Raw genomic sequence first — 72,089 nt, forward strand, 5'->3', positions numbered from 1 at the left:
ATCCTGTCCTTCCATGCAATATAGTTTGAGCTGCCCTCAAGGGCATACTCCAATCGTAATCCGTTGAAAGACATTTCAACTTTGACACCAAGAAAACACTGCTGCAAATTCGAATTCCACCAGCTCAAAAAAAATCAACCGCTTCTGATCTAAAATTTGTGAGAACAAAGTATTTCTCATACAGAGATTGACTGTATGGGCTTTTACCAGATATCTCACCTTCCAAAGGAAGGATGAATCCAGAAGCTACCTGGCCCGATTACAAACTCTGCTTGAAGAAATAAAATGTAAACACTTTCTGAATAATAGATCTGATGATCAACTTTGATACTTGTAGAACTTTTTCTACAAATAAACTAGCTCTGATACCATGTAGAAATTTTGAATAATAAACACATATTCAACAGAGATTATCCTAATTATACACTATTGCGGAATACATTCATAATACATAACCTCCTCTACGTTGATCGTCAATTTAGCAGCATCAAAAACAATGAAACATCAATCACATGCACACATTAACACAATATGTAACTCGGGGAAAGCTTACAGCTGACAACCCCACACTATTTGTATATTAATGATTAAGAACATGTAACATTACATAGTACAATACTCCTCACAAGTATCCAACACTATCTCCACCTGTTACACACAACACAGCTCAGATGTGATCTCCAAATCTCCCCCGCTGCTTTGCCTGCCTCCACTGTACAATCCTGCAAGAGAATGAATGAATCCAAACTCGTTCCAAGTTCTATTTACCTTGGAGAATCACTCACATTGGAAATCACGTGAGCACAGGCTATATCACTGGGCATATGTAATTCTCATGGGCATACTCAATCCTTTGATTTTGCAAAATCTCATGCACAATTATAGTCACAACTGATAGCAATCTCAACCTCTAACACCTGTCTCCACTGAAATGTACATGCATTGAGTTAACTGATGTATTCTTCAATTGCATTATGAGTTAATAATTAGTGAATTAATTAATAACTAATTCACAAAACTCATCACTTAGTCTATTGGCCAGTTAGACTAAATACAACTATTTCAACTAAGTCAAACTGAACACAACTCCATCAACTCCACATCCAACTCCACAGAACTCAACCACATGATTTCTAACTGATGTCATGAATGCAATAGCTCAACTGACTCACAAAGAAAGCATATTTCCTTCTGACAGCTACATGTGCCACATCTGTAGCTCAAACTGAAGTGCTCCAAGAGGATAAGATAAAGTTTATAGTCTAAATATTACTATGAGACAATAATATTTGACTTTTCGATTTTTGACTAGCAGTCTAAAAATAGACTCTGATCACTCCTGCTGTGATCCAAAAATAGAAGTCCATCTATTTTTCCCAACATGACCAATCATCCATAAACAACAAACTGCAACTCATAGACCATGATCCATATGTCTAAAAATAGACATAGTCTAAAAATAGACTTTGCGCTAAAAATTACCTGCGGGCCCACTTAGTGAAGGCGACTCCTTTCTAGTAAGCTCCATCATCTTGTTGCATTCTCAACAAGCATTTCTTGTTGCACAATTTTCAACAAACTCTACCTCTATAGGATAGGAGAAGTTTCAAACCCATCTATTGAACTGTCAACTCCTCCCACCCCACTTGCCCTAGATATCTGCACAGATGTGGATTAGGGCACTCGAGATTTTTAAAGACTTACCACAGGGTTAAGAGGGAATTTTTTTGGATGGACTTAAATTTGATATTCAAAAGTTTGTGGCAGAATGTTTGTTTTTCCAACAAAATAAAGTTGAAACAATTAAGACCCCGGGTCTATTACAACCTTTATCCATTCCAAGTCAACATTGGGAGGAGGTTTCAATGGATTTTATCACAGGTTTACCCAAGTCAGAAGGAAAGAGTGTCATCGTGGTGGTATTTGACAGAATTACCAAGTATGCACACTTTTGTGCATTATCTCATCCATTTAAAGCCAATACAGTTTCTACTGCATTTATGGAAACAATTCAAAAGCTACATGGAAACCCAAAGATTATTGTAAGCGATAGAGATCCCATTTTCACTGGAAATTTTTGGACAAAATTATTTTCTTGTCTTGGTACTCAGTTAGCTCATAGCTCATCTTATCATCCTCAATCTAATGGGAAAACTGAGATGGTAAACAAATGTTTGGAAGGATATCTTCATTGCTTTGTATTTGATAAACAAACACAATGGGTCAAATGGTTTCCTTTGGCTGAATGGTGGTATAACACTTCCTTCCATACTATAGCAAAAATGACCCCATTTATGGCACTTTATGGTTATCACCCACCATCCATCATATTTAAGAGAAAATTATAAGGTTCAAGCAGTCGAAAATCATATTGACCATCAACAACAAGTTCTCCAACTATTAAAGGAGAACCTAACTTTGGCACAGAATAGAATGAAACAATAGGTAGATCAACATCGCAGTGAAAGAAATTTTGATGTAGGTGACTTGGTATTTCTATGACTACAACCATATAAACAAATGTCCTTCAAGCAAGCTAAGAAGGATAATAAATTATCACCAAAGTATTATGGTCTATACAAGGTGTTGCAAAATATTGGTACTATGGCATACAAATTGGAGCATCCTGCAACTTCCCGAGTGCACCTAGTTTTCCATGTTTCATGCTTAAAGAAGGTTATTGATGACAAGCTTCCAGTTCAAACAATATTTCCAAAATTTGACAAGGACGGAAAAATCATATTGGAACCTGAAGTAGTCACAGAAACAAGAACTCAACGGCTACGAAATTGACCAATTTCGGAGTATCTCATCAAGTGGAAGAATTTACCGCTGACGATTCCACATGGAAGGATGAGAATTTTATACAAAAGCATCCAAAACTACTCAAGCATTGAGGACAACAATTTTTTGAAGGAGAGGGGCATGGTAGGTCCCTATAATACTAGTGATTCCCCCATTACTATTGTCATTGTAGCCCTTATTGTTATTGTTGTACTCATATTGTCCCCATTGTGCCCCATAGGATCCCACTATTTTTTTTCTGAATTTGTCTACTCTTATATTGATACAAAAATATTTTTACAAAGAGGCCATGGCCTCGAGAAGTCTAGCCCAGAGATGCGGAATGCTCACATTACATAGCTGAACACAGACCAAAAAGACCTGCTGAAGACTGGTTGAAGGGAAAATACCCCTAGGGTCCTTTGGGCTAAGACTCTACCAGACTGAAAATTGCTTATTCAAAGAAACACACACACACAGCCATCATTTTACTTTTAAGCAAATGCTAACGTTAAGGGCACTTACCTAAGGTCCTACGTTCGAGAAGACCTTAAGGGTCCAAACCCTTCTTGGAGTTCCCTTCTTCTTCCTTTGACCTGCAAGACAAACAAATCAAGGAACACAACAGTACAAGTGCAAATACTTATAAATCATATTCATGCTATAAAGTTAGTTATAAAAAAAATCTTTAAGTAACCACTTTCATAAGAATTCAACACAAGAATCTTATAAGCATAAAGAAAGATTATTCGGGAACAAAGACGTGTTTCTTTATATATAAAGGCAAATAAAGTACATATATCGGAAAGATATCACCTGAGCACCTTCAGCAGGCTCCAAGCAAGCTTCCCCCCGGATTCGTTCCAGTCTCAAGCCTCCAACAAGAGCTCCTTCCAAGTCCTACTCAATGATGATGTCAAGGATAAATGATCACCAATACACATGGAAACAAGGGTTTCCTATGCAAGATGGGGGAAGTGCAGAATGCACCAAGGACTTCAGACCTGGTCTAAGGGAAAAATCTCAGCATAATAATCTTGCTCTCCTCTCTCTCCCCCTTTGGCCTTCCCCTTGATGTCTTTTTATACCCTCTCCAAAGTAGTTTTTTAGTTAGGAGTTGGTTGGGATCAGTTGGGCCACGGGCACTAACAGGTGATCCAGCAGGTAAACCCGCAATCACCGCCCGAAAAAGAGGAAATTATATTTTTTTAAGTGTTTTAATAGATACACGCGGGTTGGGTATGACAGACCCGCGTGTACACGCGTTTAACACAGGGCAAAGTCGCGTATAGGGAATAAAACACTGTTTTTTAAATTTTTGGACCAGGTCTGGAAGGAGGGGTTGCCCTAGGCCATAAGTGCAGCATCACAAACCATAAGAGTGAGATTTGGAGCTATAACAGATGCCCCCTAATGTATGAGGTCAGAAGGGGAACATGATGGCCGAAATACATTAAGTAAGTACAAGGAAAGGAACTCTGCCGAAAAACCGAGGAGGACTTCACCAGAATTCAGCCTGCCAAGCCACCAAAAGGAGATCAGAAAGAAACACTGTCTGAGGCGGGCATACCCATGCTCAGGAAAAGTAAAGCATGTCCGCATATCAAGTACAAGCGGATCCACTAAGTATACAAGTATAAATGACTGTAAAATACATAATGGATCATCTGATCATAATGAGTAAGTACATATCTGAATATCACATATAAAACTGTCAATGATGCTGAAAGATGCAACGGATCACTGAAATCAAAGACTGATCCCATAAGGTACCAACTGAACATGATGGAATAGGATGGTACTACACTGTAAACTCAGGTGCCAGCATATAGAATGTCGCCATGACTGACTGCAACATATAAGGTGGAGTGGTATCAACTAGCAGCAACAGGAGCAACTGTCAAGTGAACCAATGAATGCTGATACAACCTGAGGTCTTCACCGACCGCCGTGGTACATTTCTACACCATGGGAATAAATGATCTGAAGTCGACCATGTGAGAAATCGTTTGATTACCGGTCATTGATGTATACCATTAACAAACGCGAGACTACTCACCGATAATGATAATGAGCGTCAAGGTACCCAGTACAATCTAACAAGTGTGAATAGATGAGCTGAAGTCGAACACCTGTAAGAATCTATCAATCAGGAGACAATGAAGGTTTCCCACTGTCGATAGCGAGGAATCTGCCACTAATGACTGCAAACCCCAAGGTACTGCCAAATGGACTCTAGATCTTTGCCCCAGAGCAATGAGTCGGAGTCGATAGGGAAAGATCCGCTAGAAGGAAGGCATTAAGGCATCCTCCATCAATCTAGCGCGAGTGTAACCCGTAGGCCAATAATGTGGAAGGAATCGGACGAAAAAGATGTAGTAACCCAACCGAAGTACGTTTCCGGCGTACACAAGATGTGGCTAGCGCACGGCAGAAACCCTCTGAACCAACCAATAATGAAAGCTGACACAGAGGCGAGGTATCCACCAATAGGGTCAAATGGAAACCAAGGTACTGCACGAATCCCAATGTGTGATAATGTATGCTGATGTCGAACACAAGGGAAACCACTCAGTCAAAGACCCATGATACTGATCGATGCTGAGCACAAGGTGACCTATCAATAATGAAAATAGGGCCAGGGTGCGGTCTCTAGGTCTGCCCTCAGAGCAATGTGTCGTCGTCGATAAGGACAAGACCCGCCAGCAAGAAGTCAATGGGGACCTTCTCAAACCGGCACGAGTGAAGGACCAATATAACTAATGTGATGATAGACATGACACTGACAACCAGGGATGGCCGACTGAAAAATGAGTCAAGAGACACCGCAGAAAGGCCGACTCAGGCTAACTTCCCTTGAACAAAAGCACGACTCAATGTGACTATGTGGCAGCATATAATGAATCTGTATAAGTTCGTCATGCAGGAGGCACGAACGAACCCTCCATATGATTGGAAGAGATAACCAATCGGGGGAGAACTGACTTGATAACAAGGTTATGGCTTACCTAAGTCAAACTAAATCCCACCCATGCGGAGGAGACTTTGTTTTGAGTGCTTTGTTCAAGGGCGACACGACTGACTCTAGCTGCCAACAATAAATGGAAATAATGTCCCTGTTCCCGCTCTTTTTGGAATATTTTATTTTTTTGTCTTTTTCTGATAAGCCGGAAAAAGAATAAAAGAATGCTATGGTACAGTGGAAAGAACGAGTGTCGGTGAAACAGATGATCTAGTTCCTGGGAAAGGAACGTTCCTATGCTCAATGCAGGGAGGTGAAAAACTGGTCAGTGACACTCAGAGGTATGTTCCTTCCACGGATCTGGGTATGTCAAGCTGCAGAGGTCAAGGGTATGCAAGGTTGATTTTGCAGACGTCATGGTCAAAAGTGGGCTTAAACACGAGTCCAAGTGAAGCCGGCTATAGGCCAAAAGGTGCAAATGGTCAACATGCAATGCAGAAATACAACTCAACACACATAGGAGCCTTTAGGGTATAAGGCCAGAACGAAGCGAAGAAGCAAAGAAGAATGAGTCTTCAACGCATAAGTCATGGCGGGACTACAGAGGACTCCCGAACCTAAGGATGAAAAATCAGCATGAGTGCCAAGCGACAAAAAGGGTACTAACTAGGGCACCCATGATAAGGTAGGCTCTACCACACAAGTCATGATACTTCTAAGCAATGAGAAGGTTCCGCACCATAACTTGGTGGGGTCGATCCTAAGGCAAAATGGGAAAGGAAACTGATAAATGCACAATGCAGGCGGAAAAACCTAACCTATATGCCAGTTTCGAGAACCAATACCTGTCAGAATGGACCAACCATAAACTTCCAAAGGAGAAATCTTCCAAGTTCTGTAAAAATAGGAACACTAGACACGAAGTTAATACATCCCACATATAAACTTCATATAAGATCTTTGTGTTATAGAATACAAAACTTGAAAATGCGTACCTCATATATACAATATGGTACAGGGAACCACGCAGCCTTGCGGCTTACGCATAATAGTTCTGCTGAACAAACCCCTTACAGGGCTCAGGCCAAGAGCTCCTTTGGTAGTCATAACTCATGGCTTCAAAGAGTTCCTCCTGTGAAGGCAAGACAAGATCTGAGAAATCATGAGAACTACAAGGATCAAAAGAGGGAATTAAAGGGTCCCATGTCCCTATAGGAAGAATCTCTCTGTCAACTGCCGGGACCAAGTCCCAAGAAGGAGAATAATAAGTCAAAGGATCCTTCTTAGAAGCAATTGAACATTGAGGATTCAACGCCACATAATTGACCCGTGGCGGGGTAGAGTCTACTTGAACACTTGGAACAAACCAAGGGGCATTCTGCAGTAAAGTCGAATTAGGGTGGTGATTATCAGATGCAAGCTGATCAACAGTGACAATATTCCCATTATGAGGAAAGCACATTACTCGAAAGAGTGAAGACACCACAGCATTCATAGCATAGACATAATCACGCCCAAGTAGCATATTAAAGTCTAAAGGGCTATCAACCACCATCATATCGATTAAGACAGTCTTCCCACCTAAAGTGATAGGCAATTGAGGAAGAATACCCATAGATTCACCAGGCCTTCTATCATAGGCTAACAACTGACTCTGAGCTGTCAACAACTTTGGGGAACCCAAAGCTTTCCAAGTCAAAGAGGATATAATACTTGTAGAGGATCCTTCATCCACCATACATCGATAGACATTTGTGGAATTAACTCTGACCTTTATTTGGAAAGGTGCAGCGGAAGGAAGACGAGGCTCAACAAGACTATCCCAATCAAAGGAAACACTCTTAGAACTTGGAGGGGGAACATTTGGAGAAACCGGAATGCCCCCTATACTAGAAGACTCTGTACTAGAGATCAAACAGACTCTTTTGTTAGGCACTTCACCCCCCAAAAGAGGAGTGTAATCGGCCAGCGATTGCACTGGCTCTACCACATTTTCAACCAACGGTTGATGGGATTGATGAGAAACCATATCAGATCTAGGAGCAGAAGTACTTTCAGACTCGGACCATATCTTTTGAACCTCTGGAATACCAGGGCATAAATGAGTAAGATGGTCTCCCTTGCATATCTTACAAGGGAACTTAGGTTTAAAACTTCTACGTCCAGGTTTCTTATCAATCTCCATTCCGCCAACATGACTAACAGTGGTTTGCGGAGAGTCCTGAACATGACTTGCAGAGGTCGGTGACCCTTTGCTAGTATGACTCGCAGTGACCAGACTCGTGCCCCCAGCATGACTTGCAGCGGCTGAAGACTCATCTTCAACATGACTCGCAGAGGTTGATGATGAAGTGTTAGTGTGACTCGCAGTGACTAGACTTGTGCCCCCAGCATGACTTGCAGCGGCTGAAGACTCATCTCCAACATGACTTGCAGAGGTTGAAGATGAAGTGCTAGTGTGACTTGCAGTGACTAGACTTGTGCCCCCAGCATGACTTGCAGCGGCTGAAGACTCATCTCCAACATGACTTGCAGAGGTTGAAGATGAAGGGATAGAACTATTCTTCTTCTTTGACTTCCTTTTTCTCCTCTTTTTAGATTTCTTGTGACAAGAAGGAGGAGAAGAAGGAACCCCAGATTTCTCTTTGTAAGAAGATGAACAATTAGCACCCATGTGATGCCCTTGAAAAGCATTCATCTGAGAAGCTTCAAAAGCATTCGGAATATTCGGAGTGGACCACAGCCAAACGGGTAGTCCAACATTCAACCCAGGAATATTCAAAGTGGCCATCAAGGGAGTACCAACGTTTCCAAAGAAAGGAAAAGCACAAGGATCCCCTTTTGGAAGGGTACCTTGGTTGGTTTCCACAGGAATACTAGCCATATTAAATTGATCCAAACACCCTTTCCCTTGCGGGAATATAGAAATAACTCTTCAAAGAATATGGATAAGCAATCAAAACCTTTGCCCTTGAGGAGGCAACTCCACAACTTCCGAAAGAACGCCCAAAAGCCTTTCAAGATCGGTAGAGTGGTAAGCCAGTCACTCAGAACACAAAGTCCAAACGTGACTGGACAAAAATACCTAAAGCCAACTATATACAAGGAGCAAAGAGCACCCACTAGAAAGTCCCTAAAGATATCAGCCAGTCAAACAACTTCCAAGTATTTCCGCTCCGGGTGATGAGGACCGGACACCAAAATACAAGAAAGTGGAGTCAAAGGGCCTTCCGAAGATAGTCTGGGATGATGAGGGCCCAGTCCTATCAGCGAAGGTAACAGAGGAAGTTACGCTGACCTCCTAACAACAGCCTGTGCCGGTGCAAGCCCCCAAGCTTCGCAAGGGTGCCCTCCAGTAGTACTGTCGAGAGTGATGCAACGTCAACCTCAGGTGCCACGGGATTCCCCTCCGCAACCACCTGTGTAGTTCCCTAGGAAGAGCAACTATGGGTACCAACTCGTCGCAGAAGCCAGGTGGAACAGTCGTGAGGTAAGTTCGGACAAGTAGGAGAGGGGGTATCTCTCTTCCCTGTCTTCACAGACCCTCGTGCTTAACTCCCAGATCCGGAGCTTTCCTGGTCTTCCTAACGCTATTGGATTTACTCTCGTTAATCAGACTCTTATGTTTGACGTTTTATGTGGCCTTGGAGAGTTAACTCTCCACTCGCCTAATCCAAGGCCCTAAAATCCTAAACTTGTTGGTGTAATGACTAAAACAAAAAGTTCTAGTGGATTTTAATTAAGCGCTTGATTTTATTAGGCTGTTCTTTAAGTCACAAGGTAATGGAGATGAAACTAGTGGTGTTTTTTGATGCAAAAGAAGTTATCCTAACTACATGCACATGCACTTTTTGTTTTTCGATGAAAAGTAATCTCTACAGGGTTCAGAGGAAAAATAAAACAAAGCTTTTTGCTTTCTTTTCAGACTCCACACTCACAAAAGCTAACAAAGCTATGTATGCATAAAAAAGGGATGCAAATCTATCCTAATGCAACAACTATATGTGAATGCAAGATTTTAAGACTACTCTGCAAACAAAGAAGGAAAGTTGCTCACTTATCAAATTTGTCTTGCCACTAAAATGCTTAGATAGAATATGATGTGCTACCAATCATTTCGTCCAAACAATAAAAACAAGCTCTAAGATAAACACAAAGCACTTTCACTTCGCAAAAAAGGAAATCAAATGAAAAGCAAGTTTAAGAAAGCGAGACTTAAAACTTTCAAAAGATTTTCTTTCAAACAACAAAGAAGTCTTTTTCAAGGAATCTCTCAAAAATACTGACACTAATGATTGAAGAAAAGGCAACCGAACACTTTTGCGAATTCACACCTTTGAAATGATGAAAACCCAACAAAAATAAATGTGTTCGAAATCACTCTTGACAATCAAAAGCAGCAATGAAAGTCCAAGAAATCAAAAGACAAGTTTCAAGAAAATGGTAACAAACAACTTTCCCGAAACGAAGGAGCAAATGGTCATAAAAATGATTTCGTTAAGCAAACAAAAATGTCATGAAAACAAAATGGACACAAAGATTGAACACAATCTTCCCACTCTGCCGAAACAGAGCAATCAAGATTCTTAAACAGAAATCTTGTGTGTCAAAAATCAATGACGCTTGCAATCAACGAAAAACAAGACTAGCACTCCTTATAACTAGAGAGAGTTCAGAACAAGATGCCCCCTGCTAAACAGAGAACTGTCACAGGGAATTGACTGCTTTAAACTGACCCAAACCACCAGACAGACATTCAGCAAAAAGAAAAATTATAAATCTTGAAAATTATGGAATATACGCGCCTGCAATTATTTGCAGAATGCGTGTACACGCTTCTGTAACTAAGGAAACCTGCGTATACGCGGGTTTACTTAGTGAAACTTGTGTATATACGCTTCTGTAACCCAGAAAAAGTGCGTATATTAAGTCTTTCAAGAAAAATAAAAAACACAAACTGAAAAAATGGAAAAGCTTGGAGTTTAAGAAAATATCAGACAGTCAGAACCAACAAACAGAGGGGCTGAGCCCTGATTGGCTTGAGGACTACCCAAACTAGGAACAACAAGAGTGTTGTCCCCAGCGGAGTCGCCAATTCTGGTTGAAGGGAAAATACCCCTAGGGTCCTTTGGGCTAAGACTCTACCAGACTGAAAATTGCTTATTCAAAGAAACACACACACACAGCCATCATTTTACTTTTAAGCAAATGCTAACGTTAAGGGCACTTACCTAAGGTCCTACGTTCGAGAAGACCTTAAGGGTCCAAACCCTTCTTGGAGTTCCCTTCTTCTTCCTTTGACCTGCAAGACAAACAAATCAAGGAACACAACAGTACAAGTGCAAATACTTATAAATCATCTTCATGCTATAAAGTTAGTTATAAAAAAAATCTTTAAGTAACCACTTTCATAAGAATTCAACACAAGAATCTTATAAGCATAAAGAAAGATTATTCGGGAACAAAGACGTGTTTCTTTATATATAAAGGCAAATAAAGTACATATATCGGAAAGATATCACCTGAGCACCTTCAGCAGGCTCCAAGCAAGCTTCCTCCCGGATTCGTTCCAGTCTCAAGCCTCCAACAAGAGCTCCTTCCAAGTCCTACTCAATGATGATGTCAAGGATGAATGATCACCAATACACATGGAAACAAGGGTTTCCTATGCAAGATGGGGGAAGTGCAGAATGCACCAAGGACTTCAGACCTGGTCTAAGGGAAAAATCTCAGCATAATAATCTTGCTCTCCTCTCTCTCCCCCTTTGGCCTTCCCCTTGATGTCTTTTTATACCCTCTCCAAAGTAGTTTTTTAGTTAGGAGTTGGTTGGGATCAGTTGGGCCACGGGCACTAACAGGTGATCCAGCAGGTAAACCCGCGATCACCGCCCGAAAAAGAGGAAATTATATTTTTTTAAGTGTTTTAATAGATACACGCGGGTTGGGTATGACAGACCCGCGTGTACACGCGTTTAACACAGGGCAAAGTCGCGTATAGGGAATAAAACACTGTTTTTTAAATTTTTGGACCAGGTCTGGAAGGAGGGGTTGCCCTAGGCCATAAGTGCAGCATCACAAACCATAAGAGTGAGATTTGGAGCTATAACAAAGACTGACCAGAAGAACTTCTAGGACCATGACCATGACTAGTTCATAGAAACAGAAAGAGCCAATATCGAAACTGAAGACTGAACAGAGATAAGTCAAAGACCAAAACAGGTTAACTGGGCTTGGACAAATAAACAGGGCTACACTGTCCAAATCAAAACTGAAATCTGACCCATTAAACAACTGTAACTATAACTGAGACCCAAAGACACAGTCAGAAGAATGCCGCCCACACAGGAGAAATTGGAAATTTAACTTTAGAAAAAAGGTCTGAGCATGAGAAATGTGAAGCATAAAAAAACTATAAAAATAGGAGGGAATTGAGCACCTTCGAGCAGCAGAGATTCAAAAACCCTTTCACGCAGACCTGATTAAGCTTCATGAGGGGTAGAAGGTGACTCTTCATCGATGCGACACCCATATTTGTAAGGATCTTCATCCTTAGAGGGATGGCCCTCTTTGCCTGAAGAATCGCCACCAGCTTGAATGTTCATGTCCTGGGTTGCAGTGCCACCAGGATCCTTGCTCTGCTTGTTGTCAATATGAGAAGTACCATACTTATGTTCCACCCACATCTCTAGAGTCACCCCTGGTGTCACAACAACCAGACCAGAAGTATCCTCTCGAAGCTCAATGGTGACTGAAGCTAAGAAGGAGAAATTGCTGAGTGTACAGGGGAACTGAAAATGAGCGGTGTGAGATTGAGAATTATGAGACCGTGCTGTTGAATTATGCTGCCATCAACCCCATCCACGACCACTCCTGGTAACGAGATAGCGATCAGAGCAGAAGTCCGAGGAATAACATAGGATCCCATTATTGTTATTGTTGTGTCCTTCTATTATTATTGTTATGTCGACTTTGATTATATTGTGACCCCTTAGACTCCTATATATAGAAAGGAGGTTTTGTCATTTGTATCATCCAAGAATTTTGCATTTGTGTAATGTAAAGGAGGTTGCCCCCTCGAAAAGGCTGATTTCTAAGGCGTTGATCTATCTTTCTATCTTTTTTGAGCTGGTATCATAACATGTTGGTTGTCACGTGAACTTGTTTTCTCAACCTCCGTCCTCTCATTCTGTTGATCCTCCAGATTTTGGTGTCTTGTGTTCATCCATCCCGGACTCCACATGTGATGTTCATGAGGATCAAGTTGTGGACAATGTTGGTGTTGAGAAGCAAACTTGTGCTATCATTTTTGATGAGTACGTGGGGGAATCTAAAGAAGAACTTGCGGTGAAGGATGACCTCCTTCTTTCTGCACCTCGTCTGCTCTATCGTGACATATTTTTTGATCTATCCATTTCTTATTTGTCTTATGAAAATTCATTCCCATATGTTCCCACTTTTGATCATTCATAGGACACATGGGATGTCAGTCCATCATTCGATTGTGGAGAGGACAAATATTTCTTTCTAAGTCCACCCAATCTGTCATCTTTTCTTTCTCGAAATTTAGAGGGTGAAAAAATTTGTTTCTCATCAACCCCTCTATACGATTCATTAGATCATGAGGACGTTTATGTACATCTCGAATTTTACAATCGAGGTTGTCGTGATCTCTTTGCTCATTCATTTGATCATTATTCTGATTCACTTGTTGTTGATCTTTCTAAGCCACCAGTCATTGATGATCCAATTGTTGATGAAGTGGAAACCCCACAAGATATCGAGGCACTTGAGCTCAAGCTGATGGTTATGTTAGGTCCTTATTGTCTTGAGGTTAGTTCTGCTCCCAATCATAAATTTGTTGAACCACCCTAGGCTTCTCATCACTCTCTCATACACATTGAAAATCAATCTGATCTGCACATCTTACACCCTCCACCAAAATCTCACGATCCTATTGCTCACACATTGGAGGAGTCATACATATAAAGTCATGTTGTGAAATGCAAGCTTTCTTCTTTCTGCATGTTTTCTCATATGTCAAGGTCAAAAGAGTGTACATGCTTGTTTTTTGTGCACAATGCATTGTCACGCCATGGTACATCCATAGAGTGTTTGTCTTGCACTTTTACTTTTTTATTTTATGTGGATGCATTCAAAATTTGAACGTGTTGGTCTTCATTGTTTTATCTTTCTTACTTTTTGGTTTACCTGTATATCTTTCTTATCAACCATGCCTTCACTTACATGGGCCAACCAATCCGTTGATGGCTGCATTGGAAGTATCACTTCACGTGAGTAGGCCCATGCACTCTTTAGATTAGGAGTAGGAGTAGTTTTTTCTTTCTTGTTTGCTTTTCTTTCATGTTTTACTTTTCTTACTTTTTTTTCTTTCATTTTTCTTCTATCCTTTTCTTTCTTGTTTGTTTGCTTGTTATGCACCTGTAGGTTTAGCTTCACGTGAAACTGTGTTTGGCTTCTTGAGAGAAATAGGGTGAAGTACAAGAGGACTTGTACAACTATCAACATTTGGTTATCTTTTATCCCCTCTCTTTATGAAGAGCTTGCGTTCTTTAGTCAATGATACCCTGATGGAAAATACATTTTGTTCAGAGTGAGTCTTGGTGAAAACATAATGCATGCACTTTAACTAGTAACCGCCTACTCTAATCAATTTTTCTATATTTGGTTAACCCTTGTCAACTCAGTCAAGTAGAGTAAGATGAGGGTGAAAAACTTAACAAGTATATTAGAGGTATATATAACATAATTCTTTGAAGGGACAACCTCTTCTACTCTCAATAAGTCGGAATCCCTTTTCCACCTCATGAAAATAAATAAGTGCCTATGCACATTTCTCTAAAAAAAATGAAAATGAAAAATATAATAAAGGTGAAAGAAGAGAAAGGCTTCCCACATAGATAAGTGAAGCAAGCAACTCCATCGAGGTACTGTCTAGGCTCGCTGGTAGCGAAGCGATGCTTGTGTTCCTCAAGTGACTCTATTGCAGTACTTTCTAAGCCTGCTCGTAGTGGAGCAACTCAAAAGATGAAACTAAAACTCCGACAATCTATATTACTTGTGCATCAATATACCCCTCATCCCCAATCGAAACAACTCTATTGACTTGGCTTGGTATATGTGTTAACTGATCAAGAGGATGGCAGGGACTATATCCTTAACTCAAGCTACTGAGGAAGCCATGATGATCAAATAATCAAACAATACTTCGATAGGAGTTAGACTCGTTGTACACGAGACGAGGTCCATACAAAGAGATGGAGTTCTACTAGTGTGTCACCACTACTGTAGAGGCTACAACCACCCTCCAAATTTTTTCCTTCATTTCAATTTGGAGCCTCCCTCCTTAAATCTTAGTAGCTTGTCTTACATTGCCCATGTACTTGTGTTTTCATTTGAATTTATATTTTTCTTTACAACTTCTGTTTTCTTACATGATTTTCGATATAACCACAGGTTAACCTCATGACTTGGTTTCAATCCATTTCTTGCACTGCCTTGATGATCTGTGCAATCATTGAGGGCTACCAACCTTGCTCTTAGGAAATGCACAGTGCAACCCAGTAGTGGGCTTCGGTCCCAGAATTGCACAGACCAATCTAGAAGCTTGTCTTCAACTTGGAAACTGCATAGAGAATTCCAAGCCATCAAGTGAGGCTTCAGCTCCAAAATTACGTAGATCTAGCTGACATCCAACCCTCAGTCTAGTAATTGCAAAGTTCAAACCCACAGTGAGCACTTGATTCTAGAATTATGCAGAGCCAACTAACATCCTACCTTCAGCTAGGAAATTGCGTAGAGCTTGAGAGGCATCCCAAATCTACTCAGCCCAGAAATTGTGCAGAACCCTATTGTGCTCAGAATCTATCAATGCATGAATGAGAGAGTTGCCTGGTCCTCCCTAGGAATGCACAATCTTTTAGGGTACTACATGTCAGGGTTCCAAAAAAGCAAGAAGCTAAGAGTAACATCATCCCTTGGAAGTATGGAATCTATTATTAGCATCTTGAAGGTGACACGTTTCCATCTTTAGAAGCTTCTGCTAAGTGTCGTCGTTGTCCTTGATCTCAAGCATATGTGTCATGAACTCCATTTGCTTAAATCTATGTAATGGACACCTCTAGGGCTCACTTATGCATTCGATCATCATGATCTAGCTTCCTTAGGAGATCAAGGAGCATTGTTATCGCTTTTTGGGATGAGTTTCACTTTTATTGCCTTTTGTTGCTTTCTCTGTGCCTTTTGTTTATTGGTTTGTAAGAGTGTTGTTATGGTAATTTTTTTGAATGAATTCTGGCGTTTTAACTTGTTTTATCTTGTAGAAGTGTTGTTTCAAGTTATACATTGCCTTCCCCAAGCGTTGCATGATTTTTCCTACTTTTACACCAACAGTTGCTGATGTAGCAACTCCCTTCACATGCTTCATGTTCGTTCAATTTGATCCATTGTTGCACTTGTTTTACATGCATAAATCTACACTTAGTAATATCTACACTTATCCTTACATAATACTTCAGATATGCTAATTTGTACACTCCCCATGGAAATATCTGGGCTCCCCTTACTTGGGTCTCACATTTACTTGCATGCACTGCGCAATTTGGCAGCTCAAGGCTTCTGCCTTGGCTTTTGGAATTGTACAGAGGCTATCCTAGACTAGCTCCAACTATGCACTACATAGTTTTAGGAGCCAGCCTCCAAGCTTGGTCACATTGCATAGTCTCTCCTAGGCCCTGTCCTAGACTGACTGTGCATTGCGCAGTTCCAGTCAATAGGCTTCCACAATGACTGTTGGGACTATGCAGTGCGTAGTTCCTACAGTCAGTCAGTCACCCCTTGTTAGTCCAAACTGCGCATTTCCTCTCATCAGATGCCCTGACTACTTCTTGATCATGCTATAAAGTTAGATTTGTAAGAGCTAATGTTTTCTTGCCATGAGTGTCTGTTCTGTCCCACAAGTACCAAACTCGTGAAGTGCTTCTCTCCAATAGTCATTATACCATGGCACCAAAGAGAGATGCTTCAAGAGTGACCACTTAAAGAAGTATCGGGGAAGCAATTGAGAAAGCACCAATTTACTTGCGAATACATGTAGATGCCCATCTGTTTACAAAAAACAAGCCAACACTAACATGGAAGTGAAACCAGCAGCAGTGGCAGAAGGCAACAAGCCAGTATAGAATCAGGGAAAGAGGAAATCGTTGACATAATGGAGGGAGGAAAAATATGAAGAGTGAAAGTGCATTCAGTCTTCATGCAGGAAACTTTGAAAACAAAACCAAAAGGAAGCACAGGACACAAACATCAGAGAAGTGGAAGAGAAAAGAGAAGAGCTTGCAGGTAGAAGAAATGAGATCATAAGAAGTAGAACCAGAGTAGAAGGAAGAAAAAAAGCTGAGAAGCAGAAACAGGAAGAAGAGAAAAGGCAAGGTGCAACAAGAGAGCAACAACGCTAATACATGTTGATGATATGGAACAACCAGCAGCCGAAGAAGAGAGTGAACAGACGAAGTTCCCCTCACCAAATCTAAGCATAAGAACCAAGTCCAGCTGGACTTTGACATGTACATGGAACAGTTGATGAGTAAGGCCATCAGTGATGAATTGCAACTGAGCATAGACAACATGCAAAAGTACGTTGGTTGTCTAGCCACAATCAAGACAATGTTGCATAGGTTTCAGAACCACATGCCCGGATGCCATGGAGGCAAGAGTCTGCTTTCATCAACACAGCATCAAGACATCACAACATAGTACCAAGCTTGGCATCAATACGTGACTGAGTACCATAAAGTGGAGGTTTTCGAGTTGGTCTTTCCCCACACCCTCGAGTCATAGTGTTTTGTCTTGTCAGGCTCTCTCTAGCCTATTTTGTCCCACATGGGTATATGTGGAAATTGTATATTATTGTAAATATGTTGTAAGTGAAATTCCAAGTGTCATTAGTGGAATTTCAATAGTCACTATGTAATGTAAAGAGTCATGAGGATAGATGAATAGTCACAAAGGGGAATGTCAAGGGTCACCCCACCCTTTGTTATAAATAGAACCTCATAACTCATAGGCTAGGATTTTGGGAGCTAATATTTTGGCTAGGCATTGCTTATAGAAGGCTTGGAGAGTATTGTGATGAACCTTGGCTTCTCCACAGCGTAGAGTGAGTACATCTCTTTGTAGGCGGTGTTGACTGTAATGTTCCACTATTGAGGCTAGTGGTTGTCAATGGTGTATGTATGGATGGAACTTTCACTTAATAATATAACTGAGCCAACGTGTTTTCATGCATATGTTGTTATTGTAGTTTGCCTATTCTGGTTACTTTAGCAATGCATTTTATTTCACTTACGCATTTGTGTATGAACTATATTGTATATGATTGTACGAATCTTGTTGAAGATGTTTTGTTGTGTTATCCCGTAACTTTGGATTGTGGACTATTTCACTTCCAGCCTGTGATGTCATTTTGCTCATGTGTTCCTTTCAAGCTGCGTACTATTACAGGATTCTAAGGGACACACTTCCTTTCCCTCCATGTGTTAGAACCCCCATGCATCTCACTTGACTCGTTCCAAGGTCACACACTTCCAACAAAGCTATCATACTTACCTCTGTGTGCTACTGCAGTCAAGAAACTACTATACTAGCCACTGCTGGGACTCCTACTCAAAATGGTCTGAGGCCTAGTTGGGACTTCTTATCAGGGAGATCCCCTAACATGTTGGTGGGTCCAGCACCATCAACAGATATATTCAAATGACATGATCATAATATTTTGATAAGTCTTGATCACAACTCCTTTGAGATTCGTCATTTTTTAACTATGAAGACCTTTATGGGCCACCACAAATTCTTCATGAATATTTCTACCTTCAAGAACCCAAAATTTCTTGTTTGAAATAAATGCAAAGAGAATCAACTTTTACCTTAAAGAAATCACCTTTGTAATAGCTTTATAGATTTCATTACACAGATAAATAGGTCTATCTTCTTTAAAAGATGAAGGAGTGTCCACCTCTAAAATTAATAAATGAATGTAGAATTAAAGGATAGAAGCATCCTATGTTCCCTCCTAGATTCTTCGGCCACATCCTAAAGATCAGAACCCAAAATATCAAATAAACCCAAAAACAGTTCCACCGCCCAACCATCGGGCCTTGGACTCTTGTCCTTTTGAAGCTATGTGGGACTCTTTTCAATTCATCTTTAATGACCTCAAACATGAGGTCCTCTTTACCTTCATCATTTAGTAAGTGAGGGAAGGGGAGGGAAGTGAAGATAAATTCACCAATGGTGGCTTCTTATTGAGTTGTAAATAGATTTTCAAAATGATGTTTACCCATATCTGCTAAAGAATATAATGTGGACGCCACCTTGCCATCCTGACATTTCAAGGACCATATTGTGTTTCCCATCTTGCTCTGTTTAGCATAAGCCTAGAAAACATTTGTGTTATATTCCCCACATTCAATCCAAATGGCTTTACTTTTCAACCTCCATTCATCTTCATGATTTTCTAAAATTTGTTTTTTTAAAGACTCCGACTGAAAGAGGGAATATCTCGATTCCACCAAACCATAACCTTCCTCTTCATGACCTGCATAAGCCTAAAGGTAATTTTCAATCTCTCTAAGCTCCATGGTTTCAATTAGTTTCTTGGCCATGGCCCACTCTTTAGATTTTTCTTTAATACACTTTAAATTTTTTACACTGTGTTTCCTATCCAAGGCTCCTGCTTATGGATCAAATAGGATCCAATTTTCTTATACCAGTTCGACAAATGATTCATCATTGAGCCATTTTAGATTCATTTTAAAAGGACATAGTTTTTTGGTGACCCCTTTTAATTCAAAAAATGGGATAATGATATGAAACTGCACCCAACCTAACCCATTGTTTGATAAAAACAAAATTCTCCCTTAATATTTCAGGCACCAAAAAACTACAAAGTCTCTTAGCCACCCATTTAGGCCCTCGTCTCTTATTTATTCAAGTGGGCCGAAGCTTAACCAAATAAACATCAATTAGAGATGGGCTTGAGGGGAATTCAAAGAAGAAATCAAACAAAGCATCAATTAAGGCTTAGTCGCCCCAATATTTAGAAGGACCCATAGAAAAACTTAAATCACTTTTGATGATTAATGAAGGACTATCAATAAATGATTTACTGAATAAATATTCCCAAAATTATTTCTCGTTTTGGTTGGGGCCATATATATTGAACATAGAGAGTGACATGCCTATTTCTTTAGAAAACATTTCGACGCATAGACCTGATGCAATACTCCAAGAGTTAATTAGATTAACACGTCCCCTGTTCTAATCAACCACTAGGCCTCTTGAGCTATCAAAGGTGTCTAAATATAGAAAGCTCCAACCACCCAAAAGTCGTTCTAAGCATTTGGAAATAGTATCACGAGATTCTAGGGTTTCTTTAAGAAAAATTATCATAGGGATGTCTTTATTGATGATTCTTTTGAGAGAAAGTCTTTTGATTAGACTTTAGATACCTCCATAGTTAAAAGAAAGAATCTTCATTTGAGCACATCGAGAGGGGAGCAACTGCTCTGAGGGTCCCCTGAATAGAAGTTTGTCTTCCAATGACCATATCAACCCTAGCATACTCCATAGATTTAGTCAAATTTTATGTTCTCCCCCTCCCATTATGATAAGAGAATCTACTTAGAACTATCTAAGACTCGATATTGAAGGATTTTGAAAAAGGCCATTATAGTGAGGGCGTAGGTTGTAAATGGATGAGCCTCCACCAAAAGAGAGATAATATGAGTTGGCAGGAGAAGTTACCAAAGGAAAAATATCCATAAACCAGGGATTAAGGACATTGGTCCTGAGAAGGGATGCAAGAAGGGCGCAATGACACAGAGAGGGGGGTAGTAAGAAAATAAGAAATTGAAGAGACAAGAGAAAAATTAATAGGAAAATCTTTTCTTTGTTCGAACAACTGATATACAAGTAGAAGAAAGTTGAAGAGGACTTGGAAAAAAATTGCTCCAAGGGGTCACGTAGTCCACCATCCATGATCATAGGGTCCAGTGGAGGTGTAGATGTGCTTGAAATCAACTATTCGAAGCTTCTAAGAATTCCACCTGTCTCCTTGCATGATGATGACATCGTGTTTTGTTGAATTGATTCCTCCCAAGTGGAGTCATCTTTCCCATCCTCCATTGAAGGAATAATAGAACAATGTTTAACAAGATGGCCATATTAGTGATAGTGATGAATCTTAAAAGGGATTCCCTCATAGTCAAGGTCCTGAATGAAAACCTCCTTCCCTCTAAGATCAATTTTTACAGGTAGATCATTCCTTAATTTGAACTTGATCAAAATTATTTCCATGGACATTTTCCCCTAATGTGAGATATGATGAGTCATGTGAAATATAAGAGCCAATAGAATTCCCAATGTCTCAGAATATTTCATCAACCCAGAACGCTAATGGTAATCCTGGAAGACCCACAAAGGGACCGAATCTGAATTCTCCCATCAAGCATCAAACAATAATGTCCAAAATTTAAACAGGACAGGACAAAAATCAATATCCTAGACCTGTTGTTCAACAATATGAGCATACGTCTCTTTCATAAAATTCAGGTGAATCCATCCTTTTCCTAGAAAGTCTACACCCATGGGAACTTGAACCAAAGGATAAATATATTTTTCAACCCATTTTCTTAGGGTTTGAATATAAAATCGACCACCTTGAACCTAACCCACCAAAGATTTTTTAGCCGGTGTCGAGACCTGATTCATCTTGACATCACCCCCTAAGACCAGTGAAAATTTAGAGCGACAAGCCTTACTAATGCAATAATAATTCTTCACTATGCCAACCTTGATATAATTGAAGTTTTTACTTAATATTTCGATCAAGGATTGGAAGGAAAACCCTGAGATTGTTTCAACCTAATAGGAGGATCAATACCATGAGAACTAGTCGGATTCCCTGAGTTAAAACCATGAGGGTTCAAAAATTGAAAGGAATTAACATCCAAAAGTGGAACTATATGTTGGATGTCACCCATTGAACTAAGCACTTTTGAAAAACCCAAAACATTCGAAAATTCAAATGTTCTCGACTAACTAGGGCTGATTGAATGAGAGTTGTTTAAGGGAAAACATGAGAGAGAAAATGGTAAGAGGGGCCCAAACCCCAAACCAAACCTAAAGAGCCAAGAATCTAGTTTTTGGGAAGCTATTGAGTGTCCTCCACAAAGTAGGAAACGTGTCTAACAATGGAAGGATCATTTTCTCCAAAAATAAATGCCTTTTTTAGAGCCTTCCCCATCGTAGAAACAAACATACCGCAAACATCTGTAGAAACCACCAAAAAATATGTTGAATTAGGATGGTTTTTTATTTCACCCAAGAATTCCATAAATATACATGTACACGACGACACCTCAGGTTCATAATCCATAATATCCTCCAACACCATACACTACAGAGGGAAAATACAATATTGGGAGAAATAGGTATTTTATTGGTGTCCAGTGTGAAAAGAATTACAAACCTCCAGCTATTAAACCAATCGACATGAAGACAGACCACTTGTAGACAAGCAACCATAAAAAGACAATGTCAAAGAATAATAGATTCCTAATACCATTTATTAAAATAAAAACCCCATCCATGAAGAAAAAATGATTGAAACAATGAACCCTATCTTGCCGCCATGGTTAGGGTTTTAACCTCCAACTTTAAATAAGTATCAAGAATTAAAACACACACATATAATTTTAAGATAATTTTCATTTTTTATTTTATATATATATATATATATATACATATAAACGCAAAATCATGTGATAGTAGTAATGGTTTTAAATTTATATTTTCCATATCAAATTTCTTTATAAGCGTCATTTTGTACATAAACATTGTTAATAACTAAATGTAAATTAATTTATAGTCTCATATAACCAACCAATGTAAAAATGTTGTTTGGAAAACTTTTTCATTTAATTAAAATCTAATTAAAGACTCTCTTTAAAATGAAAATTGCTATAGAAATTTCTTTTCATGGGAATTAAGACACTCTCTTGAAAATTATTATAGGTTTTTTTTTCATGGGAATTAAGACATACTCTTGAATCAAATGATTTATTTAAAAATATTGTGTCATTTTATAAAGTGAAAATTTCATATATGAAGGTAAATTTTCTTTCTCAAAGTTGTATATGTACTATAAAACTTTAAAATATTGGGAAGACTTGTGTAAGCACAAAAGAAAACACTTATGTGACTCAAAGTTGTGTATGTACTTTGAAGATTGTATATAATGGGAGGACTTGTGTAAGCACAAACAAACATCTAAGTTACACACGTTATGATTGGACAAGGTTAAGATTATTTTCAAAGCCAAATTCTATCTCATTTACTATTGAAAGGAGAAAGAACAACCATGGTATTGCCTTAGACATAATTCCAACATGTTGATAAATGTCTCTATCGAGGAATTTTCCCATTGTGCTATTTAATATAGAGTGCCATAAAAAAAAACAAAGGATTAGTTATTTAATTCATTAGTGGGTTGATTATCTCATTCACAAATATATTCAAATTATGGGTTGATGAATCTCATCCATAAGGATATTTGGATTTTTTACATACTTGAGAAGTCATTTAACATGAGGATAAATTAGTATAGCTAAAATCAATCGAACGAAGTAAAATAACATTACTAACACTATTTCTAGTTAACGAAAAAATATAGTATGAAAGATGGCATAAAGAAAAAGCCATTCATTTGGACAATATGTTGAAAGACCAACTCCAAGTTTCTTATAAATGGATATAGCACGTCAAAGAAGAAGAAATTCCCATTCTATAACTATTACAAATGTAAAAGACATGTGAGAGATGATTATTGAAGAATACATCCAGAGAAGCACTAGGAGTTCAATTTTTTTTATCAATAATCATAAAAATTTAGCTACTAAAAAGAAAACTAAATTATATTACGGGCTCTTTGTTGGGTAGCAGTGGGAGGATTTTTGGGCGAGGGAGAGGAAGTGGAGGGGTGGCCTCTACTCGTTCCTTAGTGAGAAGATAAGGGATTAATGTGAGTCATGGGAAAAAAGAAAGGTTGATTGAAAAAAGAAATGAGTAGCAGGGGATGAAAGATGGTTCATTCAAGGTTGAGGTGGGATAGGAGGGATGGAAGGTGACGACAAGATAGGGGAAAGAGGGTTTGAAGAGAGTACAAGGAAAGCAGGGGAAATGAGCTAGAAGGATTAGGAGAGCTAAAAGAAGGTATTAGGTTATATGTTTGATACATGTTTATGATGGATAAATGATCCAAGTGGATATTGGTGGCCACTCACCTATTCAATTTGGACCTCTGGTTGGTTTCATCAGTTTCCTTGATTACAGCACGATTTACTATTTTTAGCATTTTTTTAGGTCATGAACTTTTGGAGCTATTTTTACCCCCTAAACAACGTTTCTTTGAGGTTTGCAGTAGGTCAATAGTTGTTGGTTGGGCCTATCGCAAATATTGTAGTACTAAGAGAGACCTTTCTAACAAGGTATCATACACGGCAAACGAAGATCATATGACCAAGTTACTACTTTGGGAAGTTGGTTGTCCAACTAACCCTAACGAGGCCCATAAACTCTTGATGTTCCATCTCCTAGGGTTATGGTTTTGGTTGTTTAAGATTTCTCTTTGTTTTTCAATAATAAAAAGGCCCTTCAACCTCATTTTAACATAGTTCAGAAGCATGTAGTCACCACATCTCTTCTCAAAGATAAGTTATCATCACCCAAGCTAGTTTATTTCCATTCTGTATGTAAGCATTTTTCCGTTCTTAGAGATCAATGAAATGATGATTTATTTCTGCTACATCTCTCTGTTTATGTTTATATCTGTATTTCATTTTGTTCCTTCATAAATATAGGTCAAGAAATTATCCATTTTGTCACAAATTAGTGATTATGTATATTAAATTAAAATTATGTCATAGTACTAATGATTTTACATTTGCACTTTTCCATATCAAATTAGTTTACAAACATCATTTTGTGCATAAACAATGTTAATGACTAAATGAAGATTAGTGTATAGTCTCATATAACCAATAAATGTAGCATAATCATATTATAAATGTTGTTTGGAGAACTTTGTCATTTGATTGAAGCCTCTCAAAGTGAAAATTATTATAGAAATTTCTTTGCATGGGAATGAGACACACTCTTGAAAATTATTATAGATTTTTTTTCCATGGGAATTAAGACATACTCTTGAATCAAATGATTTATTTAAAAATATAATTTCATTTTATAAAGTGAAAATTTTCATCAATGAAAGTAAATTTTCTTTCTCAAAATTGTATATTTACTATGAAACTTTAAAATAATAAAAAGACTTATCGCTCAAAGTTGTATATGTACTATGAAACTTTTATATATTTGAAAGGCTTGTGTAAGCACAAAAACATTTATCTGACTCAAATCATGATTGGTACAATGTTAAGATCATTTTCAAGACCAAATTCTACCCCCTCAAATATTGAAAGGAAAAAGAACAACAATAGTAGTACCTAGAACATAATTCCAACAAGTTAATAAATGTCTCTATCCAAAATTTTTCCCATTATGCTATTTGATATAGAGTGACATATAAAAATAAATAAATAAAATTAGACACTTCATTCGACAAATATATTCAAATGGTAGGTTGATCATTCTCATCCATAAAGATACTTAGATTTTTTATATACAAATTTAAAAATGCATTTACCATGAGGATAAATTACCATAGCTAAGAACAATGGAAGGAAGTAAAATAACATTTACAAACACTAATTATAGTTTAGACTAATCTTATAAAAGATGCCATAAAAAAAGGCCATTCATTTGGATTGTAGGTTGAAAGACCAATTCCAAGTTGATTATAATTGGATAGAGTACATCAAATAAGAGAAAAATCCCATTTTATAATTATTAGAAATGTAAAGGACACGTGACAAATGATTATTGAAGAATGCATCTAGAGAAGCGTCGTGAATTTAACTTTTTAACAATAATCCTAATAAAAGTTTAGCTTTTAAAATGAAACCTCAATTATATGATCATTACTGGTGAAATTGTTTCAATTATGAACTTTATCTTTTGGAAATGGGTAAGTTTTGTTAAGGGAAGGTTTTATGAATTTATTGCATTTAATGTTGGTTTGAGTAGGCCTAATGGTCAGGAGTATAAGTTTTCTCTTAAAAGATTGCAAATTCAAATCTAAATGGGGTAAAGTGTGTAGACATTCATAGATTATGTAAACTTTTGGTATGAGTAACAAATATTTTATTTGATAATGTTTGAAAATAAATTAATTTATAAATAAACTTGAATTACAAATAAAAATAAAAGTAGAAACTAGCATAACCACATAAATTAAATAACCAGTAATGGACCTCAATCCATAATAAATATCAAAACACTTAATTGTACATTTCAAGTTGCTAAAATGAAATATGAAAATAATTATTGTTTTTATTAATGCTAAAAGGAATAAATATATAAGTTAAACATATACACATTTAAAAAAAAAACATGCAACAATGTTCTTAACCATGAAGTTTCACCTCCATTCCCTTATGTAGATGGATTTTGTTACAATGTAATGGGTGAATACCATGGCTTATCAATACCACATGCCAAAATAATCATATCTTATTTCAGGTGACATGGTTCATATGTCTTTTTTTTTTAATTAATGAATTTAATTGAAAAAACTAAAAAGTGTAACTACTTTGAAAATAAATCTCAACCTTTAACTTTTAACTTATTTATACTATTAAGAATATTTTAAAATATTTTATGGAACTGTAATCTCTATCATCCACTTAATAATTATTGATAATAAAATTTAAATTTTAAAAACTTTATTTAAAAATAAATATGTCTATTAACATAATTAAAAAATTTAAATTATAATAAATTCTAAATACTAACATATTTTCTTAAAACAAAGTTTAATATAACTTTTACGAAAATATTAAATATATAAATCAAACTATTTTTAAATATTCACCCGAGTTCTTAAAACAAAAACTTATATTTAAATGGTGTAAATTACGGAAAACTTGTAAAAAAAGGGTTTGAATCCAAAATAGCTTCATGACTGATCTAATAGTTATAAAATGAACTAATATAAGAAATAGGAAATACATAAAATTTTATTGATTTTTATAAGTATGAATTATTATATTAAATTTATTAAAGATAAATTATTATAATAATTTTAATTTTTAATATTGAAATAAAATTATATATTGGTTTTTTAATATAATTTTATTAATGAAGCATAATTTTTTATTACTTATAAATAAAATATTATTGATTTTAAAACATTTAAAATTTAAAAAATAGAAAAAAATTTGAATTCCAAATAACTTCATAACTCATCTAAAACTTTTGATAACGAATTAAATAAAATATCTAGAAATATATGTTTTTTTATTGATTTTTTAAGTATGAATGGTTATGTTGCATTTAATAATGATTTATAATGACCAATTAAACTATTGTAATAATTTTAATTTTATAATGATAAAAACAATTAGATATGAAATTTTTTATTTAAGTTAAATAATAATTTTTTATTTATATTTTTTTGTTATTTATAAATAAAATAAAATATTTTATAATATCAAATTCAATAATATCATATTAAAATTATATTTTTTATTATTACTAAAATACATTTTATAATTAATTTAAAAAATTAATATAATCAAACTTAATTTCAAATAAAAGCTTGATGTATTGATAAATTAAAACATAATTAATAATTTTTATTTTCCTTCTTAGTTATAAAAAACTTAATAATAATGTCAATAAAATGTCAATACTTTTTTAATAAAATAAAGTACGACTATCATTTGAAAGGTAAAAGAAGGGGTCCAAGATTAATCATTTATTCGTGGAATAGCCTTGCAATGATTACCAATTTATTATGAAGATTAGCCATTTATTTTTTATTTTCAAAGTTGGACAAGGGCATTTAGAAAGGGTTACATGATTGGATAACTTCAACTTTTACTGTGGGAAGCTTAGGATTCTTTATTACAGAGATGCTATTGTCACATGGTTGGACGAGGAGATGTGAACCTAACTACGGTGACATCTTAGAGTAACTTAGTGCGTTTAATCACAGTGAAAATGTAAGTATTTATATTATATGCAATAATTAATTCATAGTTATAAATTAATTATATATTTTAAATAAATTGATTTATATTTATGGTTACCATTTTTAAAGATGATGTTTATTGTTAATTGTAATTAATTTTGATCTATTAAATTTTAAGAAAAATTATAAAATATTTACGTAACTTATTTTGATATTTTGTTTATATGATTAATAATAAAAAAATTATAAAGAGGTATTTTTATGTTTGTTTTATTTTTATAAATTAACTAGTTATGAAATTTAATAATCTTATAAATATTATGAAACTAATATCTAATTTGTCTATAAATAATGAATCCTAAGAGAGTGCTTTTCATTGTTATTTTTTTAGTATGATAAATATTTCATATTATATTTTCATTAGTGTTTTAGGTTTTTGTCTATCGGTTATTTCTAAACTTTTACTTTGAAGCCTATGCTAGTGCATTATTATTTTAGTAATGCTAGTTTTCTTTATCAAGAGAGTTATAGTAGGTAGATATTATAATTTGTGGTTAGTGATCTTTTTATAATACATGGACTTTTTCTTATTCTCTATGTCTTGATTGCATCACAATTTCTCTTTAAGTTTACCTAGGATAACGTTTTAAATTTGGTATCTATATTTTTCATAGTGGCCTTCCACTTTTCTTATCTAATGATTTAGCCAAGAATCAACATCTTTATACCAACTTTCATAATCCCAAATGACTTTTACCAAAATTCAATGCAATTCTAGCAACATCTTATCCTTCATGTTAATTGCTTTGTGCTCGTACATTAAGTACCTAATCATAAACTTACTCTGAATAGGTTGAAGCCTAATTTTCAAGACAAGGGATTGGATAAAGCATATTGCTTATATTTTTGAGACTATGAACTATAAAATGTTGATTGGTTTACTTTATTTCCTATAGTTTTTTTTAGAAATGTTGCAACTACAAACTTCACAACCATATATGATATTGATATCTAGTATCACACTTTATCCAATAGGATATTTCACTTTTTTTCTTAGAACTAAAAATCTAGTACTTTGTTGTTGATATCAAGACCAAAATACAATTTCCATCCTCCATTAATAATTTCTCAACACTATAGTTATGATTGAGTTTTCAATGAAGGAAAATTCCAAGATAAATGTACACATTAATTCCTCTAATTTTTTATTGTCATATATAAAATTTATATTATTTATTTCATAGATGTAATGAACATAATATTTTTCTTATCAACGTTTGTAGACATACAATACCTAAAACAAAGCTCTTTGAAAATTCTTAATTTCTTTTCAAGATTAGAGAGGTTCCATGTAGAAAGAACAATATCATGTATGTAAAGAAGAGGGGAGATGAATATCCTAGCCAACATAGAGCAAGGAAAACTAATTCATTGGGTGGAGTTAATTGTCATGCTGGGACCCCCCGATGGTTCCAACCCGACACCAAAATTAGATCGACGGTTATGCCCGTGGCTACCTCCGTAGAGTAGTCAAACTATTGGTGGTTGACTATCAATCAACGATCACGATTGTTTAAGGGAGCACTACTAGGGGGTTTTTCTCATGTTGGCTTGTATAGGCCTGACCAAGGTTTAGAGTTGATTTAGCCAAACAAATCCAGGTACTATTAGCTGTTTCGGCAACAGTCCGTGGAGCACAAACTAAGGTCTCACCCAAAGTAGTATGGGGGGGGGTTCTAGAACCAGGTTTCTACACCCTGGGGATGTCTGATGAGCTTATGGTGGTCCACAGTTTGACCCTGCGCGCACGTTGCTATGCACATCTATTAGTCCCTCACAACCTATGATGTTGCATTCACAGTCCGCGGAGCACGGATTAAGGTCTCACCCAAAGTAGTATGGGGGGGTTCTAGAACCAGGTTTCTGCACCCTGGGGATGTCTGATGAGCTTCTGGTGGTCCACAGTTTGACCCTGCGCGCACGTCGCTATGTGCATCTATTAGTCCCTCACAACCTATGATGTTGCATTCACGCAGCCCTAATCGGGGCGCGATCCATATTATACCAAAGTTCCTTACTATTAACCTGTTATTATCCGATTACTTAACTTATTTTTGTAATTCTAGTGACAATTAACAGTATATCCATCAATTATATAAGAGCGCGCGATAAACAAAATAGTATAAATGTATAGAATGCAATACACAAGAAGATGCACAAAATTTGGAATCAACTTCTCTTTATTATTCTTCGTTCAAGGTTACAGACTCAACACCGCCCAGCGCACTCAGTTGCAGGGGTCCGCGCACTCAGCTGTGGACTCTATTAGGCCTCTGCGCACTCAGTTGCAGAGCCTCTTCCTGCTACTACAACCCAATATGCTTAGACTCTTACTCTATGCTCTATCTCTTTCTTTGCTCATCTGCTATTCAACTATATTTACAACTTAGAGCCTCGCTCAATTTATACAATCCCATGGTCTGCGAAACATGGGTAGGCTGACATGACATTACATTACATTACAAAACTTAGGGTGGACAACCTTATGACTCAACCTATACTTCATGCTTCGCGCCCGCAATTCACGGAGTTTTACAATACATCTGACCAAAACTTGGGCTTTGAGCACCAAAACATGTTGTGGGGGGATTCCATGCCCAACAGGCCCCCAACACAATCATCGCGACTCGTCCCTAAGTCACTCAGTTTGTGCGGTGATCTTGGCACGGAGTCCCTCCAACTGGTCCTGTACTACTCAGAGGTCCGCGGCGCATTGTTCTGCGGTTTGCTGGACCTGCTACATGCACTCTTTTGATGCTTCTTTGTGAGGATCAAATCCCTACCTTAGCACGTAGAGCCCCTGCATTTGTGCGAGCTTGCCCTTGATGTCTTCCGTAATGGTGAAGGCCTCGTCAATCCATGGTTGGACACGTGCTTTGAGAAGTGCCTCCTTCTGTCTTGCGACATCCATCTTCTCTTTTAGTGCCCTTTCTTGTTGCATCTTTGCGAGCTGTTGAGTGAGGACGACTGTCTACACAGTTCCTCTTACATTGTTGTACTACTCCTGAAGCTCGCGTGCCTTTGTTTCCAGGTGTTTTATGTTGGGTTCCTCCTGTAAGGACGCTAGGACTCCAAAGGCTTGGTCCAACATACCGGTACAGTCTTGCACTGCCCATCCAAATTCTCCCAACCCTATTTGGATAGCGATAATGCACTTCTCTCTAACTTTTGGGGGAGTGGAAGGCTGCGCCTTCAGCCGCAGCTTGACAATCTGGAGATTCAGCTCCAGCTGCACTCACGTTGTTTTCTTGCACACGTTTCGGACTCCACTTGCTAAACAGTGGATCCACATTTCTGTTGGTAGGTCCACAGTGATGGACAACTCTGGGATTCTCCGTCACACTTCATCAACTATTTTCACTATCTACTAGTTTTGTGACACTGATTTGTCATGCTGCAGGCTGAGTTGTTCGATGTTAATCTTTTGCTCACTCATCACCTGAATTACATGGCCCTCCCTGGTGTGGAGCTCTGCTGTTATTCCATCCTGTAGTTGGCATAGTGTGTCTCACGGAAGGGCAGACAAATTAAGGCCAAGTCCCCTGATCCTGCTAACCACGGCTCTGTCAATCTCATTCTCTATTGCTAGCGCCCCTTCCGGTAGCACTATGGTATTGGCCATCCTTGCACGTAGCATCTGCTATGTTGTTGATGTGCCTATTGCGGCGTAGGTGGCTATGGTTCCTTCATGTGGGGGACACACCTATAGTTCCTACAGCTGCGCCCTTAGGGCCCCCAACACAGTCTGCTACTCCGACATGGCTTCTTGGAGTGCTTCCTTAGTGACCTCGTGAACCATGTCGCCGATGTCGTAGAGGTCACCTTCCGTTAACGTGATCGGGTCGATGGCCAATTTGGAGGCCTTGACCTTTTTCCATGGACCCGATCTCTCTATGGCATGCAACCTTTTGCGTTGGGTGGAAGTTGTGCCCAGGTCCACGCCTTCTTTGGCAAGATCGGTGTCCTCTGCCTCTTGTCTTGTAGACAATTCTTGGCCCTCCTCTTCCTGAATTGTTTTGGCCCCTGTTGTCTGCACTGCTACTACTACTTCAATGGCCTTTGCCTGCTCTGTGGCTACCTTTGCTACCTCGCGGACTGCCCTTACCTGTGCTGCCACTTTTTCATTGCGCCTCTTCTCGGTCAGCTGCATGATGTGCATCTTGGCCTCATCCTTTCTTTTCTGTGCTATTGTCATATTGAACTCTGCCAAATCTGGGGCACGCCAATTGGGAGGCCATGATTCTAACGCTGTAAAAATTGCATCATCAGTGGTGATGAAGGAGAGCTTGGTCCACTACTACATCAGATCCTTTCATGCCTTGATGTAAATATTGTGCATGTCCACCTTGAAGTCTGCAAAGCTCCGCAAACTGTTGTGCACTGTGGGGGACAGGTGCGGTCAACTATTAATCCACATCCGGACGCTTGCCTCCATGAGCACCCAAAAGATCTTTGTCTCGTGAATCTACTTTGCGTCCTTGGTAGCCCAGAGAGATGCGTACTTTGTGGCCTCTGGTAATTCCTGCTCAATGCTCGAGAACTGACTTTCCTCTGGAAGTTCTCCTGCTACCAACAAAATGGATAAAAGCAACCATGCGTAGTGGAAGGTCTTACCCTGCTCCTAGGCTTCCTTGCAGTTGATCAAGAATTCCTCACAGAGGAACTCGACCCAGTTGAATTGGACCCCCTCTGCGCATTGTTCACCCAATGCAACTACCGGCATTGGTACTTCATCACCACAACATTTTCTCATTACCTTCTCGACCAGGAGTTGGGTGGATATGCGCACCCCTTTATCTTTGATACTGTTGACGGCGTAACCCCTCTTTCTCTTCTCAAGCTTATATTTTTTCTTCATGGCTTCCGCGAGAGCCAAATTGTCGCTTTTTCTTGCTATCACTGCAGGGTCCTTTCATTTACAGGGAAGTCGAGAAGTTCTATGGATGAGATCTGCCGTGATGGGAATAGGCTTCTCCAACCATAAGTATCCATTATGCACCAGGCAAAGCAGCTGCCTGATGATAAAAATAGTGATGGGCACACGGTGAATGTATGGTATCCACAGCAGATGAAGCAATCCAACCTTCTCCACACCGCGTAGCCATTTTCGTGGCTCTAATGTTGTGACTCGCCCCTCCGTGCTATGCTTCATGAGGCTCTCCGTTTCTAAGTGTGGGAACTTCTTGATGTCCATGAGGTCCCAATCTTCGAACTTCATTGTGGGCAAGCACCTAGGTGTGAGCCCTCAAGCATAATTCCATTAGGGAAGAGTGGGGTCTGGAGTTCACTCTTTGTGGCATCAAGATCCTTTGGTATCTTGGTTTTCTCTTTTCGTGGAGGGACATACTTGGGCAATTTTGCTGCAGAGCGCACTGGTTGGATGTCCTCTTCCATGTCCTCTACTTCCTCTACCTCAGCAATGAGAGTTTGCAGGTCCTCCTCCTCATCATCTATCTCAATGGTGAGGAATCCGCGTGTACCATGGGGTTCTGCGTGGCCTTGTCGGCGGTTCCTTCTGCAAAGCCCAAACCTCTCTTGGTAGCCGCCATCTTGTTTGAACTGTCTGTGGTCATTTGCAAACTTCAGGGCTCGAATATCGCTCGACACTCAACACTCTGTGCTCTAATAAACTACTCAAATCTTAAGTGAACAAGTGTTGTCTCATGTCTAGTGCCTTTTGAATTCAAATTCAACCATTCCCCCCAATTCTGGGCCATCAATTCTTTCTTTGCAGAAGATTGTCCCAAATCTTGCCCTTAATTCGCATCTTAAATGCCCGCCGGCTGCTCCCTTTTGCCTTAAATCGGACATCCCCTCATGAATAGTGACACCAACGGTCACTTCCCAACCTACCCGCGCAACAGCGCAACCCCCCATGCGTGGGCGTGAACCTTGTGACATGCTAATTCTGCGTGCACCTCCCTTATTGCACAGCTCTCAAACAGAGTCTTTTATAGTCCCACGCTCCCTTTCAACTACCTGGAGCGTTGAGAATGTGCTTCCTACAGATAGTCAGGTGGTCGTACCACCTGTGCGAGGCTTCAACTTGCCTTCTAGTATAGTCCACGGAAAATCCTCAATTGCCCTCGCGATAGTCGGCACCGCATGTTCTATCGCATGTAGTGCACTTCCCTAGTTACCGCGTTTGATGAGATGTGGTCGTAGCCATGGTAGCAGAGTCATAAATTCTCGGTGATAGTCTTCTAATTTAGTGGTATGATCATTCGCACCTTGCCTTGTCATCCTTGGTTTATCGACGAGACATGCTTGCTTGATCTCATTTTCCAGCCTCTTGACCTCGATATCCATCAAAATGATTTTCTTCCTCAATCGTACTTGGTCTTTTTCGAGTTCATGAAGTCTAAGGTTCCCTCGCTGAATGGCTTCCTAAATCCTTATGTGTTCGACCTCGCGTAGCTGTGTGATTTCTTCGTACTGGTCTTCACAGACTGTCACATCTGCGAGAGGTATTACGTGCAGATTCCTCTTTGCATTCTCTTCAGAAATTACGGTCTCTACTCTATTCCGCACCTTTGGAATCGTTTCCATGATCAAGGTTTTGCACATGGTCCTATAGGCCCATCGAACCGTTGGTGCATGCAGGTCCCAGTCAGTGCGTCTTGCCTGGTGAACTCTGTTCAGTACTTCACACACCCTACTGAATGCTTCTTCGTGGATAATTGGTAGCGCGCGTTGCCTTTCCCGCTGTTGCAGTTTGTTCTGATTCTCTATTATGGGAGTGGTGTGCGCTTGTGCGGGTTGTACAACATATGTCCGTATCCATCGAGAATGGTGGGCACGCACATTGTTCCCCCCTGGTGACTGGCTCTCGTTCTGAGCTGGGGTTTTCTAAAGTGGAGACACATCATCCTTCTGCATCTGCGTGAGTCCTCAAAAATTCCTTGATGTGTACCCAACCATTGTGTGGGCGTTGCGCACAGGGCCCACTTTAGAGCATCGAACCACTGCTGTTCTAGTACTGCGTTTTCAAATTGGTTCAAGAATTCATCCACCGCTGTTAACCCATCATATGTAGGTAGATCACTTGCCTCCATTGCCACACAGTGCAGTGATCTAACCATCATGTTGCACTTAAGCGTTGTTACTTCATGTAGCCGATTTTGCCATCGCTCTATCTCTTCATCTGAATCCGAAGTGTAAGAGCTTTTGCGCTCCCATGAAATCCTTCCATTTGCAGTCAAATTCACCCAATCCTCTTCTCGCATGGTTATCTTGTAAATACAATCGAGATCATCATCACTATCATCGTCGTGCACTGGTTCAGTGTATCGTGCTCCTTCGGCGGGATCTAGCGGTACTACTACGTGTAGTGACTTTTTTTCAAAGATAATTTTGTGCTTCTTCAGATTTATGACTCTGTTTATATCAGTGGCCCAGTCTATTCCTAGTAGCGTAGGATAGGGATTACTATCGTCGATAATATTTGTCACTTCAAAATCCGCCTGCGTGATCGCACCTTCAATATCTACTGTTACCCCTTGCAATCTTCCCATGGGCAAGATCATCTGTTGGTTCACCATTCGTAACTGAATAGGAGATCACTATAGCGCGGGTCTTCCCATGCGTTGCCATGTTTGTTTTGGCAGTAAATTCGTGTTCGATCCGAGATCTAGGATTACCTGATCCATTTCATACTCGCTAATTTGCGCAGTCAACCTCATTTCCCTTCCTATGCACAATGCATGCTTCCCAAGTTTCTGGACCATGCGCGATTCTCTTGACTGTGCGCACCTATTGAGAAGTTCTTGTAGCCCTGTTACTACCTTGCCATTGCGTAGCAGGTTCATGCATGTCTCCAGAAAGGTAGTGAGCGTTGAAGGATCTATCCCTAGTTCTAGTTGATCCTTACTACCTGAAGTGGAGGCCTTCGTGAAGCTCTTCTTAGCTTCCATGAATGTCTCCTTCGCGCGTTCTAAATCAAATTCAGGTTCCTTTGTAGGAGCCTTGCGAACCCACACACTTTCTTCTGACTACTTCCCTTTATCATCGCCAGTGGTCATACCACTCCTGAGCATCATGTTTACATTCGAGTCTTCTTCGTGTGGCTCAGACCTCATCATCTGCAAATTCTGAGTCAGAGGGGGCTGAAGTACCCCTTTTTCGTGCAGTCTCGCTATCAATGTAGGGAAGTCTTCTACCTCATGATCAAAATGAGTACAGTACAAACATGATGTCCTTGTTGGGTTTGTACAATCGCGGGCATAGTGCCTTGGCCCTCCACAATTGTAACAAATAAGTTGTCTACAACCTCTTCTTGGTCCCATTCCACCTCGACCTCGACCGCACCCCTGAAATCCAGTGCGCGCCATTCCTACATTTGGGTCGAGGGCTTGTGTTTCTACTTGCACCCTGTAGGCAGTAGTATGATCCATCATTAGTTCGTAGCTTCTACAGGTGCGCTCATCATGGCCTACCAACCTGCAGAAATTACAAAACAATTGCTAGGACGTCTGCATATACTTCTATAATAGATGACAATTATATGTAGTGTGTTTTCCTCCTATCTGACAGATTGCGCACCATAGTGCAGGTGCCGTGCTTGGTCCTGCCTGTGCCTCAGGTCTTAATGGCATCGACCCTCCTCTTGCCAAGTAATTCGCGAACACAAGACAGTGGTCCTTGTCATGTCCCTGGCCTTTGCATTTTATGTACCATACCTCCTCGTGTGCCTCTGGCTGAGGTGTCCTGTCTTGTGTCAAACATCGCATCTCCAGACATAGGTTTTGCAGTTGCACGTGGATTTGTTGGACTCCTAGGCCAGGGTCTTTTATAGGGGTCTCATGTAATCTCATCGCCATCTCCAAAGCTTTAGCCTGGGTGGAAAGATTTTGCTATGACAGTGTCGTCCTTAAGTGTGGTGTCAGTGATGCTACAAACCATGCATGATGTTGTCCATCTGTCAACGTCATGTTGGCTACGTGAATCATACCCTTCAGTCTTTAGTCCAAATCCCAAGGGGTCTCACCCAGGAGCATTGCAATCTCCTTAAACTCGATGATTGATTGTGTTTCCAACTTTGGCCTGCTAAATTCTCTGTTTAGTGTGGTCTGGATTTCTGCAATTCCCACGTTTGGATGGTCATTAGAATGCTTGAACTACCATGTTAATGCATGATCCTGCAACACGCTCACCAGCGTAGCCTTCTCTATATTGTCATCCATGACTCCTTGTGGTTCCCGTACTGCTCTTACCACGAACCAAAATTGGTACAGGTATTCATTCCCTACTCCTGAATACCGGTAGTTTGATCACACTCACCATACTGAACTATGGTGGTGGTAGAGGTGGGGTGGATGGAGATGGAGGTGAGGAGGGTGAGATGGGTGGTGGTGTAGGTGGAGGTGATAAGCATGGAAGGCGCTGCCTTATCAGCCTAACCGTGCTTCTCGGAGAAACTTTTGTGAGCTCCTCCTCGTTTTCCCACGAGGGGGAAATTAAGGGACTCATTTCTAATTCTTCACTACTTCCGCTTCTGTAGATCTTCCCACTTCGCATAGTCCCAAATATTAATTTATTCGCATAACCCGCTTTTCACACAATAGCATCTTAATCCAAGTGTTAAAAGATTTGATATACTTACCTCGCGGTCCCTTGAGGAAACTTCTCTTTGCCTCACTATAGTTGATGGTCGTGTCTACCACGAACTCAGTGATAAATCCTCCTATAATTTGATTGAGCCAATTGTCACAGTTCATGCGATCTTATCTCTTGATGCTTCTAGTCTGCACACTAATTCCGAAGTTCACACAATTGGTTTGTTGAGCCTACACCTTCCCTAACTGTTTTCTAGTTTTGCGATCCACTCATACATCTCCGAAGGAAAGGATGCAAAGAAATTTTTTTGGATTTCTGTATACAAGTAGTGCTCCAACCACTATTCCTTAGATACTCACGGATTTCAGGAAAGTACAACATCAACACCTCCCATTGGAATGGAAAGCATTGGGCTAGTCAATACATATTCTCCCATGGATAGCTTGATATTATGGCATTTTCCAGAGAAATTTATTGTTCCTCCATTTGCAACCATCACTTGACACTCTGGTGCTGGATATAAGAAGCAATTCAATTCTTTTGCTACCTTACAATGAATAAAATTGTGGGTACTTCCTGAATCAATCAACACTATTACCTTTTTCTTCTTGATTTGTCCTTCTATCTTGATGGTTTGAGGAGTGGTAATTCCTCAGACCATATGTACCCTTGCACACTTTTCCCTTTCAATTGTCGAAGAGTTTGCCAACTCATCATGGCTTGCTACATGTAGGCCAATGTATAGAACTGCTTTTTGGTTGTAGAAACAAATTCACTCAAGATAGAGATAGTCTTACCATGTCTTTTCATGTCAGCTTAGGTCCTGCCTTCCCACCAAACCAAGGCAGTGCCTCCAAGGCGTAGGCTTGCCAGCTGAATCTTGCTCTTGTCTAAATCAATATTCTGCACTCTACAATAAACATCAATTTGTCTAATCCAATTGTCCAGCTTTTCTGCATTCAACTCTCCATCATATATAGGTAAATCAAATTTAACATCTAGTTTGATCAAAGATGCTTTCTTTTTAGGGCTATTAGGAGGTGTGAGAAAGCTTTCCTCTTTCCCTTTGCCTTTTGAGTGGTCATGGGAATGTGACTCATCTTCTCCTTTGTCTTGTTTAGAGCCTGATGAATCTTCATCCTTATGTTTTCTAAAGTCCCTATACATTTCTTCTACCATGGACTTTATGGCTAGGAAACTATCTATGAATTGAGGATCTGCCCCCATAGAACCTTCTTCTGAGATTGTCTTCTGAGGATAGACTCTCCTAATTTTAGGATTAGTTTCGACCAACTCTCCTTCTCCTCATTTGAGCTTTGATCTAGTTAGCATTCAACAGCTAAACCAACACAAACTTGTCTAACCTTAATAGCCTACAACTCTGATACCACATGATCTGGGATTCACTCGTGAGTGATCTTAGTTAAATAAATAATGAATGAAAGTATTACAGACTCATGTGTTGGTGTGTGTCTATGTTATTTTAGGCAACAGATCGATCAGATTGCGAAATACATAGACAATGGAAAACGGAAAACAGTAAGGGAAACACAATAAGCAAAGATAAGAACACAACACATTAATAAGGAGTTCACCCTATTCTCCAGGGCTACGTCTCTGGTCCATCTTTCAGTGGTGGCCTTCTTTTATTGTGTCTTTAAAGCAGAGATTTACAATGAGGAGCTCAACTTGAGACTCCTGAAATAGAGGATGCTTAGTAGGGTGGTTCTTGGATTCCCCAAGCCACTAGAGTGCACAGAATCTTTCCTTACCAAGTCTCGACCTCTCTGGTCTTTAATGGGATGAGTCTAATGGTGCTCAATTCCCAACAGATATCCTCATAGGGATGGCTTGAACCTCTCAAGCCTGGTTCTGTCTGCCTGATGCTGCTTTAGGTCAGCTCGACTCTCCGTTTTCTGCTTCTTGCTTCACTATCTCTTTTGCCTTTTCTGTCATTGTTTTTCCTCTCTGGTTCTTCCTTATCGTCCTCTGTTCTATTCTATTCTGTCTATTTATTCATGGCTTAAAGCCAATCCATCCTTGAATGTTCACTTCCTCTTCCACCCCTTCGGATCGCTTACTGCTGTTTGCTTGGAGTTCCCTGCCCCTGCATCATCACCAACATCTCACAGGGAGGTGGCCACTTATACTCTCACAAACTATGCCAGCTCTTCCTCAATGGTTTGGTATTTCAGTTACACTGTGGAACGATTAATCCACCAACTCAATGATCAAATCGAACTTCAGACTTTTAGATGTCACGGCTTAATTCCCCTGTCAAATCTGATTTCTCTGTTGGGCACAATCTCTGCCATCAGATCTGGAGCCCCCAGATCCTACGGTGTTCGTTCATTTCACATGGTTGACTTGCTCGACCATTAGCGCATGATGAGAGGCATTTTTCTCTCTCATCCACTGGACACGCATCGTGTGATGAATGGAATCGCTCGTTTTCTACCAAATCCGCTTACCGCCCCAATGTGCCTCTGATATACTGCTAGTTTTGGAGCGCGGGACCTGCCTTTCGCCTTAGCACTTTCCCTACGGTTTCCTAGTTTCCCATGAGACCTAGCCCTCGGGGCTTTTCCTTCTCGAGGGGTTTTCCCAGCAATGTGCAATTAGCGCTAAGCACGCATTAGAAATGGCCTCTGTTTCCCGATCCGGGCTTCCTAACTGCCAGTTTTGCCTCCTACGCGGTCTCCATGGGCCTCAGTCAGCTTGCTTTGACTGAGGTCCTCGTCGTTCCTTGCTGACTGCAAACTACCATTATCTAGAGGTCTTCTTGATAGCTCTTTTTTCATAAATTTGAAGTCTGTCCTAATTTGATACAGTCATGGCACTTGATAATTTTCCATGGATCCATTTCAGATCAACAGATGAAATCCAAGGGATCATATCTCCATATGAAGCTCTGTTTTAGTTTTAATCTCTAAAGGATTAGGTATACCTCCTTTCCAACTTCTCTACTATTACAAATAAAGGGATCCAATTGGTCTTTGATCTTGAGTTGGGCTTTCTTTTTGGCTTTAACAAAGTTTACCTCATCTGAATTTATTATATTCCTGTAGTACTCCAAGGAAAATAACCTCATTGGGAGGTATTTAGGTAGTTTGTATGGGGCCAGGTCATAGCCATAAATCCTTATTTTAGTGTGGTTTTGGTACAAGTACCAATCTCCCACCTAATTATTGATGTTTAGATGAAGGACCCTCCTAATCTCAGGACTGATTCTTTGTGGAGGGGTTCCAGTGAGCATGGTCATCACAGGGTGGAAAAAGGAATCAATGAATTCATTATATGAATAGGGGGAAGGATGTTGATGAATCAATGGGGTCCATAAGATAACTGATCTCGGTTGGCTCGTGGTGTCCAATTTTTGCAACGTAAGTGGGAATTTATTTGTCTAGTAATATAAGAAAAGGTGATACAAGACTGAGGAGTATTTGAAAACTCTCTCATTACTCATTCTGAGGAACTGTTCATGCATCCTGTCAGCTATGAACTAAGCATAGTCATATATGACAGCAGGAGGTTGTCCTAGAGTGTATATGGACATGAAGGCTAAAATAATCTCATCAATATATTCATTGGTGGTATAACCCAGGACTCTAGATATCATATCCACAATACTTCTGCCCCATGGAGAAAATAAAGTTGCAACATATGGGGGTTCTTTGGGGGTATACTTCTCTTCTATGATGAAGGTTTAGATTATTTGAGCCAATCTTGTAGCGCTGAGTTTGGGATATAAGTCCAACAGGTCTCCAATGGAGAGGGGAGTCATGTTTTGGTCAGGCTGGAATTGTAGCATTTCATTTATGGATTTAGCAGTGATAGTGAAAAGTATGGCCTGGTTAGGGGACATGACTACTGTTGAGTCACGAAATGGGTATGTATTTACCATTAATTTCACTACCTTTTTCCTTGTTTCTTATCTTTTTCATATCTTAATGCGTTAATATATTGATTGATTATGATAAGAAATGGCTGAACTGCTCGCAGTTAAGATTTAGCCATAGTAACTGACTTTTACCCCTCTTTATGTAGAAAAATGACAAAAGGAATAGTTGTTGTTCCCTAACAATGGAACAACATAAACCAACAAATAGAGGGTGAAACGCGTCAGTTGCAGACAAGGCTGAGGGCGAATCAGGAGTATTAGCGCAAAAAAGGAAGGGTGTTTGAAGTTAGCAATTAGTTGTGAATCCCTCAGGATCGGGAGATCCTGAGGGATCACATTTATCTTTTACCCTTTCTGATTATAAAAGAAGATGATTGTAGGAAGAAAGAGGAGGAATCCTTGTTATTTCAAATTGTAATTTTAATTTACAGACTCGTGCTGTCAAGAGAACACGATCATATTGTAATGTTACTCAAGTTCAATGATTAATATATAATTTGAGGTTGTTGTTCATTCGCCTTATCTGAAGTAGCTCAACATCATTCGCTGGCATCTAGGGCCCGACCTCTGGTGGATTAAACTACTTCTCTATATTATATCTTTCTGATTTCAGCAAGTTTGATTTATTTGTTAATTTTCCCATCTTATGACCTTTTCATTATTTTCATGAATTGAAGGAATATCTTTGCTTTATGTTATTTACAGCACTGTTGTTTGATTCAATTTACATTCATTGCAGATTAAGTTACTTAGATAGTTATTTCAATTGATTTAATCAACTGTAAAGAGTTTGGTTATTGCTATTGAACTCTCAGATTGATATCATTTCCATCTGGATTGCTTCGTAGAGATTTAGTAGGATTTAGATTGAATCAACTAAGAAGAGATGAGTTATTTCTATTGTGCTCTCAGCTGATGTTATTGTTAATTGAATTGTTTGTGTGAGATTTGATTATGATTTCAGCAGAGGTTTAAGTCTTGATGCTTAGATGTAATATTTCTTTTAACAATTGCAATTTGAGTTTTATGATTGCATCTAGTTACTCTTGTATCAAGTTTTATAGTTTAACTTAAAAAGCATTACTCTCTGGATTTATAGCTTGCACATGTTGTGTACACTCTTGAAATAAAAGGACTTGCCTGGGTTGATGATTAATGTGGGGTAATTAGGATTTTTAGAAGACACGTGTTATCAACCAACATTTTGGTGTTGTTATTCCTTGTAAGGAAAAACAAAGAAAAATAAACATGAGAAGTGTTGTTCCCTATAGGGAATAGCAAAGGAAAAATGCTCACAATATGTGTTGTTCCCTATAGGGAACAGCGAAGGAAAATATACACACAAATGTGCTATTCCCTATAGGGAATAGACAACACTTTTGCGTGAGTATTTTTCTTTTTTGTTCCCTACAGGGAACAACTACTTTTCCCTATAGGGAACAACACTTTTGCGTGTATACTTTCCTTTGTTGTTCCCTATAGGGAACATCACATGTCATGAGAAATTTTCCTTTGTTGTTCCCTATAGGGAACAACACATCTCATGTTTATTTTTCTTTGCTGTTCCTTACAAGGAACGGCTGTTGTTCCCTACAGGGAACATCTGCTGTTCCCTATAGGGAACAGCTGTTGTTCCCTATAGGGAACAACACTCTTTGCGTGCATTTTTCTTTGTTGTTCCCTATAGGTAAAAATTGTTGTTCCCTATAAGGAACAACAATTTTCATGTGTATTCTCTTGTTGTTCGCTACAGGGAACAACACCTTTTTGCGTGTGTCTTCTTTGCTGTTCCCTACAAGGAACACTACATGTATTTTTCTTTGTTGTTCCCTACAGGGAACAACTGTTGTTCCCTCTAAGGAAAAACATTTTTTTAGTGTATTTTTCTTTGTTGTTCCCTATAAGGAACAACACTTTTTGTGAGGGTTTTTCTTCTGTTGTTCCCTTCAAGGAACAACATCTTGTGAGTATTTTTTAGAAAACCCTTTTTCTTTTCCTTGCATAATCATCCCTAAACCATCCCAGTTCACTCTTTATGATCCTGTTTATGGCACAAAAGTACAAATACATATTTAAGGACAACAAGTATGGAGTTTACTGAAACAAGCAAATATCTTGAATATTATCATCTTTAACAAGATTGCTTTGTATTGATCGAAAAAAGAAAGGACACAATTACCTATATCACTTCACTGTCCTCATTTCCACTATAAATTAAACTGATTGATTATTTGTACCATGCTGGTTCTCCCCTGTCCCATATAACTCTCTCTGTTTATTATCAATAAGATTATGGACATTTTTTTTTTCTATTGATATGTTTAAACTTCTTTTGCCATCCCTACTATTAAGGAGTGCTAAGCCACTCTCTATATATAAATGGGAAGTACCAAAAAAAAAAAAAATCACTAACAATTGTATGATTTTTTTTTTTTTTTCCATGGATGGAGGATAGGGGGTCTCATCATGAGCCAACCTACCATGATCATAAGGAAGAAACGAAGTGGCATTCCCACTATGGCCACCACACTAGAGATATGATCCAATGAATGCATCAAGAAATAAAGTGCTTGGAACAGGAGGTCTCATTACGAGCCGGCCTGACCACCTTTCGCTACTTCCCAGTGAATGGCAATGTGTTCATCTGGTTACCATGCCAACACATTGGTCTCTACTTTGGATATCATAATGCACTTCCCCAATTATACATAGAGGACCATGGTTCCAAAGGGTTAGAAAGCAACTCTGTCGAGGCTATAGATGCCTGCAGGCAACAGAAGCTCTGCTGATGGTATTGGAGTTTTATTTTACATCAATAATTATTATAATGCCTTCTTCTTATGTTTTCATCTTTATACAGAGAGACTATTCTCCCACTTTACCGTGAACCTTTTTGCATGCGTTAATCTCTTTAATCAATCACAACAGTTAAGTGGAATAAAGGCAGTAAAGCACTTTTCCTACGTATGCTATCCTTTTTCTTTATCGCATCACCTCACGACATCTTATCACTTATGGATAATTCTCGTTACACGCCTTGTTTTCATCACTCCAATATTCTTTATGATCCTTTCATTAATATGTGTACCTTGCCACTTTCATTACTCAATACATCACCCTTGTACTTCACCACTAGCACGCTTTCTTTTCATTCATTCAGTCGTACGCGACCTATTATTTTGAAGGGGGGCAAGGACCTCCGATATACTTACGCATGCGTTGTCATCTTTTCATTTGATTTTGCAGAACAATATGACATCCCATGATCACAGAGCATGTGGCATTATAACAGTCCTCGATAATGGTATTTATGCTTATAAAGTATCACCTGATAGAGCCATTACAACCATTTTCTATTCCATCACTCAGCTCTATCCGTTGCTATGCTATCTTCGCTACACTAATTGTTTGTAGAATTCAAGCATCATGGGAGGAAGAATAGTGCACTGAGAACTGTTAATACTAGTTGTCTCTGATGAAGCTATGGAAATTCTGGCCCATGCAGGATGGATAGCATACTTTACAAGATTTCAACCACCCAACGAGGAAATTGCTATCGAATTTTTACGGAATCTATAGAATGGACAATCTGTGGTAAGAGGCAAGCAAATCACTGTATTAGACACTACAATAGCAGAAGTATCCGGGTTGCCAACAGAAGGACCAGTATGGATTGGCAAGCGATTGAAGCTGCAGGACGCCATTGAGGCTTTTAGGGATGAAGGGCAGGAGCTAAGTAAGAAGGGAAAAGGCGTTCGACCATCTTCTCTTGGAGAGCCATGGGGAGAATTGGCACAAATTGTCCATAACTACATTACCTGTGATGGGCGTAAAAACGTGGTAAGGCCATGGCAACTCAAACTTTTAACAGTTATAAAACGAAAATGCTCTGTTAATTTACCTGCATTATTGAAAGAAACCTTATGAATTATGGAAGGGAATACCAACTATAGTAAAACACTTCAAGGTATTTGGAAGCAAATGCTACATAAAGATAAATAGAAAAAAATTGAAAAAAAATTGATCCTAGAATAGATGAAGGATTATTTATTCAATATGGATATAAAAGAAAGGGCGATAAATGTTACAACAAAAGACTGCAAATTAGTTGAAATAATTAGTGTAGGAGTAGATGAAGAATTTCCTCACACTAAACAACAAGCAAATGAAGACTTAGAAGAGGAAGAAGAAAAGGATTATGAAGAAGAAGAGGAAGAATAACTACATCCAAAACCTATATATAGGTATGTTCAAAAACAAGATCTAGATATCCAAATACTTGGAAATAAAAAATCATGGGTTCAAACTATACGAAAATTTATAGGAACATCAATCCATGCAAACTTTCCTTTCTATCTATGATGGAACCCAAAAAAAATTCACAAGCTAGTGAAGATGAACACCGGATCAAGGCTATGAATGAATAACTAGACCAAATTGAAAAGAAGAATACATGGGAAATTGTGCCAAAACCCAAGGACAAGAGTGTGATTGGAACTAAGTGGGTATTCAAGAATAAGTTGAATGAAGATGGACAGGTAGTTAGGAACAAAGCCAAACTAGTATGTAAAGGGTATGCACTAGTAGAAGGAATTGACTTCGAAGAAACCTTTGCACTAGTTGCTAGATTTGAATCCATAAGAATGTTTTTGGATTTTAATTTCTTTAAATTTTTTAAAATTTATTATATGGATATCAAATCAAAATTACCAAATGGAGATTCACATGAACTACATATCGAGCAACCAGAAGGATTTCAACTATTAGAAGACAAAGGCCATGTTTGTGAATTAAAGAAAGCTCTTTCTGGGTTAAAATAGGAAACTAAGGCCTTGTACTCAAGGCTAGATAAATACCTATAGTAGAAAGGCTTTAAGAAAGGAAAACAGAAAAAAAAAATAATTTATATCAAAGTTGAGAATGATAATTTGTTGATTGTTGTTGTTTATGTTGATGAGATATTTTCTGGGAGTGATATGGATTTCATGAGTAAAATTTTTACAGTTGATATGCAGAAGGAATTCAAAATTTCTATACTAAATGAATTGTCATGTTTCCTTGGAATAAAGATTTATAAATCAAGAAAAACAATTTTCATATCACAAATTAAGTATCTTAAAGAAACATTGAGGAAATTTGGCACGAAGAACTACACATCCATGAGCATGTAAGACAAAGTACAAGTCTATGAATGGTAGTTTACTTTATTTAAAAACCTCAAAAAGCATACATTATGGAAGTAGTAGGAGTATTGACAATATTTTATTCAAATCCAAAGGGGACTCATTTGAATGGAATAAAGCGTATTTTTAGGTACCTACAAGGAAACATATATTTTAGCTTGTGGTATTGTTGTAGCGGCTGCAAAATCCTCCAAAATTTTGGCATGCATTCAATTTCGGAGCCTTCCTTGGGTTTTTCCTTGATATTTGTAAGCACTCAGGCTCATCCCATGAGCTCGTGTTGAGTCTTTGCACCCTCCTCGCTTGACCGTTCAACAGACAACTTTTTCAATGTTGGTCACAATGTCACTCTTACAGCCATGCTCTAGACATGCACAAGGTCCTTCTTCATGTGTACACGTTGTATTCGCTATGTAAACATCCATTGTACTCACACATGAAGTTGTATGCACTGTCGCGCAAGTGTCATCACAGTCATTCAATGATCTATCACAAGTGCTGCGCCTGTTGCTGTAGTATACCTAGGGGGGATAATATGGGGTACAAATGGAGGTACCCAAGGGAATGATGTAATAATGGGATGGGCCATAGTAATAAATAAGGTGGTTAACCCGTATCATTTAAGGGACCACAAGTAGTTAGTAATAATGTAATAAGCCCATGGTATTAGATAGATGGTATTGAGAGAACCATGGTAATGACCCATGGTATTATATGTATGAGGCCTATATAGAGGCTAGAGACTCCCCATTAAGAGATGTCAAGGATTATTGTATGAACAGGCATATGGCTTATGGAGTGTTCTCCTTTTAAGGAAGGTTCTCATGAGTCTTTCAAAACCTCTGGAAAGTAACGTGCATCTAGCCATCCAAGAGAAAGGTGAACCCTCGATCTAGTTGGTGCCTCACTCGCTTGAGATGGATGTTGAACCTAGCAGCACTTCTGTGTTGATGTGTAGCAGGTGGATCATCGCTCCTCTCTATTTTTCATGAGGGGGTTGTTGTCCTTGTGGAAAATTTGTTGTCATCATGTTGGTTGCTTTCTTGCATGGTGATGTGGGTGGTGATATGCTAAATTTTTAACCAATGGTGTATCTTTCTTTAATTCACCACCTAATGGAGTCTGATTGGTATCTGGTACATGTTGTGGCGTATGTTGCTGTTGCTTATCTCCCAATATTACTTCAACCACAGATTCCTCATCTGATGTATCTGTACCTGTAGCATTTTCTGCTTCAGCCTCCTTGGACTCTACTTGTTTTTCTCGTACCTGGTTTGATGTTTGTGTTTGGCTGTTGACCATCAAGGGCTCATCATCTGATGTGTCATTCCCTAGAACATATTCTGCTTCAACCTCCATGGAATCTACCTGTTTATTGATGGAAATATCCTGTAATGTAATTTTCTTCTTTTTATACTAGAGCTTCAGGAATTTCTTTTGCACATTAATATTGATAGTACCCACAGATTCTATCCAAGGGTATCCCAAAACAACATCTACATTAGCCATATCTGAAGCATAAACATTAGAATGAAATACATACTTGTCCATAGAAATCTTCAAATCTTTATAAACTTGCACATGTTCATTATTAACCTATGTATGCTCCATTTGTTTAGCTGGAATTTGCAATCTTTTTTCCAAATTAACATTTATAAAATTTTGCTTGCAACTAGGATTTATAGACATAATGATCTTCTCCTTTTGAATATATCCATGAACCTATAATAAGGAGATACTAGTAGAAAATAGCCCCTTACATGTCTCATTCCCTTGTTTTCTAGTATGAGACCATTTTTCCAAAATGAATTTTTCAAATTCTTCATCTGAAAATTTGAACTGGGTGCCAAGTGAGTGCCAAGTGAGTGCCACCATATGGCAGCATCTTCTTTCAAAGTAAGCCATAGGAAACTTGTCCAATTTTTCAGATGGTTTTTCTTAAGATCTTTTATGAATTCTTCAATAGTAGGACCATTATCTTTCCCTGTAAAAACAAAATCTTTGCTAGGTTTTTTGGTTTTCTTCTTTTCGGTATGAGACCATTTGTCCAACAATAGTTTTTCAATTTCATTAGCACTAGATAACTTCAGAAACTCACTGTCAAGTGATTTCCACCATATAGCAGCCTCACCTTTCAAATAATATCCTATGGAGTCCTTCCAAAAGAATGGCGTGTCACATTTCTGATATTGTATAAATTTTTCAATAGTCGGCCCATCATTTTTTCCTGAAAACATATTGCTAGAAGCCATGAAGAGGGTTTTGAAAAAAATCACTTACTTGGAAAAAAATTAAAATGGCCACAGATCAGTTAATATTTCTCAGAATCCCTATTATGACCTGTTTTCGGAAATGGAAAGACCATTTTTTAGTTTCCCATGTGATAGAAATCCCAATCTAGGCACTAAAATTTCATATTTGTGCTACAGCTGTCCCGTTATCACAAAAATTTCTGAAAAAGGAGCTGATTTTAAATCAACGCTATCTCCCTCATTCGAACTCCAATTCGACCAATTGTTTTTTTGAAATTGGGTATTTTTTCGCAAAGAACCCAAATCTGCAATTAGATTCTACAAATGTTGCCCTAGAACGTACATATCTGATCTGCAAACTTGCTGCCCTGAAAAATGTCTACAACACAACTGATTTTTAAATCAGCAATATCTCCCTCATCCGGACTCCAATTCGGCCGATTTTTCTTTTCAAATTGGGTATTTTTTCATAAAAAACCCATATTTGAAAACAAATTCTACAAATTTTGCACCAGAATGTACAGATCTAACATGCAAACTCGTCTCCCCAAAAAGTTCTTGCAAAAAATAAAATAAAAATTCCCCTTTTCCCAAGAAACGGCTCTGATACCACTTGATATAGATCTAACTTGCAAATGTATGAAATGATACCAATATACCCAATAACTGTAAATAATCACAAAAAATAACAAGATTTGAATCTAGATAGAAATGGTTTTTTATTGATCAAACCCTTAAGGTAGGGCAACATCGTACAATCACTCCTTAAGGAAGGAGAACACTCCACAAGCCATATGCCTGTTCATACAATATTGCTTCACATCTCTCAATGGGGAGTCTCTAGCCTCTATATAGGCCTCATACATACAATACCATGGGTCATTACCATGGTTCCCTCAATACCATCTATCTAATACAATGGGCTTATTACATTATTGCTAACTACTTGTGGTCCCTTACATGATACGGGTTAACCAATTTATTTATTACTATGGCCCATCCCTATTATTACATTATTCCCTTGGGTACCTTCCTCTGTACCCCATACTATCCCCCCTAGGTATACTACACTCAAGCCATGCACGATCTGGTTCACATCTCAAGATGCAATTTTTCAATTCTAGAAAGTTCTAGGACGTGCCAGGGAGTCAACGAACTTCAATGTCTGTTGATGGTTATGTAAGGGCCCCGCGACTCTGGTAAGCCCCTCGAACCAAATCAAATTTTGTTTCTCACGCACAACCCATCTATCTGCATGGTTGCACTCGACATGGATCCTCGTGTAAAAAACAAATTACTATTTGGGTGCGATATTTCAAAATTTCAAATTTTCACTAATCACTGAATCCACGAGTCTATTATAGCATTTCCATCTTCATGCACCTCTCTTACATCCAATTTAGGTTGGGATTGTCCTTCCCTCATGCAAGCATGGAATAATGAAGTTGATCATCTCAAATACTATCTTTGTCCAAAATCATACTTATTGGGTGTTCTCTGCTGTAATTAACTCCTTGGCCTTCTTGCGATTTTTCACATCAAATCTGCCCACTCATCACATGATCAATCTTCTTGTGTGATGACAAGTGCACAACCTTTCATGCAAATCAAGTTACTCTCATTTCAACACACCCCAACTGGTTTCACACATTCATAGTGCTGGCATCGTTTCTACATTTCTATGATGACCATGATGCTTGTGCAATTTTTCACCAGTTGCACGTGGGTATTCTATCATGTCTAACACACAGCGAACTTGGTTCCCTTATTCAGAGAATTCACAATATTGTTCAAAATTTTTCTTTGTTCATGTCAAACTGGGAATCTGGTATCTCGACCGACTGGTCCAATTTTTCTTCTATCTTGGGTGGCTATCATGTAGTTTATGATTTTCCCAACAATACATCCAATGACAGTCACTTCATGCACTATGATATTCACCATGTAACATATTTCTCCTCAGACTTCTGTCAAGAAGGTGAGGCACTTCAGCCTACGCTGATGGCTATGGCGGGCCCTCATTGTCTGGACATGACTGGCAAGAATGACCAGATCTATCTATTCGTACCAGATTCCCATCGTGACCCCCTCTCTCAAATCAGGAATCCATCTTCCCAAATGTCATGAGTCTTTCAAAACAACCATCATGAATTTTATGATCCAATCACTGAATGGTTGGAACAATATTACTTGGAGAGTCATGTTGCAAGTAACAAGCTTCAATCCTTCCTCACACTCGCTAAGAAACTTGGTGCAGAAGAACACACACTTGCAAGAGGCCTCTGAGGTTTGTTGAAAAATGGTAGTCACTGAAGAGGTAAATATGTGTTGGGTGGTTGTGACACATCTTTCCACCTAGAGCTGAGACATTCTCTCTCGTGTGTAGTTTTATCAATTGTTTTCATTTTCTATTGCACACTTTTTTTTATCTGTTTTAATCACTTGTATATTTGTGTTTGTAGGTCAAGTATGCCTATAGTGGCTTCATTGGAAATTTCATTTCATGTAACCTCAATCATTTAGCGTAGGAGTAGGAATAGTGTTTTCTTTCTCACTTGTCTTTTCTTTCTAGTTTGCATGTTTTTTTTTTCTTGTTGTCCTTTCACTTGCTATGTTTGCTTTGCTTTGTTTTGTTTTCTTATTATCATGCTATTTTTGGTTTTTTTCAATAAGTGTTTCCCTCTATAGAGTTCTATATTTTGAACAAGTATATGGCTGAGATCTAAAGAGTCTTGTGACACTGCATCACTTGGCCAGTCCTATGTCCGTATTCTCTGTGCTTGGTTATAACCTTTGGTAGATTAATTCTTGATGGAAAATATGAGCCATCTACAAGGCAAGCTTAGGTCCAACCATGAACTTGTGTCCACACTAGGAAACCCCATTCCTGTACTCATCCTTTTGCTCTGTGTGTTCAAGCTCGTCCAACTAGTAGAAATGAAGGGGAAAATCTAAACGAGCAAACCTATGTTATAGGTCTTACATGCTTCTCTAAGGGAACAACCTCTTCTAATCTCATTAAGTTAGGATCCCTCTTCTTCCCCAAAAGTAAATGAGTGCATATGAACAGTCCTCTTAAAATATATATATATATATATACAAAGGTGAAAGAAGAGAAAGGCTTCCTACGTAGAGAGTTGAAGCATGCAACTCCACCGGGGTACTAACCAGGCTCATTGGTAGTGGATCAATGTGTGTGTTCCTGCATGACTCTGCCGAGGTATTGTCCAAGCTTGATGGCAGTGGAGAAACACTAGAGATGAAAAATTATACTCTGAAAATTTTTAAATCGTGAGCCAAACTACCATTCTCGATTTCAAAACACTTTGATCAAGCGAATACTTGTGTTATGTTTGACTAAGTTGGCGAAAGGTGAACCATGTCTGGCCATGGGGTAAGTGGGGAAGCCAAAGTAACCCGCACAGTGATTCAATACTCCCTAAAATATCAAGGGCCTATGCTGTCAATGAACCAAAATAGAGAAGCTAGAATTCAACTAGTGTGTCGCAAGTGTTGTAGCGGCTGCAACACCCTCCAAAATTTTGGCCTGCATTCAATTTCAGACCCTTCCTTGGATTTTTACCTTGATATTTGCAAGTACTCGAGCTCATCCTGTGAGCTCGTGTTGATTCTTTTCACCCTCCTCACTTGACTTCTCAACGGACAACTTTTTGCATGTTGGTCACAATGTCACGCTTGCATCCATGTTCTGGTCATGCACGAGGTATCGCTTCATGTGTACACATTATATTTTCTATGCAAACATCCATCGCACTCACACACAAAGTTGTATGCATTTTCGCGCAAGCATCATCGCAGTCATTCAAGGATCTATCACAAGTGTCATGCTTGTCGCTCGCATCGTCAGCCAGTCACACTAATTATATGTTGTCATGATGGTTTGAAGCGTCTTGTCATCGAGTCATGTTGAGTGTGTGTTCATGAGGTCATGCATGTATGAATTCATTCATTGACACACTTGGTCATTTTGTTGAAGCTCCACTAACCGAACCATCCTTCAACATCCTGAAATATGTTGAGCAGCATCGTGTAGTTTCAACTCTAAGTGATTATGTACTGCTTCCCAGAATTGCACAGAGCTTGAGGCTACATCCTAGGAAGTCTGCACTGCGCAAACTTGGAATCAAATCAACTGAATGTCACCTAGAACAACATAGAATTTCCCAATAATCCATTTCAATATGTGTTGCCCGCAATCACATAAACCAAGCCTCCAGCTGCTCAACTGGAGACTTTGACTAGGCAGTGACCCTGGGACTCACTCCCTTAATTTTTTTTTAAAAAGATACAAAGAATTCCCACTCCATTGATTAAAGAAACTACGCAGACATATCGGACAAACACCCTGTGTCTGTCATTGTCTCCCTCAAAATATTGCGTAGTTTTTCTAGCCAGTCACCCAGTCAGCTGAATTGCTACTCACCTGGAAAACTGCGTTGTTTTCATGAGCAGTCTCCCACCATCTCACTTAACTCAGAAATTGCGATGGGCTTTTCAGCAGGCAAGCCTCCCATCAGTTGTGTAGTTTTTTCCAGCAGCACTCCCACAGCTCACTACTAGCTCCCTGGAAAAAAAAAAAAAAAAACACATTTTTTCTTGACAAGACTTCTGTAGCCCCTTGCCAGCTCCCCAGAGGAATTGTGAAATTTTTGCTACCAATCTCCTTTACTGCTTCCATTGCTTCCCTCAAAAAATTGGGTAGATCTTCCCTCTAGCTGAGTCAAATCCCATGGATAGTCACTGTCGATCCAGATTTCTCATCTCAGTCTCCTAGTGACTTCTACGCAATTTTCACCAGTAGTGAGCACGCATCCCAACTTGAAATCTACCTTGCATAGTTTCAAGAGCCTCGTCCTCTCACTTGGTCACCTACATCCGAAGGAGAAAGATAATGCATCATGGTAGACTAGGACATTTATGGATTTGATGTTGTATCGTCATGAGGAATTGCAGATACAGGTACATGGATGAGACATGACTCAACGACAAACGAGATGAGCAAGGAGAGACATGCGAGGAGATTTGTTCGCTAATGGACAAATGAAGAATGCATGCGAGGATTTTTTTTGTGCAAGGACAATTTATGCGAAGATATTTTTTTACGAACAAACAATGCATGCGAGGATATTTTTTCACAAACAGACAATGCATGTGAGGATACTTTTTCGTGAATGGACAAACACGTGAAGCATGCCAAAGTACAAGTGAAGGAGTGACATGCACATGGAACATCAAGTGAACACCAAGACCATCGAAGACTCTGCAAACCTTGCCATGTGGAGTTTAAGCTATGATACAGAAGAGGACATCCATCACTTAGTAGCACTGCAACTTGACATGGACACCACCACCAACATGAACATACTAGCACTATCATGTCAAGTCGTGTCATGAGTCATGTCGCCCATATCACTATTGTGGGCCATACTGTTGTAAATCAATGTAATGTAATGTGGAAGTCCAAGAGACCCACATGTAATCTAAAGAGTCAGGTAAATTTGAAAATTCCCATGAAATTCAAACAGTCATGAGGGACGTCAAAACATAACAAGGGCCAGTTGTACCCTTGGTTATAAATACCCCTCATTTGTACATGCGGAAGACTTTTCACCTTAGCTCCTCCCACATAGCCTTGAGAGCTTGTAATATTTTCTTTGAGGAGTGAGTAGTGGCTCCAACACCCCGGCTATGGGGTTAGTGATGTATGGTGTACTGATGTGTCTTGGAACTTTTTCTTAATTTAGAAGCCTAATAATAGGCTAGCACATTTTCACAGATGTATTGTAATTGTTTGTAAGAATAATCTTTGAACACTTATAATGCATGTTTTTTTAACCCGTGTTAAAATAGTTGAACTATTTCAATTGCTCTAATACATATGTTAATGAAATTTTTTTGTATAAGTTGTTAAAGTTGTCCTGCCCGTGTTGGCTGCTTTACCGGACATCAGGAAAAACCTTTCCCATAAACTTGTTATGACGACCATCGCACTCATGCGAACTACTCCATTGAGTGTGGTATGTGCTATCCCTTCTTGTGTGTTTGTGACTATCGCATCCATGTGGAATACTCCTTCAGAAGTTGTGCATGTCCTGTTGTGTTGTGTGTCGTTGACAAAGTTGGGACTCTTCCCTTTCTACTGGAGACTCATTTCCACCCTCTCCCTCTGTGATGAAAGAACCTTGAAACAAGTAACACTAGCACACACCAAGGACATGAACTTTGTTGTTTGAAGACAAAGCAAACCACTCTCATGTGCTAACAAGAAAGAGCCAAGGAAAACCTTTATGATAATGGAAACTAGGCCATTATACCGGATGGGACTCCTACATCAAACAGTGTGAGGTCTAGTTGGGACTTCATACCAGGGATATCCCCTGAATGTTGGTGGGTCCAACACCATCAACTAGGTATCAAAGAGTTTCATATTTCACTCTCAAAGTCTATACAAATGTAAATTGGGCTAGTAGTATTGATGACAGAGAAAGCACAAGTGGGGGAGCCTTCTTTCTAGGTAGTTTTGTAGTTTCTTATCTCTGTAAGAAACAAACTTCCATTTCCCTATCCATAGTTGAAGAAGAGTATGATTGGAACAACATCATGTTGTACTCAAACTTTATGGATGAAGTGAATCTTAAGAATCATCACGAAGATTGTGATAAACTCGTGGCCATTATGGGTGACAATAGAAGTGTTATTAATATATTTGTATTTATTATTATGCACTCAAAGATCAAGAAAATTCCCATTAAATATGACTTTCTTAAAGAGTAGGTCGTTGATTAGATTGTTAAATTGTAATATATTCTTAAAAATGAGCAAGGTGTAGACATATTCACCAAACCTCTTACAAGAAAACCTTTTGAATATCATAGATAGAGGTTGGGAGAGATATCTCCTCCACAATAGGATGAAACCCACTAATTGAACTCACTTAGCTCTTTTATTTACTAACAATAAGTATTGATGTCATGGGGAGAAGTCTCTTAGTGAGTTTAAAATGTAGAAATATAGTATTTATGGCAAAAGGGAATCATGTTGTTGTTAAAGGAATTGTGCTTCAAAAGAAAACATAAGACGAGAGTAGAATAAATGGAAATATTTCATTAATGCAACCTTGACAAGGGGAGAATTTTCATACATAAGGAGAGATTACAACCAGGATAATCTCAATCATCAGAGGTCCTTATCCCAAAGAACATGACTAATAAAAGTTGCATACAGAAGAAGAGTTATAGATAAGGAGTAGCACACGTTTAGGGGGATCATCCATTTTCCATTAATGTCAAAGGGGGGTAATTAAGAAGACATAATGATAACCTAACATAATGAGAAAATATAACAAATAGGGGGAGTTCTCAGCAATAATAATACATCAATGATTAGTGTTGGATATGGTGTCTCATGGTGTTCACATTGATGTTAATGTAGTAGTGGTAGATCTCATGATGTTATCTCATGGTGTTGGAATTGATGTCAACCTAGTTGTGGTGGCCCTCATAAGCCTATAGTTTTACAGAGGTGTTTGGCTAAGGACTCAGCTGTGGATTCAATTGTTGATGACATTCAACTTAGGATGTCAACCTATGTCTCTACATGCAGAGTTAGCCGAGGATTTGATTGTGTTTCCCTTGATGTCAAATAGGTTGGAGGCCTTAAAATGATGATTCATAGCCTTGACATGAGCTAGCAGAGGGTCTATATACTAGGGAGATGTTTGCAGGTGCATATGATTAGGTTGAGGAGGAGATGGAGCAGGTGTAACTGAGTTTTGGGCTGAATTAGATTAATGTAAGCTTGTAGTGGACAATCATCATTATAATGTAGGTTATTACCGTATTAGGAGAATTAATAACACACTTCCAAAAGGGACTACCTAAGTTACCCTTTCTAGACTCGGTTTTCCTGATTATGTGTGCACTCAAGACATTTTTAGGGGAATATACTTTGGCTTTTGCTCATGATTTTTGGTGGAGAGAGATGACTTGAGTTAATCATCATCTAGAAGGTGATCAATTCAAAGATTATGAGGATTAGTGAAGTGTATTGATTGCTTCTTCCATTAATTATGAAATGCCATAGTGTGAAGTAGAAGGGTTTAGATAGAGTGGGATTGAGAGAGAATGTTAACTACAATTTTACAAAGTTAGAGTCCATATGAGAGCTCATATTTGAAGCATATTTCAAAGGATGGTGAAGCTACAATAAATCTATATGTTTAACATATTTTTTTGGCAAATTGTGGCTCCTGGTTATTGTTGATATGGGAGGAGATATATTTTTGTAGTTGTTGCAGTAGAGACTTCATATCAGAGTTTATATTGTTGATGTACTTATATTTCAGGGGGTTTATTAGAGAATGTTTTGTTGTAGCTTCAATGTATAAGTTTTTTATGGCTACTAACTAATTTATTGATAGTTGAGTGTGAAGATAAGATTATCATTGTGTGTCATTGTAGAGTTTTAGTTTCTTGAGTAGATTGATGATTATGGGCTAATGTATTGGTTGAGATTGATTTACAAAGATTGATTGTGGCTGAGATTGTGTTGCATAGTTTTCTATGCAGATTCATTTTTGTGTTGCAGATTGTATTCAGTTGATGAGAATAGAGGTTACTGTGCATCTAGTATGAAAATGGATGAAATGAGGTTCACAAGTGTTTGTATGTAGATATCATGGATCCATTTTGAAATATTATAAAATGTGGTCCACAAAGGAGCTTGAAGGTTGGGGCCTTTAGTGTGGCGATTAGTGGCTTACCAAGCAAGTAGTGGCCTTTGTATTCAAGGTATAATGACTTCCTTTAGTTAGTGACCTGAGAACTTGGGAGTGGTGGCTTCCACCCAGTGGTGCTTGGATAGTCCAGTGGTGGTTGCATGAGATTTATTGGTAGAGGTGGCTTCTAGTTGGTGATGACATGCAAAGTCAAGGGAGTGGTGGCTTCCTGTAGGTGGTGGCATGAAAAGTTCATATAGGTAGTGGCCTAGAGCAAGTAATGGCTTGCATGATAGGAAAGTTATGGCTTTTGCACTATTTGTGGCCAGTGATTAGATATAAAAGAATATTTGCAGATTATTAAAATGAGAAGAATAAGATCATCAGTCGATAATGATTTTTACCCTTTGGGTTTCTACCTTATATATTGTGTTCTCATGTGTACGATTGATGTTATGTGCATTGTTTCTCTTACGATTGTTTGTCTTATTCTCATATTATTCACATGATATGATATTTAATGTTTAATGTGTTTTTGGTTAATAAATGAATGAATTACGACTTATGTAAGAAAAGAAAAAAATTAGTAAAATTGATCATAGAGAACAATACTGATTCATCCCCCCTATTTCAGTATTGTTTAAGCTTTCTCACCAGTGGTATAAGAGTGGGGTTCTTGGTTGCAGCTTAATCGCTTGAGAGTAGATCTAGACATATTTGGTAAAACATTTGCAATTTTTTTCAAGAATGAATCCTTGAGGAGCCTTTGTCCTAACTGCTACAAATTTCAAGGTACGACATGAAAGAGTGAAATATAAATTATTTTCATGTGGATCTAACATTTGGAGATTGTTTTGTGGAGGATGTGGTGAGGATCCATTTTCACCTAGATTAGTGTAGCAGAATTCTCTAAGGAGATGTATCATTTTTTAGAATATCCATAATGCAAACTTGGAGAAAATAGGAGATCTAAAATTTGCCAAGGAGATTTGGGACAAAATGCAAGTGTTGTTTTGAATAAACAATGGCAACAATGGAGAAGTTGAAAAGAAGAGTAAGAAGAATAAAAATAATAAGGATTCTCAAAATAAATATCCTTAATCATATAAGATCAATCCCTCTAGTATGAATCGTGCAGTTGAAAAATGAGAAAATGAAGATTCAACATAACTTAGTGTGATTTCATGTAGAAAATTTGAAGGTATAACTATAGATGAATTGATTTTAAGTTATGTTTTAGATAGATATAATGTTAATCTTATTGATTCAAACATAGATATAATGTTAATCTTATTGATTCAAACATTCATGTTGATGAATTTGATAAAATAATACTTCTATAAGTAGAATATGAGTCAACTTTAGTGGTTATTGAAAAATTATTTATTGAGGTTAGTAGACTATAACTACATGCAAGGATCAAGAAAAAATCTTGTGGATTTGTGAGGATAAGGATGCAAAGATAAAGGAGGAGATCATCAATTTGAAAATCTAGCTTCAAGAGGCCAAAATAATTAAATATGTAATGACCATTCAACAAAAGGAGAAGGAGGTCCGAATTGAATAGTTAGAAGTTGAAGTGATCCTCGTGAGGAAGAAACTAAATATGGAGAAGAGCACTATATCGTTGGACAATTTTCTTGGAAAACAAATATCTCCATTGAATAAATCAGGTCTTGGTTTTCAAAAGGGAGATTCCAGTTCGCATGTAGGCAAGAACAACAATGCAACTCCCAAAATTCCTATAGCAAACAATATCAACAATAAGAGTAGTAACAAGGGAGACAAGCAACAAATCCAACAACAACTGAGTGGGAGACCTCAAGGAGCACCTAAATTTAGAAGAACATTCACTCCAAGAGGGGATTGTACCAAATATATGAAATTTCAAAGGAATCAAAGCCCCTTTATTCCTTTGATGGATGATTTAGAGTGTTACTACTGCGATAAAATGATAAATGTTGTAGCAAATTGTAGGAGTAGCTAGTATAGATATAATCAGCAGAGCTTGTAATTATATGAGTAGCCAAGCAAATCAATTATCAATTATAATTATGGTTTTAATGGATTTTGTTTCTCATGTAACCTATTTGGAAGTAAGGCAGTTGATTTCAGATCTAGTAAGTGGAGGAGAGTCACATTTTATTTGAGGCATAGATATAGCATGAATAGCAGGAGATTTGATCTTCTTGCTTCTTATCTTGGCCATGTGGAGTGTTATACATGCCACAATTTTTCCATATGGTGAGAGATTGTATGTTTCCTAGTTCTTCAATGAAAATCCAACAAAAGAAATAGTATATTTAGAGAGGAGATAGTAGAAAACCAGAAAAGAATGAAAAGAAGCAGCCTAATATCATGTGGAGAAAGAAGGAGCAATAACCCGTGAAGCAGAGAGATCACCCCCCTCTAAAATCCAATTTTACCTCATGCATATTCATAGGAGACTGCAAAAGTTTATGAGAGGTGTATAGCCTCAGGGGGAGCATATGGAAAGATTATGGCAACATTATTAGTTGGTCTAGATGAGTAGTAGGAACATGGTATGCTCATGTACCTCATGCATATTCAAGTCCGTAGGATCAACCTTGTTATTATGGGTATAATGAGCTCCATGGGAAGCTATGCATGGTTTTAGGTGCACTTAATTTACTTTTCATTTCCCCTATTGCTTTCACTCATTCATTTGTAGCAGTTGCTTATATGTTTCCACGAGTGAAAGGGTACATTTTTAGCCATATCTATTCTCTATGTTCTCATGACAAGTTGGTTAAAAAATTTGTACCAACCATGCATAGAGGAGCTTGATTGATGTAATAGCCATGTAGATCACTATTATGTGCATTTAGAAAACCATGTATTTTTCATGAATTTATCACCGAGTTTTTGGTTATGTGGTCATTGTGTCAAGCATGTATTGTAGAGAAGTCATGTATGGTTGAAGATTTCTTTGGCATGCATAGTAATGGATATATATTATTTCCATGAATGAACTCACATGTGCAAGATCATCCTTGTAATCACTCATGTGTTGTTATCATTGGTTGAGTGATCCATGTCTTGGAGAGTGTGATGAGTCTTGGTCTATGTCTTGGAGAGAGTTTTAAGCATGATGCAACAATGATATGTTACACATTGTACATCATAATTTTCAGCCACATACTCTCATATGGAGCCCTATATTATGATGTTTCATCAATTGGTTGTTGGCATATTGGTCCTAGAGTCAAGAGAGAGAGTCATGGGTCATGAAAAGTATGTGTTGATGTGAGTTTTGTTTTGTAGATGAGAGTTGTTACAACCATGTTTGAGTTGAAGCGTTTAATGTGTTTTAGCCATGTATCGGCCTTTGGTGTCATTGTAGTCATGTATTATCATGTTCCTCTTATGGGTAATTGATTGAGTCATGTGAGTGATGTTCATGAATGAGAGAGAAGTCATGGTTCAATCATATTTGGATACTTGGAAGCATTGTACAACCATGATAGATCATCCATATTTCCATGTACTTGTCCTACAAATCCCTGCATCTTCACAGTATATCTTTTGGTCCATGTGGAGTAACCTCTTGTGTGTGACAAGGAGGCATTGGTAGCAGTAGTTGTAGCATGTACAAAAATATGGAGAGATGTTTTCCAACCCCATTATATGTTGAGCAGGAGTTTTTTTTATCCTAGTAGTGAAATAAAGTGCATGGTGTTGGTATACATGCATATTATTAACCAGTGTTGGCATGCAGGCATGTTGGTTTGTTGGCATGGTGTTGGAATAAGGAGTTGTTCCACTTTGATTTGCATACAATTTGATATCAATAGTGTTCAACCATACTCATTGACCCTTTTCCATTTATGTCAATGGGGTAGAGCAATAACCACAAGATGAGAATGAGATCATTTTTAGTGTTATGGTTTATGACTAATATCAATTCCAAAGGGGGAGAATGTTATCTCATGGTTGGCATTGATGTCAACCTAGTTGCGGTGGCCCTCATGATCCTGTTGTTTTATAGAGGTGTTAGGAAACAAAACAAATGTTTGGCTAAGGACTCAAATGTGGAGTCAATTGTTGATGGAATTCAACTTAGGAAGTCAACTTAGGAGTCTACCTGAGGAGTCAACTAAGGAGTTGGTTGTTTGAATAGGGATGGAGGCCTTGAAATGATGATTATATAAATAGGGTTGGAGGAATTGACATGATGATTCAGAGGCTTGACATGAGCTTGGAGAGGATCTATATACTTGGGAGATGTTTGCAAGTGCAAATGCTTAGGTTTAGGAGGAGGTGGAGTGGGTGTGACTGAGATTTTGGGATGAAATTAGAGTAACACAAGTTTGCAATGGACAACAAGTTTTAGAAATTCAGTTCTCAGTGTATTAGGAGTGTTATTAATTCACTTGCAAAAGGGACTACTTGTGTTACCCTTTCTAGATTCAGTTTTCCAGATTTTGTGCACACTGAAGACATTTCGATGGGCATATGCTTTGGCTTTTGCTCATGGATTTTGGTGGAGAGAGTTGACATGATTTAATCATCATCTAGAAGGTTAAAAAGTAAAAGATATAAAATTTTTGGGTATCACATTTGTGGTGGCTAGTAATCATATGTAAAAGAATATTAGTAGTTTAATAGAAGAAGACGATGAAGACTATTAACCAATGATTGTTTTAACCCTTTGGGTTTCCACCTTATATTTTGTGCCATAGTGTGTGTGATTGATGTGATGTGAAGTGTTGATCTTAAGGTTTTTGTCTTATGATCATATTATTCATGTGTTATGATCTTTAATTTTTAATGTTTTGTTGGTTAATAAATGAATGAATCAAGGTTTGTGTAAGAAAAGAAAATTTTGGTAAAACTGATGTAGAGCACAATATTGATTCACCCCCCCCCCCCCTTTCTCGATATTTCTTAAGGTTTCTAACAAGTGGTATTAGAGAAGGGCTCTTGGTTGTCGCCTAATCACTTGAGAGTAGATTTAGACAAATTTGGTGAAAATTTTGCAATTTTTCTTTTCAGAATGAAAACTCCAAGATTTTTTTCCCTAATTGGTGCAAATTTCAAGGTATGGCATGAAAGAGTGAAATATAAATTATTTGCTTGTGGAAATAACATTTTGATATTGGTTTGCGAATGATGTAGCGAGGATCCACTTCCACGTAGAGTAATGCAACAAAATTCTCAAGCATGACGTATCATTTTTTAGAATCTTCATAATGCAAACTTGGAGAAAATAGGAGATCTAAAATCTGCCAAGGAGATTTGGGAAAGACTGCAAGTGACTTTTGGAGGAATTAGTAGCAATAGTGGAGAAGTGTTATAGACATATTTGGGCACTTCAACCCCAAACTTATATGTTGATAAACTATGGCTCTTCAATCCCTAAAAGAGTTGTTTTATACCCTAAAAGAACATGGTCATCTAATTACATCATTCCCAAGAGGTTCCACCTGAAAAAACATCCAGAAATGGCCTAAACTGAACCATACTGACTGCTCAAATGGCAAGGTGTGATGCATATTGAGTATTACACTGGCCAGGTGCAATGCATACTGTTTGGGCCTTCTATAGGGTGCGATGGGTGAGGATGGACAAATGTCCAAGACAGTTTGCTAGGTGGTTTCTCGTGGAATATTCTAGAAACTTCTCTTATGACACTTGCCTCTCTGAATTCGCCCAAGGATGAGTAAGAGATCCAAGAAATCTCCAAGTGGAACCAATTGTAACAAGTGGAATGACACTAATCAAAACCCCAGAGATGACTCACACCCTTGCACACATTTATAAATGGATCCCTCATCTAAGAGATCCGGAGGCCAGAATATTGTGAATTGCAAGGAAGTGTTGATAGTTTGTATTTGAAGAAAAGAGCGTTATATTGTTGGTGTGATCTTGCTATTTCATGAGGTGAAGAGGGATTGATGCTAGGAGGATGATGCTGGATCAAACAACTAGGCTGTAATTCTCCCTTATATTTAATAAAGTTCTTCAATTTTTCTTCCATATGATTGTGCGATTGTGAATGTTATCATTTGTGAATGCTATTGTATGTTCATTATATATCTGATTCTGTAGTGTTTATGTTATAGTAGATCAAGATGCTTTGACAGTTCTTTGTTACTGCGTTTCTACAGGTACTCTCCAAGAGGGATAAGTACGAGGAGGAGTTGCAAGCTCTGTAAAGGGGGAGAGAGATCAAGCAAGGGATCAAGTGGAAGATATAGGTTGGTCCCCTCATCTTTCTCTTATCTACTGTGCATAGAAGAAATCGTTGAATTACTTTAAACTATTGTTTCTAGGGTAACTGCCAAACCTAGTGGGATAGTCGATCGAAAAGACACTAGTTTTCCCAGAAACAAATTGGCGAATCCATTGGGGAACGAATAGATGTTTGTTGGTTGTTATTGTTTGTTTTATAAACTATAGACAGAGCCTGAAGTCAGTGAGGTAGCCTTCGAACTGCTCTTGCTCTGCAATTGCATAGTAGATGAATGCTGCTTCAGTCAATCTCTGGTTTAGTTTATAAATTAAACATTTGACTTACAAGCATTCTAGATGCCATTTTGGTAGCTTAGTAGCCTCTCAAGACTTGCCTCTATACTTTGCTATTTACTATCTATCATAGCTCGGCTTAACTCACTGAAAACAGCTGCAAATCTGAGCCAAAACCCACTTCATTTGCGCTCCCTGGCCCGTCGCACTATCTGTCGCTGTAAACCAGTATGCATTGCACCTCCCGAGTGTGTAAAGTGCAATGCATCCCTATTTCTGTGAAGCCCAGGTGCGATGACTGACTGAACCTATTTCCATTCTAGAAATTTGGGGTTTTTGTCCTTGTTTTCAGTCTTGTTTAGTTGTTTTACTGCTCATGAATAGTACTTCCTTACTGAAACCTGCTTGCATCACATAGATCAGCCTCCATTTGGTTAGGATTAGTAAATTCTTTTATGTATTTGTCCATCATTTACAATCCTTTGTTGAAAAGTTGATTAAATCGATATGTCGCTTTGGTACAAAAAGTGTCGTAACTGCCGTTTTGTGTCAAAAAGAGAAGTGTCGTGGATTCTTCCTTCCTTGGATAGTCGATTGAAATTTTGTCATGCATTTGGTTTTATTTGTGTGCTTTTCGAAGTGTCAAAAGCATTTTTTAATTCAAAATTGAAAATTGTCGTTTAGTCTTCCTTTCTCTTTTGAAGAAGAAATCGTCGAAAATGTCGCTTTGAGTAAAATATTTCAGATCTTTGTTACATTCAGTTTTCCTTTTTGGCATTTTTCACATTAAGGGGAACAAAAACAAATACATGCATTTGCATTTGCATTAAATGCACTAGTGTGTGCTCTTTGCTCTTTGTTTGAAAGAATTGTAATCTTCTTTCCCTAGTAGCTAGGATTTTCATTGCTCAAAATAAACAAAGATTGTTTATCATTGTAGATTGCATTTTAGGAATTTCAAATCAACATCACACGGTGAACCATTGAAAGGCAAACTTTAAACAAGATCAACTCTAAAATAAATTTCAATGAACCTAACAATGCTTTGGAACTTAATGCAACACATCTAGAGGTCTAGGCTAGAGACATGTTCCAGCATCGTAAAAACTAGTAACTATCATTTTCATCGAAGGTTGGGTGATTCCTCCTCCTTGATATGACAAGTGCCAGCACGGAATTATGCTCCCCGTACTGTTGCGTATATATTGGTAGACCACAATAGGCTTATATCCTTTATCCATAGGAAGCCAAGTCTGCCGCCTTATTGAGCACAATGCACTGAAAAAGCGTTCGGGAAGATTGACTGTCATACATAAGTCCTTGGTAATTTCTCTTTAATTTATCACAAAGGTGTATTTTGTAGTTTTGCAATTGGTTTGGTAATCCCTTTGTCTAGATTTTCCAGAGTAGTCACTTTCATTCCTTTTCAACTCTTTAAAAGAAAAGGTCCATTTGAGCACTTGTCACTTCAAGCTCATTAAAAATCGAAGGGGACTAGAGTCATCTTTAGTTTTTTCTCGACTCTTAAAAATTGAAAAAGCAAAGTTGTGTCAAAGTGTCTTTAAAATTAATTGAATTTGGAATAACATCATTTTCCCCTTAATTTTGAGTTGATCAAGTAATCCGCAATCGTGGAAGAAAGTCAATCAAAACCCTGTCGTTCGCGGAGACTAGCGAGTCAACCATCTTTGACTCTGGAAGCGAAGCCAATCCGGGAAAAATGGTCTCATTTAACTGAGTCCAATTCATCTGGTTTATTTGAAACTTTTGTTTCAACATTGTCAGAGACTATAGTTACTCCGATCATTTCTGGTACATCTACCTTTAGAGAAGAAGTTCCGCAGTTACAAGAGGACATTAGAACTAATCCTAGTGTAACGGTAGACACTTCTATACCTGAAACAACTCCATCTAGAGTTGATCCAGAACCCATCTCAATTCAAACTGAGGCTACATTTGAACTAGTAGTTGTTCAAGAACCTCCCTTTGAGACTGAAGTTCACTTACCTGAACATCTGGAAGTTGAGTTTCAGAATTCAGAAGGTGTCACCCCTCCAGTATCTATCATTGCAAAAACTATACCTTCTTCGGCTCCAAAAATATTTTACGGACCTGACGGTCTACCTCTTCCACCTGGTCTAATTGCTATAGAGGAGATAGTAGAGGATCCTCCATCTAGTACCCCATTAGTTATAACTCTAACCCAGAATATATGAGAAATAACAAATATACCCAATAATAACAAGATTGAAATATATAGAAATGATTCTTTATTGATATCAAAACCCTTAAGGTAGGGCAACAACATACATTCACTCCTTAAGGAAGGAGAACACTCCATAAGCCATATGCCTGTTCATACAATAATCCTTCACAATTCCTTCACATAATTCCTTGACATCTTTCCATGTGGAGTCTCTAGCCTCTATATAGGCCTCATACATACAATACCATGGGTCATTACCATGGTTCTCTCATACCATCAAACTAATACCATGGGCCCATTACCTTATTACTAACTACTTGTGGTCCCTTACATGATATGGGTTAACCACCTTATTTAACCCAAAAATATTCTTGTTATAGATCTATAATATTCTTGTTATATATCTAACCCAAAAATATTATAGATCTGATATGAAAATATAAGACAATGCAAATAAACCCAAAAATAATATGAAATGATTCTTTATTGATTCTTTATTTTAGAAATTTCTTCTGCACATTAATATTTATAGTACCCACAGATTCCATCCAAGAATATCCTAAAACAACATCCATATTATCCATCTTTGAAGTATAAAAATCACCATGCAACACATACTTATCCATAAAAATCTTCAAATCCTTATACACTTGAACATCCTCATCATCCACTTGTGTGTTTTCAATGTGTTTTGCTAGAATTTTCAATTTTTTTGCCAAGTTGACATTTATGAGATTTTGCTTGCAACTCAGATTTATAGATACAATGATTTTCTCCTTCTGAATCAATCCATGAATCTGCAATAAGGAGATACCAGCAGAAAATAACCCTTTAGGTTCCTTGGTTTCCTTCTTTTCTGTAAAAATAAAATCTTTGCTAAGCTGTGTGTCTGTCTGTGTGAGCTTATCCACAAGATTAGTTTTATGGTCAAAGTGGTCCATAATAGCTTTTGTGAATATGTCCCAAGTCAAGGGCCTTCGATAGCAATGTTGATGCCTTTGCCACCATTGCCATCTTTCATTGTCCAAGTACATTTTTCCCATTCTCAGCCGAGTCTCATCATCCATGATGTAATTCAAACTAAAACATTTCTCCATTTGTGCTAGCCATTTGGCTGGATGAGAGCCATCAAATTTATACAAGTCCCTCAAACTCTGATCTTGGCCCGCCATCACAAAAATAAAATTGGCAAAAATTTGAAATGGCCACAATTCTATCAATATTGCTTAGAATCCCTATTATGACCTGTTTTTGGAAATAAAACAACCATTTTGCATCTGCCCATGTGATAGAAATCTTGATCCAGGCACTCTAATTTTAGATCTGCACTGCAACACTCCCACCGTCAACAAAATTTCTACAAAAAAGAGATGATTTTAAATCAGCGATATCTCTCTCATCCGGACACCGATTTGACTGATTTTTTTTTTGAAATCAGGTATTTTTTCACAAAGAATCCAGATCTGTAATTAGAATCTATATTTCTTACACTAGGACGTCCAGATCTGAGCCGCAAGCTCGCTGCCCCGAAAAATTGTCTACAACACCACTGATTTTGAGATCAGCGATATTTCCTTCATCCGGACTCCGATTCAACCGATTTGTTTTTTGAAATCGGCTATTTTTTCATAGATAATCCAAATATCCAATTATATTTAGTATATATTGCACCAAAACATAGATATTTGATCTGAAAACTTGCCACCCCTGAAATCCTGCAAAAAAAAAGAAAAAAAAAATTCTCCACTTTTGCCCAAGAAAGTGCTCTGATACCACTTGTTATAACTCTAACCCAGAATATATGAGAAATAACAAATATACCCAACAATAACAAGATCGAAATATATAGAAATTCTTCTTTATTGATATTAAAACCCTTAAGGTAGGGCAACACCATACATTCACTCCTTAAGGAAGGAGAACACTCCACAAGCCATATGCCTGTTCATACAATAATCCTTCACAATTCCTTCACATAATTCCTTGACATCTCTCCATGTGGAGTCTATAGCCTCTATATAGGCCTCATACATACAATACCATGAGTCATTACCATGGTTCCCTCATACCATCAAACTAATATCATGGGCCCATGACTTTATTACTAACTACTTGTGGTCCCTTACATGATATGGGTTAACCACCTTATTTATTACTATGGCCCATCCCATCATTACATTATTACCTTGGGTACCTCCCTTGGTACCCCATATTATACCCCCTAGGTATATAACACCATTACATTTTGGAACTAGGATTCATTTGTATCCTTCTACTCCTGAATTTAGTTCTTTTAATCATCCTTCATCGCAAGTTCCTGTCGAATCACTAGGAAATATTTTGGATAGACTAAACATGTTTGAGCAACCATCAACATCTAGGAGTGTGTCATCTAATACAACTATAGTAGAACTTCCTGCTACCATTCCTACAATGTTTGCTGATATACCATCTGTTCTGGTTAGTTATCAATCACTAGCTGGAGTACACTCAGGGGCTGCTTTGGCAACATGGTCTGCTCCTATTTATTCATCCGATGTCCCATCTAGTATTTCTTATGTTGAAACTCAGCAATTTGATCCTACAAGCCAATATCAATTTGGGTAGACCAGTGTTCAAAGACTGGTATATCCTTTAAACACTGGACTGCCGCCATATGGAGGGCAGTATGCTTTTTAATTGTTCCCTCCTGGGGAACAACCATATGAGAGTTTACAACAAAATTCAAGTCAAACTGGAATTACATCCAATGGTTGGGTACCAATACTACCACAACAACTAGGGGTTATATATTCAATGTAACCCATTCAACCTGTGTTAAACATTCCCACTACACTTGCTATTGTGACTATGTCGCATGTACAAGCACTACCTATTGTCTCTCAACCTCAAGTCTCTCAGGTTGCAATTCAACAGCCTCTTATCTCTACGGATCAATCACAACCTTAGGTTAGTGCTTCCTTATCTGGAATGACTCAGGCTCAAATGGGTGTTCTCACTCCGCATCTTGGTCAATCTTCCAGTATTGGGCAACAACAAATGGTCCAACAACCATGGCTAGTACAATACCAACAACCACAATTCCAGCAAACCCAACCTCAGTTTGGGCTTGGTTTACAAGCTCAAACTGGATTTGGTCAATATCAAGCCTACTAAGGACCTGAGCAACAAGTTTTTGTAGGTAATGGATAGCCGCATTTTTCAAACGGTTATCAACAACCACACTATACTGGTTATGTCCAACAAAATTATGAAAGTTACCAGCATCAGATACATTATGCTGGTATGCAAAGACCTACTGCTCAGGTGATTCCATCTTATCCTGGGTATGCTTGACCTAACCTGAATCAGTAGTTGCCTTTTGTAGCAACTCTATAATTGCCAGATTGAACTTGCTGACGAACGATCCAAATGTATACGCCCCTTGGTGGCCAATGATTCCTCATAAACTTTCCTCTGATATTCCTAAATTCAATGGAAATCCAGGTGAAGATCCATTGAATCACGTGATGACTTTTCATTTGTGGTGCTCATCTAACACCCTAAATGATGATTCGATTAGGCTTCACCTTTTTCAGAGAACGCTCACTTGTCCAACAGTGAAATGGTATATTGAATTACCTAGAGCTTTGTTTGATAACTTCAACACCCTTGCCACTACTTTTCTAACCCACTTTCAGCTACCCATTAGGTACGAAATGAGAACAGAACTCCTTACCAACTTTAAACAAAGCACGGCTGCTCACATATCTGATCATATTCATGAGTGGTGACGCCATCGTCAAATGGTAAAGATGTATGTTCCTGATCAGCTTTTAGCTGAGTGGTTTATTAAGTCCTTGTTGCCATCTATCACTGAGGATGTGGCGAAAGGAGTTGTCACTGAAGAGAAAGTCATTGCTCATGCCCAATATTTAGACTTGATCTATACTCAGTCTGGCACACTCTACAACAAAATTCCTGATGCTCCCAGACCAGAATTTTCCGTTCCACCCCCTCCTAAATCGAATAGGGACTCTCATGCCGGTGACAGTGTGATCGGTGCCTCAAGCACGCAAACCGCAAGGGCTCCATCTGGTAAAGCTCTTACTGTTTCTAGTCAAAATGAAAATGACAAACCTCTTGCCTCAGAGATTAATGTCGTGTCATCTAACAAGGGCAAGAATCCAAAGCAACCAGGGGGCAAGAAGAAAGGGAAAAATAATAAGAAGAAACAGGAGAATTCAACTCCTGAAAAATCTTCTGAGAACCCTACTGGGCCAAAGAAACCTCCTCATTTTCCATGTTACATATGTAACGAGGAGCATTATACGAGATATTGTCCACATCAAGCTGAGGTTGCAAAATTTTTAAAGGCTTCAAGTACCTTAGTAGTGTTGATTGATCCGTTTCTGAACCCAGAAACTAATCTGGTTTCTATCGATAATGCTTCCACATCCCAAGTGCTTATGCTATCCATCTCAAAAAAGCAAAATGATGCTTTGATATCGACAAGGAATAAAGATTATGGGAATCCACTGTCGTCAAACAACCAGGCTATAGATCAACCTAGTGGTTCGATAACGACTTCACCAGAGGTTGTTCCACCCATTATTCCTGAATTAACCATAAAGCCACCAAAGGGAGTCATACATAAATCGACATTTAATCCTCGTGCTCAAGCTGCTCATAATTATAATATAGTGGAGGATCTGGTTCAATTGCCATCTACTATGTTGACACTCGAGGTACTACAAAATTGTCCCTCCCAAAAGTAGGCTTTGTTATCAACGATAGGTGGGATTAATCCAGTGGATTCCAATCTTGTGGCCTTTAATCATAAAGGATATACACCTCAGTTACCAGCCCAACTCGCTTTCCTTATACAGGTAAAAGTGCTCAATAAAAATGTTCATCAAAAAATCATTGATGAGGGCACATCTACTTGTATTATGTCAATGAGTTGCTGGAAAACTCTGGGTTCACCACCCTTGTCACGATCATCAAAAACATTAAAAGCATTTGATGGAAGAACATACACTCTATATGGGATTTTAAATAACTTGCAAGTTGAACTGGGGGGCAAGACAGTAGAGATTGAGGTTGAGGTCATTGATGGAAACCTTGATTACAATATCTTACTGGGAAGGTCCTAGATTTATGCTATGGCTGCTGTTGTGTCTACATATTTTAGAAAGATTGCATTTCCCTTCCAAGGCAGAATAACAACCGTTGACCAACTAACCTTTCTCCCTAACATTTCACAAGCTACTAGAAGCATTCCATTTATCCATGGAAGTCCTCAATCGCTTCAAAATGTTGGAGTAGTCTCCTAAAAGACCCTTCCTTAATGGGCACTTTTTCCCTCCTGCCTCCATCTGGTCTTACGGAAGTGGCCACAGTGGAAACCTGTCATATGATATCTTCTACATCATCTGAGATAAAGAAGAACTCCAGCCGTTTTGATAGTGTCGATCACCATGAGGTTTTTCCACCAAACCCCATAGAATCTTTGTAGCAATCAATTTTTAGGGCCTGGGAGGCAAATCCGAAATCAACTGGTGAAATTTCAGGGGGAAAACCACTCCAAAACTCCAAAATCCCAAATTCAAAATGAAATGATGAAAGTGAAAGGTAAGACTACTTTTTGTATTTACTATTCACGTACTTCAAGTAAAATGTTAAGTTTTAGTTCATTTTTCATACATATATATATATGTATTTCTAATCAATTTGATGGAGTGATCGAGTAGGTTGAACGACCGATGAAAGAATCCGATGTGCTAAACAGTGAATTGAACATCTTTGACCATCGA

Source organism: Pinus tabuliformis, chromosome 7 (genome assembly GCF_031772625.1).
Source record: "Pinus tabuliformis cultivar Carrire ecotype Pingquan chromosome 7, CPIR1, whole genome shotgun sequence".
In the NCBI taxonomy this organism is placed as follows: Eukaryota; Viridiplantae; Streptophyta; class Pinopsida; order Pinales; family Pinaceae; genus Pinus; species Pinus tabuliformis.